At 42.3% G+C, this 72,089-nt stretch overlaps 5 protein-coding genes across 5 annotated transcripts in view; 2 read left to right on the forward strand and 3 right to left on the reverse strand.

Annotated features, from left to right (window-relative positions):
- acsl5 (acyl-CoA synthetase long chain family member 5) overlaps window positions 1–1,816 on the reverse strand; it is a gene marked incomplete at both ends in the record, with an annotated part of 14,747 nt that extends 12,931 nt beyond the window's left edge. Inside the window, one exon of the mRNA XM_083786976.1 lies at window positions 1,661–1,816. Coding sequence (XP_083643102.1) covers window positions 1,661–1,816 — 156 coding nt within the window. The remainder of the gene's footprint in view (window positions 1–1,660) is intronic.
- Window positions 1,817–5,445: 3,629 nt separating this feature from the next.
- Window positions 5,446–32,167, forward strand: gucy2g (guanylate cyclase 2g; the record flags this gene model as incomplete). Its single annotated transcript, XM_083787514.1, has 22 exons — window positions 5,446–5,805; window positions 5,958–6,306; window positions 7,913–8,034; window positions 12,747–12,929; window positions 13,236–13,380; window positions 14,559–14,694; window positions 14,798–14,901; window positions 15,178–15,344; window positions 15,905–16,033; window positions 17,537–17,620; window positions 18,742–18,846; window positions 19,422–19,493; window positions 20,195–20,363; window positions 23,348–23,503; window positions 23,680–23,857; window positions 24,359–24,499; window positions 25,990–26,182; window positions 26,919–27,093; window positions 27,547–27,645; window positions 28,460–28,551; window positions 28,712–28,819; window positions 32,090–32,167. 22 exons carry the CDS (start codon window positions 5,446–5,448, stop codon window positions 32,165–32,167), a joined length of 3,345 nt encoding a protein of 1,114 aa, XP_083643640.1.
- A 1,585-nt stretch (window positions 32,168–33,752) lies between these two features.
- Window positions 33,753–38,359, reverse strand: tectb (tectorin beta; the record flags this gene model as incomplete). Its single annotated transcript, XM_083788113.1, has 10 exons — window positions 33,753–33,861; window positions 34,719–34,748; window positions 35,162–35,243; window positions 36,178–36,340; window positions 36,733–36,816; window positions 36,923–37,026; window positions 37,263–37,335; window positions 37,444–37,595; window positions 37,971–38,161; window positions 38,293–38,359. 10 exons carry the CDS (start codon window positions 38,357–38,359, stop codon window positions 33,785–33,787), a joined length of 1,023 nt encoding a protein of 340 aa, XP_083644239.1. The 3' UTR covers window positions 33,753–33,784.
- Window positions 38,360–41,333: 2,974 nt separating this feature from the next.
- Window positions 41,334–42,981, reverse strand: LOC310874654 (dickkopf-related protein 3-like; the record flags this gene model as incomplete). The annotated part of the gene is made up of 4 exons (XM_083787515.1): window positions 41,334–41,470; window positions 41,984–42,185; window positions 42,351–42,525; window positions 42,826–42,981. 4 exons carry the CDS (start codon window positions 42,979–42,981, stop codon window positions 41,410–41,412), a joined length of 594 nt encoding a protein of 197 aa, XP_083643641.1. The 3' UTR covers window positions 41,334–41,409.
- Window positions 42,982–56,464: 13,483 nt separating this feature from the next.
- The window catches only part of LOC310874450 (plexin domain-containing protein 1-like), a 21,593-nt gene continuing 5,968 nt past the window's right edge, over window positions 56,465–72,089 (forward strand). Inside the window, exons 1-5 of the mRNA XM_083787256.1 lie at window positions 56,465–57,066; window positions 65,492–65,661; window positions 69,123–69,266; window positions 70,905–70,974; window positions 71,947–72,069. Of these exons, the coding sequence (XP_083643382.1) occupies window positions 56,988–57,066; window positions 65,492–65,661; window positions 69,123–69,266; window positions 70,905–70,974; window positions 71,947–72,069 (586 nt within the window). The 5' untranslated portion in view covers window positions 56,465–56,987. The remainder of the gene's footprint in view (window positions 57,067–65,491; window positions 65,662–69,122; window positions 69,267–70,904; window positions 70,975–71,946; window positions 72,070–72,089) is intronic.

Genomic DNA, 72,089 nt, shown 5'->3' on the forward strand with positions numbered 1-72,089 from the left:
GTTGGGTGACTTCCATCACCCTTAATCTTTCAACTCGACAACTTCTACACTGTAAATTCTGCATCCTTAATTTAACAACTCTGTAGTCCTAGAGTTATACATTTGTATACAGTAACTCTTTCACACAACACCACAAATTAGTATTATTATTATTAAAGTAGCATTGGTTAGTCATTTGCCATCGGGAAATGTTGGACCAATGACAAGGCTTGTAGGAAATCTTTGAATGCAGACCAGAGCCCCTAGGTGTCAGATTTATTTTTGGGCGAGGGGGGGGGGGGGGGGAGCATTTAACCCATTGCTGGCTGAATACAAAAATAAATAAATGGCATTACTTTTTTTTCCATATATTAACAAGTAAGATGCACGCATACGCCTGGGTGATGGCAGACTGCTGGGCAGGCGCTGGTGATTTGGCATGGCGGGTCAGATCAACATATGGAATGAATTCCTTATGTACTGGGCATATATGGAGCGTGTCTTGTGTACAGGGTTTGATGAGATCAGATCAACATATGGAATGTCAGAACAGGTCAGCTCCATATATGGAGATCAGAACAGGTCAGCTCCATATATGGAGATCTAAGGGTGGCAGCGGGGGAAGTGACTTGAGTGTACGGAGTTTGATGAGGTCTGGCCATATATGGAGCGTGTCTTGAGTGTACATTGGGTTTGATGAGGTCAGATCAACATATGGAATGTCAGAACAGGTCAGCTCCATATCTGGAGATCTAAGGGTGGCAGCGGGGGCAGTGTCTTGAGTATACAGGGTTTGATGAGGGCCCAGGTAGGGCCAGGCCTTACTTTCCGGGTTTATGGAGCGTGTGATGTCACGAGGCGTGATGATCTAAGGGTCTCCATGATGTCGCGTGGTGTCACGAGGCATGACCATATATGGAGGCGTTTTATGGCCATATTGACATTCCCATATATGGGGAAGGGCCCCTGCCGATGTCGTCTACGTCGCGATCCCTGATGATGTCAAGTGATATCACAAGGCATGACCATATATGAGGGGCGTGACGGACCATCGGGAAATGCACATTTTCATAGTAAATGGTCGCAATCATTACATTATTTTCCATATATTATTACTTATTATAGCTTAAAGCAGAAATACATTTTGATAAACACCATCTCTAACAGACTGAAGGCCCGGGAAAGAGATTATGTTTTGAGACATTTTGTTGCTACTCCTACAGATTTTGTCCAAAACGTACAAGTTTATCTCTGTTGTCACAAAGCCCTGGGTAGGGCACCCAGCCATGCTAAGATATGCAATCTGTGGAGTACTGCTTTCTAGTTGCCACTTGCTATTGAAACGATTAGTCCGGCAGCCTGGGTGTGGAATGGGACATTTGGTATATAGTTTTTGAGTGGTGCAACCACTCCATTAAGTAGCCATTATGCTTTAAGTAAATAAAATAAATTGAAAATCTTACGTTATATAGGCCGTTAATGGTGTGGTCACATATATCCCCCTATAAAAATAATTGCTCAATAACGTCAGCAAGTGGATTCATGAATGTAGACAATTTTAGGCAAAAAAAAAAAAAAAAGAACTACCAGTATACCAAATTTCCCACTTTAAAAAGCCTATTGGCTGCCGGACTAGATTACTTGGTCCACTATGCCAAAGATGGGAAACCAAAAATGTTACCTTGATGCCCCGGGTTTGACAGATGAGGCTAGCAGGGGAAGGGATGGCTTTGGGTCTGGTGTTGAGGTAGACCAGGGTAGCAGCTGCTACAGCAAACAGTGTGACGATCGCTGACGTGGGCAGTGGGGAGAACAGTAACTGGAATAGCAACTCCATGCCGCACGGTCTACAGAGGGAAAGACCAATTTGGTGACGCATTCAGACTTCAAGTTGTTTTTGCATCAGACGTTTCATGAAAACAGAGAAAGTCATGCCGATATTTCAGTAAAAATATAAAAGCCCTATGGGCCTCATGGCTCAGCAAGTCTTACTTTTCTTCTGTTGATATTATTCTTCTGCCATCACTTGGTGAGGTCAAAGTCAGCTTTCATTGTGCAATAATCCTCCTCAAAGATGCAATGCAAGATAGAGTACTCCACTGATGCCCGAGATAGGAGATACATTATAGTGCTCAAAAACCCCTCCTTTGTTCAATGTACATCAAATACATGTACATGAAAATATCTGTTCTACATGCAGATAACCTGTTTTCACCAAATGCGCACCCCAGAATAGGAATCACTAGTGTTCATGTGGTAAAGTCACATCCAAGTTCAGCAACATCAGGTTAATCAGTAGCCCCATTTGGAACCTCACTTTCGTGGAGAGTTAGGTTCTAGTTCCAGTCTACAGGGCTAGTTAATCAGCCCTGTAGCCCGGCAAGTTGTTTGCAAAATTCTTGTCATCACTAGTCATGATCGACGAAGGAAATGCATTTGATTCAACAATGTAGCAAGTGTGAACACTTGCTATGGCATTATGGTGAATGCCGAACCATAATAAAAGCTCAGTGAATCATACTTCAAGGGCATCAGCACAGGATAATATCCTACTAGATAACACATTGCCACACCATCAAAACACATTATTGTCAGTGCCATGTAATGAGTTGTATTCATGCGCTGTGCATGCATTCAGAATCGGAAACTATCAATTCCTGTAATTATGTGGTGATTATAGCCACAATTTGCCACATTTGATTTTTTTTATTTTTATATGTTGAATCTAGAATCGTGAAGCACATTGACAGCCATCGAAACGGAAATCTGATTGTATTAAATTACGTTAAACTCACCAACATTGCAGCTGTACAAAAAGCTTGAATTTTGTATTCTGCAAAATGTAAAAATCCACCGTAAACATTTTATGAGCTACTTTCTGTCAAGTACCGGTTTTGAATTTGCACATATGCAGGAGGTTGCGTTATTGAAAACGAGCGCTTCTAAACTCCAACACAAATAATCACCTGCACAGAATTTAATGACAGAAGGTACTCATTACATGTCTACTACCAATGCTACCATGGATTTGTATGAAACCAACACTTTGCAGATAGAAAGAGGATAATTCCAAGCTTTTCGCACAGATACAATATAACGTTGTTTAATACAATCAGGACTTTTGGATACAGTATGGGCTGTCAATGGTCGGCGTATAGCAACTCTAGATTCAACAACAAAAAAGTAGGATTAGGAGCTAGTAGAATTAGTAATGATATGCTGAAGTGAACTGCTACTGTAGCTCTCATTGTCATCTCTGTTCCATCAGGCGGCTGAAGTTTAAACAAAACCTACCAGGGCAACACTACACTTGTTTACCTGCCAGTGGTGTGTCAGGGTCTCACAGTGGTCCTCTCCGATGTCCCCCAACAGAGTGACACGAGGGTGTGTGTTGGTGTGTTTGCAGAGCAGATGGTCTTCCCCTGGTCTGCTGGCTGGTACAAGGAGAATGAGGAAGTCGTGTCAGGCAAGTCAACCTTTGAACTTTGGCCACTATCATTTCCACTGATAACATGAGCACCTATTAGACCACCAGAGCCACAGACAAGACAGAACTGTTCAGATCCCTTGCAAAACTATTAAAACATGTATTGTGCAATTGATTTACCCTGAATTTCCACATCAACCAAATGATTGATGCCCACGATGACACTGTAAACAATGAGTGTGTGGAATATGAGTGAACATTTTCAACATTTATGCAATTTCCTTTCATTCATATATAAATACATGCAAAAATCTATTTCAACAACAAAGTGTTCCGCTATATGAGCATGGGGCTACATTATCGGGATATTTTCAGAGGTCGGGCAGGATGTTAGGATGTTTGATTTCATTACTGGTTGAAAGGGTGAGCCTTTCTCTCCTTTCCATCTTGTTCACAGTCTAAACATTATATCCAGCCGCAGTATAATGAAGAAATGTCTTCACACATTGTATTTGTAAAATGTCAAATTGAGGACCTGCACTAACAGCAAATGTTTTCATCTTACCCTACCAGGTTGGAGTCATGTAAATTGGTCTAAATAGTCTTGTTAGTACGGTCATTTTTATTTCTTCAGGGTTATCGGCATGCAAGGTGTGGTAGATTGCAGCAGGCCTGTTTGTAAGCAGATGCTAAGGCAACATGTTGGGATTTAACTGAGCCAGTCATTTCACTATAAATACATAAAATCAGATTATGCAAGTTCAGAGTTTCCAAATCGTATCATGGAAGTTGCACGTTTGTGTACTTCAAGGTGTCAAATCTGTGCTCCTTTAAGTCACACACTGACTGCAATAATGAAAAACTCAAAATGGAGTTGTATGGTTCCTCGGCTGAAGCCCCGCTTCAGTTAGATAGCAAGCTGAACGAACGAGGCGTGTGAAATACCATGGAAAGATTACCTGGTGTGATTATACCTACCTACAGTAGGTTGTTAGTGGACAGGATGATAGGAGGTCCCCAGGGGAAAAGCCAGAGCAGCTTAGCACAGCATCACCTTCTAATGTCTCATCTGCACACCTGTGATCGTTATCACCTTCAACTGAACCCAGGTGAGACTCCACACAGCAGAAAGGCATCATCTGCTTTTTGCAAACTACTGCCAGTATGTAAACTCACACTGATGTATTGAACATGCATACAAACAAATATATTTTTCCTGTTTATTTGTGATATGTAAAACATTATTTAAAAAAAGATATTTGTGGAAATCTGAAAAGTAATTATCATTACTTGAAGAACCCCACATTGAAAATATAATGTGTACGAGCCCTAAGCAAAATTGTGTGTGTGTGTGTGTGTGTGTGTGTGTGTGTGTGTGTGTGTGTGTGTGTGTGTGTGTGTGTGTGTGTGTGTGTGTGTGTGTGTGTGTTTGTGTGTGTGTGTGTGTGTGTGTGTGTGTGTGTGTGTGTGTGTGTGTGTGTGTGTGTGTGTGTGTGTGTGTGTGTGTGTGTGTGTGTGTGTGTGTGTGTGTGTGTGTGTGTGTGTGTGTGTGTGTGTGCGTGCGTGCGTGCGTGCGTGCCACGTGCGTGTTAGAGAAAAGATAAAGATAGAGAGATGCACTTTGACAAGGAAAATAAACTAAAACAGAAGCACCTTTGGAACTGACTGGTTTATGGTCGATAAATCGACCCAGGGCCATTAGTGAGAGCTTGGCAAAATACAGCCCTATTCTATGTATCCTGAATACAGTATACTTATATTATTGCTGGAGAAACCAAGGACATATTGTGACTATTTTACAGTGCAATTGAAAGACTGAACAATTGGTTCCTAGTAGGGTTGAGATGCTCTCTCTCTCTCTCTCTCTCTCTCTCTCTCTCTCTCTCTCTATCTCTCTCTCTCTCTCCCTCTTATATAATTACCTCCCCTACAACAACAGTTTGCATTTTCTGACCATCACCAGGGGAGAGGGTATTTAAGCCTTGCAACTTGAGCACAGATCCTGTATCTTCCGTAGAGCTCCCAGTGTGGTGATAAGGATGCCCTGTGCCACGTTCACACCCTGTGGCTTTAGCCAGGTGTCAGTCCTTCTTCTCTTGCTGACCACCGATGCGGTGCCCGGCAACAGCATCAACCAGACCCTGCAGAGGTTGGTGATCGGCTTCCAAGCTCCCTGGAACGCCTCGGTGCCTTTCAGCGCTCTGCGCTTGGGCTCAGCCATGCAGATGGCTGTGGAGAAAGTCAACTCCAACCCTTCACTTCTGGGCAACTACAGCCTAGAGTTTGTGTACATGGACTCGGACTGCGATCCCAAGACGTCCCTAGCGGGGTTCATTCAACAGGTGTGGAAAGACAACGTATCTGCCCTCTTTGGTCCTGCCTGCCCCGAAGGAGCTGAGGTATACTGTCATTCAGGGGCAATAATATGGTTTTAGTTTTTTTCTTTTTTAGATTTAAATATTGCCACTGCTTGTGGGTTTTCTCACTATTATCCAAACATATTTGTAGTATTGTTGGTGTGCTGGGGGTAACAGTGTCGCTTGGTTTGCAGGTTACCGGTCTTATCGCATCCACTTGGAACATCCCCATGTTTGGCTTTGTAGGGCAATCCTCCAAAATGGACAATAAATTCATTTATGATTCTTATATCAAACTTATCCCCCCTATTAAAAGAAGCACAGAAGTCCTTCTCAAGACGCTGGAATTCTTTGGATGGAGTCATGTGGCAATGATTGGAGGGGGCTTAAACTCTAACACTTGGGACAAAGTTGATGCCCTGTGGAGGACTACTGAGGAGCTCCTGAAGAGCAAAGTGTCCGTGCTTGCGACTGTCAAGTTTGACACTAGCGACCCGCAACTCGTCCGTCAAAATTTGCAGTACATTGCAACGGTTGCAAGAGGTAAGATTGTTGTCCTTGAAGCATTACGTGTTTGTGAATCTGGGCCGGCTGTTACATATAACTTATGTCCCCTCTCTTTTCCATCTGTTTTTAAAGGGGAATACCACTCATTTTCAACATTTTACTATGTCATTAATATACAGTACCTTAGAGCTGTTGTGTGGAAATAATAATAAAAAAAGGTCCCCCCCATTCAGTGTTTCCTAGAACTGGAGGTATGAAAAATATCATTAACATTGTGAATCACATCTTGATGACATCATTCATGATCATGATTCACAATGTAAATTTTTTACTATTTTGAAAAACATTTAAAAATAGTTCAAAAAGCCGATCTACATTGACGTGCACGTTGTGAGCTTGTAGATCGGCTTTTTGAACTATTTTAAAATGTTTTTCAAAATAATAAAAAATTGCAAATAAATTGGGGCTACTTGGTAGTTAGTATGGTTTTAGGTTTAATTTATTCTCACGTAAAAAAGGTTAAAAACAGGAAAAAGAAAGTCATACTTATTAATATTGTGCAGGAGAAGTTAAAAGCCAAAAGGCTTATCGAGAACTTCCCCTAATTTGAAGAATCAGGCATTAAATATAAACAAAACAATACCAGTAATACATTCAAATAGCATTCAAAAATGCTTAAATACAAAATTACATGCAGTACATATACATACAGTATATGTTAGAAGTTATATTACAAACAATATTTTATATTTACAGTCATAATAACAACCCATCTGCAGATCTACTCACACATGTAGCCAACTGTGAATTAAACTACTATGTTTTGGATAAGAGTGTTTGTTTGTAGTTTGCTTTAAAGACTAGCAGATTTGGAGATTTTTTTCAGTCTAGAATCAACAGCATTCCAAAGAGTAGACCCTCTATATCCTATTGAGAACTGCCTAAGGGAAATACGACAATAAGGTATGTGCAGGTCCTTGGATTGACGTGTGGCATATGAATGAATATTTTAATTAAAAGAAAAGAAACAATTAAAACCATTTGGAAGATTTTGATAGTCATAAATGCATTTGTACACAAATATACATATCTGTAAAGAATTTACCTCAGAGACAGATAAAATGTTTAATTTCTTGAAATTTGAAATTTTAAAATGTTTTGCAAATAAAGCCCCATGTCTTAAAACGATTTGGGTTCATGTCCTACAAAAAATGTCTAGTATTCATCACCAGTGTCATTTTTCACTACTGTATTGTATTGTGTTTTGTATGGATATAGTGTTGGGTGCTTGCACATATGCACACATGGCATCAACGCATGGTGTTGTGTGCTGGCACACTATACACTCTGTCTTTCTTTTATCTGTATTGTATTGCATTGTATTGTACTGTATGTGTCATTGTATGTATTTTAAGAGCCTGCTCAGGGACTACAGATGTAAATTAGCTTATGGCTAACTGGCACATTTACATGGAAGTGAAAGCTGAAATGTTGATTAATGAGCATTGTCCCTGTCAAAAAAAAAAAGAAATACCCTTTGATTTTAGGATGCAACAAAATCTCACCATTTCCTACAGTAGTTTATGTGTCTTTATTTCCTACAGTATTGCTGTCTCATGTTGTCCTGTCCTTCCTCTTGCAGTGATGGTGGTTGTGACCAATAGTGAAGACTCTATGGCTCTTTTAATGGAGGCTGAGCGACAGGGTCTGATGAATGGAGAGTATGTGTTCTTCGTAAATCAGAATTTTGCGTCCAGCGGCAGTGTGGTGAGTGAGACTAATTTTGTATGGCAGAGTGTACATTTTACACTCTCCGTATTAGGATGTTGATATTCATTTTGTATTCATCCTTAGGGCCCCAAATCACACCTTAGAAAGCATGAGTGTATTTCAAACAAAGTGTTTTTTGACTGGGGGGGGGGGGTCATATTTTGACAGCAGCAACTGCCTGTCATAATTTCTCCCCGTCCCCATCTAAGTATGTATTGGACAGTATTAAAGAGTGTTGCTGTGGCCTGGGCCGTGGCTCAGCGGTCCAGTCCAGGCACCTTGGCTGGTAGCCCCGAACCCAGTGTGCCGTGGGTTCGACTCCCGATCCCGACGGCCCTCACTGCATGTCACTCCCCCATCTCTCTCCCCCATTTCCTGTCAGCCTACTGTCTGTCCCTCTATAAAAAATAAAAATAAAGGCAAAAGCCACAAAAAACATTAAAAATAAAAGAGTGTTGCTGTGCACAAAAATGTTGGTAGCATTACAAGTTAAATACAAAAAAACCCTACTTATTCCATTTCTTCCCCCTCTATTTCCCATTCCAAGTGCATTTGCCTTATATTTAACGACAGCTCCACTATATTCCAAAGCCCCCTCAGGTACATATTACATAATTTAAACTGTCGGGAGCCACGGGTGATTTTTTAACCCGCAGCACGGATGAGTCTTAACCGGCCACGCAGGTTGACTTATGGGCAGTCCCCGCACTGACTGGCTGAGCTACCAGGTACTCAATAAGTAAGACTTCATGCATTTGATTCATTCTATCATGAACACAAATTCGAATAATTATTTGAATGTTCATGGCTCATGGCAGCAGCTGGTCTAATCATTCACTTTTTCAGAAGCTGTAGAGTGAACCTCCAAAACTGCTTTACCGTCTGCCCACTTTTAGAATAACGTTGAATTGTTGCAGAATTTCCCATTTTAGTTGCTTCATATACATTTCAGAAAATCTAAACAGTTTTGAGCCTGGAATCAAGCCAAATTGTCCCGGTAAAGGTAAAACATGACCGTAAACATTTAATTCTGTTCATAAAAATACAAACATTGGCCCAGGCCGTAGCGTAACGGTCTGGGCACCGGACTGGTGATCCAGTCGCAGTGTGCCGCGGGTTCGACTCCCGGACCCGACACGGCCTTTACTGCATGTCATCCCCCCATCTCTCTCCCGTTTCCTGTCAGCCTACTGTCTGTCCCTTCAAAAATCAATAAAAGGCGTAAGCCGCAAAAAAAAATAAAAATAAAAAAAAATACAAACATTGCCACAGTAAGGCAAGCTTTACCAATCAGAGCGCTGCTACAGATTAGGATCACGCTGGGCAAGACCTAAGCTGTAGAGTGCATAAACGGAAGTGCTTGATTTTGGCGGAAGTACCGCTCAAGGAAATGACGTTGACGCTTTACAAATCTGTTTCTATTCTCCGTGAATGAAACGAGTGTTGTGATTGGTCAAAAAATCGGGGGAAATACATCTGACGGATATTCCGGCCCGACACTTATGGCTATGCACTCTCTGCCTTAGGTTGCGACCAGGCTTTTCTCTTCGCAGACGAGGCTATATAGTGAGGTATTCCTCCATGACATCACAAATTAAACATGTTTTTCCTCAAAACTAGATTGATTGCATACAAACGTGTGGCTTCTATAGGAGCATTATACTGCATCGTGTTACACAATCAGGGCCGTATTAAGACAACATTGCCTTGTTACAACATTATAGTAAGAAATCCTGATAAACATTCCCTATAGAGAAATTGGGCCGTTCACTTCTAGAATCCCAGTGTTGAGCCTATAGGAAGCATCAATGCACTCAAAATAAATTTCATGTCAATCTACTACATGTGAAAATTTGGCCTGAGGGTGATGCTAAAAAGGTCATGTGGTCATCCTCTGGGGAGAGTAAAAGAGCACAGCAAGTTTGATGGCAATCCAGTTTGTAGTTTTCAAGATATATATTTTTTCCTTTTCTTAACAGTAGTGTAAATCATATTGAGAGTTCCAGCTCTTTTTTAAGCTTCACACTCACTCACATACGGTATTCACACTCACTCCCCTGCTTCACACTCACTCACATACGGTATTCACACTCACTCCCCTGCTTCACACTCACTCACATTATACGGTATTCACACTCACTCCCCTGCTTCACACTCGCACTCACACTCACTCCCCTGCTTCACACTCGCACTCACATTTTCACACTCACTCCCCTGCTTCACACTCACTTGTATATTCACAGTCACCACAAGTGCACTCCTCTAATCTTTAGATCACCACTGACCAAAGGTTCAGGTTGATAAGGCAATACTATTACTCTCTAGAACCAGTTCTACAAAGTCCAAATTCATTCAATGTTCTTGATTTCAGTCCAAATGGAAAGGGATAGAGATTAGAGATACCTTAATCCCACAGGCAGAATTCTAATTAATCTTCAACCAGACGATGGCTACTCAGATGATCAGGATGAGCGCTCCTGGGGGGGTGGGGACTCATCTCTCAATTAAATTCAAAGGAGCTTTATTGGAGAAAACGTAAATTTACATTGCCAAAACAGAAGTGGAACAAGACAATCAAAATAACACAATGCATTTACAAATAAATATTGGATATAAATAGGAAAAATAAATGTGTAAACAGAGCTGTGTTACACTTAATACTATATTGTTAAACTATAAAAAAGATTGTGCATTTTCTGTCAGAGATAGTTATACATCCATATAGGAGACGTTAGCCTTTACTTTTGAAAGTTGACAGCAGTATTTCAACGTTTTTGCATTCACTTAGTATAAAAACATTTGCACAAGTAGCAGCAATGTATTCAAATGTAATTGAATTAAGTTTAGTTGCTCTGTTTATTTAACGGAATTTCTATGTACTGAGGTCATTTGCTGTAAACAGTGTAGGGTATAAACAGTGTACATCACTCAGGGACACTTCGACATGTAGACGGGGCGGCGGTGGCTCAGGGGTAGAGTGGCTGGATGGTAACCGCAAGGTTGCCAGTTTGAACCCGGGCTCCCCCAGAGTTAGTGTTGAAGTGTCCTTGAGCAAGACACTGAACCCCTAATTGCTCCTGATGTGCTGGTTGGTGCCTTGCATGGTTTCCTGCCACCATCGGTGTATGAATGTGTGGGTGAATGTAATGCACAATCTATGTAAAGTGCCTTGGATAAAGGCGCTATTGTAGACGTGGGCGGGGAGGAGAACCTGGTGACCTTCTGATTACCAGACAACCTCGCTATCTCTACCTGTTGTGGCTCTTTGTTGGTTCCAAACATTTCTACCTTATAGCCAACAAACCCACTGATGCACCTAGGGACTATGGATGTACGCAGATCAAAGAAACAGATTGTCCACATGTTCAATGTCATTTAAGTTTGTATTTACTTTCCTTTAAAGTGCAGTGATGGTACATTACAAACAGCTCCTTCTGGCATTTGTCTCTTCTGTGTTGTCTGTCTGGTAAAACTGGTTTGTCCACCAGGTGCAAGCCGCTCCCCAATCACCCAGGCCTACATATGCTCTCAATCAATCAATTAGGTCTGGGGAGGTGTGCCCTAACTGCCCTTGGTGTCCAAACAGTGATTCAAATACATAATAACCCATCAAACCAATACCCAATAATGCCAAATAATAACTACAACAATTGTGATAATATTAATAATAAATAGACATACAAAACAGTGAGGATGGCTTCTACACTAACACTACCCATTAAGATCCAGCCACTGCAGACCTATTCACCTTTTTCATATGGCCCATAAGTCTTTCCGTTTGTGTGTGCATAAGTTCCTCTTTCTCTTGTGTGTTGCCACTTTAGCAAACATTTTAATAAAAAAGGCACAAAATATGTTCAGATGGATGTCCGTGGACAATTACATATTAATCTGGGGTTCCTTGATGTGAAGAAATGTGGAAGCAAGCCCGAATAAGCAACTACTGTACACTTAGAATGAAGCCTAAAACATTTGCAAGTGACTTTACAGAACAAAAGTCAAAGGTTGCTTATAATAAGCAGACATGCAATGCGGACTGAAGTTGATTGATTGATTGATTGATTGATTGATTAACAGTTTGCAGAATTACAGTACATTTCAAGTACAACTCAATACAAAAAACTGTTAACTGTGAGTGGACGACACCATAAAGCATTACACTTGTTTACAATAGAGTCCACCATTTTCAATTCATCAAAAAGCACACACAGAAGGAGCCCCAGTGCCTTGGTGGGGAAAAACGTGGATAGGCCTAGACTAAAAGATATTTGTATTTTTTGAGGGGCCCCTCCTATGCCCAGCTTTGTGTGTTTGTGTGTACCCCATAGCGATGATTTGATTGGCTGAGCATCCCATAGCAATGATTTGATTGGCTGAGCACCCCATAGAGATGATTTGATTGGCTGAGCAATGTACATATAATACAGATAAAAAGTGAGGAGAGAAAAGTGAGGACGCCACAAGTGATTAGTCGGATTGGACTTGAGGATAAGAAGTGAGGACAATAATGTGATTGGCCGGAATGTGATTATGTATGATGATAAGAGCGCCCCTCACTTCACAGTTCACACAGGTTGTTTTATTTTTTTTACATTTAGTATTGAAGTTTGCGAAGCTTTTAAGTGTTTTCCAATGGCCTAATGGGCAGTATTGTAATCTAGCTGTAAAATATAATCTAATACATATTCATTTTTCTCCTTGAGCAGGATAAATTGTGGAAATTTGCCATTAACAACCACATTAACCAGGCTGCCATGAGAGCGTTTGACATGGTCTTCATCATCGGACAAAAGGCATATGAGGGCTACGACTACTATGATTTCTTTGAGCAGGTTTATAAAAGGCTGAAGAACCCTCCATTTCTGAGCAACCTCACCTCTGAGGATGAGGTAATTACACCACTGACAATCAATTCACCACACGGTATTTATTTAAGCCCCTATAATAGCAACTTAGCAAGTATACTGTAGTTCAATTTACATTTTTGTTCAAATACTGTACGTATAGTTTATTTATGTTGTGTATGTAATAAGGCAAGACCTAATATGAACAGGGAGGACTGTAATGTCAGTTGTTTTCATTGTTAAATGTGTCATATAATCCCATATAGGATGGGCCAACGTGGCATGACATGAAAATAACATATTCTCTATGATGTGTGAACTGTGTGTTATTCTGACATTGTACTATTTCAGGTTAGCCCTTATGCTGCCTATCTGCATGATGCTGTGCTTCTTTATGCTATGGGGTTGAAAGAGGTCCTAAAAGATGGCAAAAACCCTTACGATGGACGCCAGCTGCTACTCAAGTTAAAGATCAAGAACAACATTCGATTTGATGGTACATTTATTTAATACTTATAGACAAAAGGTATCCTTCCTCCAAGTTGTACTGCTTGTCAAGGTGTTGCAGACTTGAAAAGAAAAGAAGGGAATCCAAGGCACTCCGTCTTTGGTGAAAAATGAAATAGTTCTTTTCAAGTCTGCAACTATATGGTTTTACCTGTATCACCAAAGAGCACCCATCTAAGAGCCATTAACAGATCCCTGCAGCACTTCCATTCCTCTATTTCTAATTTATTTAATCCTATCAATATACACAGTCCTCCAGTGTTTGTTTGTTTTATAAAGTATATAAACACAGACATTACACAACAAGAACATTACACAACAAGAACATAATAACAAACAAGAAAAGAAAAGAAAGAAAAGAAAAACAGCTCAGGCACGACACTATTGTAAATAAAAAGATGGAATATACAAAGACATGGCAAGACAATGAACCATAATGGCAATACGTGGCTATTGATAGACTCCCATTCAGGAAATGCAGACATACTGTATATATAAAACCACAGTGTTAATTGTTTACTCTCAGTTACAAATGGGTAAATTTGTAAGGATTTGTGACATTGACCTTATAATATTCTGTGACTCAACGCCAATGTATACACCAAAACGTATGTCATTGTTGAAGCCAAAATGTGACGGAGAAGCCTTGGACAGACTTATAGAGACAACTCAGATCAACATAGAAAGTTAGATTAGTAGCAGTTTATTCATAATAGACTAAAGAACAGCATTTCAGAGGATTATGGCCTTCGGTTGCATTGGAAGAAATTTGAACAAGGCAAATAAATAACAGGACCAAAAGGTCTTCGTCAGGGTCTATCTGACTCTATCAGATAGACCCTGACGAAGACCTTTTGGTCCAAACGTGTAGGTCCTTTTATTTATTTGCCTTGCTCATCAAATTAATTTCAAACTATTTCATTCAATCTCCAGGGCCTTTTATATTGTACTACTAATAATGTTTGGCCACCATTGTATGGTGTGTCTATGTGTGTATTATTTCACCAACCTTGCTGTACTGACGGTCTCAGCCGGTCACTGAATCTTGAACCTTGTCAGGGGCGATTAGACCCTACATCATGAACCAATGAACAAACAAAACAAAAAATATCCGAATGTTTATCATTTTCAAAAATAATGCTTTGAGAAACCTTTGCACCTTTGCAGGTGCTTCTGGACTGGTTACTTTTGATGAAGAGGGGGAGAGGAACATGGACTATTCCATTTATGACCTACAGCATACTGAAGACACCTTCAAGTTTGTTCCCATCCTCCAATTTGATAGTCGTTCCAAAACTATCAGGTAAAAAGTACTAATTACCAAAACTAAATTAGTGTTTTACATTTTGTGAATAATAATGCAAAACCACTGAGATTTCATACAAAATGTGGAATGCTCACTTCAGGCCAACCAACAACTTTGCATCTGTGAACTGGCCAAAAGGAAAGTCTCCGTCTGACAAGCCAGAGTGTGGCTTCAACAATGAGCACTGTGAATGGCTATCAAACGGTACAACTATAATCATCACTCACTACAAATTTGCTTTACCAGTTTGTGTTGGACTTAATATGCATGTCTGTTAGTTATAAGCAGAAAAATAGTTTCCTTTATTTTCTCATGTACTTTTGGTTGAGAATCTGTAGGCTACAAAAAAAGAAACTATGATAAAAAATACCAATGAGCAAGTGAAGTCAAGAAACTCACTGTTGCTATAGCCTACTGACCGACCTGTCTCGGCCTGTAGCCTACTGTACTCACGTAACGTATGATGTTGATTTGTCTCAGACATCTCCTTGGTGGCCATATTGGTGGCCGTCCCCTTCGTTGGTCTGCTGGCGTTCTTATGCATCGGGGTCCTCGTCCAGCAGAAGCTACGGCTCCAGACACGGCTCGATGACTCCTGTTGGTGGCTCATCAAATATAGCGACATCGCCATCATCAAAGAGCCTAAAGTCTGAGCCTCCTCTCACCCATATATCTCACCCATATAGGCTACAGTAGCACATTGTCTGTTAGAACATTGATAGATAGACACACGGCAAGTGTGCGTGCATGCATGCGTGCGGGGCCTGGCTTAATTGGGTATTGTGTCAGATAGGGTTGTGTGTGACCCATCAAGGACCCCTGTCACGCCATCCAATAACGAGTCAGTCTGTAGTACTGATGGCTTTATTTGCTCTCACGTTTCAAGTACATTTACTTAGCCAAAGCCAACGTCAAAACTGATAACAAAAAACAAGCGAGTAAAATGCTCATGTGAGCCATGTTATCTAGTATCATATAAGGCTGTGGCGCCGGAAATGACTTTCTGAACAAATTATACATTACCCAAGTGTCAAAATAATACAGAAACATACATAAATACCTTTACCAAAACAATTAAACTGTGGAAATCGAATGTAGAAATAAATACAAAAATAATTATGGCAGCCAAAAACCCATCTGAAAATATTTTGTTTGTTTGTTTGTTTGTTTGTGCGTGCGTGCGTGTGTGCACGCTCACAACATGCAGCAACTGGAATTGGCAGCCTCTATGAGCACCACAAGTGGAGGTTCCCAGTCCATTGTCTCCTCCTGTGACTTCGGCCTGAGGGATAAGTCAGGAAAAGAACACATCTACTCAACCATAGGCCTCTTCCAGGTATTCTGATTATTTTTCCTTCAATTGGCCAATATGTTCTCGAACCAAATGCGTGGCATTTCATTTTGCCAAAGCATATCTCAAGGAACTACATGAAATATATATGGTCATGAAAACAAAATGTTTTATTTTTGTGTGTTTGTACTACTAAAAAATAAGTGAAGAAATAAGAAAAATACAAACAAGATGCTTTATAGACTCCGCTTTCTCAACGAGAAATGTTAAAGTGTCAGGCACCAGAAAGGATTGGACTCAAAAGCAGTTCGCAAAAACCTTTAACGGGTTTTATTAAAGTCAAGGGAAAAGGCAGAGGCGTAGTAGGTATAGGGATAGCGTGGGTCAGGGTTCCGGGAAGGCTGTCCGTGGGGCGTCGGTTCCGATAGGGATTAGGCAAGCCGTAAATCAGCGTTCGGTCCGGGTCCATACACAGTGGTTCTAGGGTAAACTGGGTTGATCTGCAGGCAGAGAACAATGGCTAGCGGCAGAAAATAAGTAACCTTGGCTACTAGAGTAGCCAAGGTAGTAGTGTAGTAGTGCGCTCACACTGGTGTGGGCGTGACATAAAGCACTGCTGCTCAGGTCGATATTTTGAAAAATCTATAACTCATTGTATTGTCTGCTACTGTATATAAAGTTGAGCCGTTGAAGTTGAGCGCGGACACGACCAACCCCGAACACATGGAACACAATAAGGTATAGGCAAATAGTACAACTTCACTGGAATACAACTGGCAACCATTGCAATAAATTACATTGGTTTTCTTTTTTTGACCAGTAAAATGCATTTCAGAAATACTCAATCAATTTTTACTCAATACTAAAATCAAATTGATTGATTTAGTATTTTTACTCAATACTAAAAGTTCTGCATGGATATCCTATTGTGACTAGTGAAATCTAGGCCAGACGGTTGCCTCCTGCAACTTTCAAATGCAGCTGGTCATACATTTGGAGAATAGTTGTGTGGCTACGCGAGACTAGCCCGAGGGCTGCATGCATGTACCTGCTGGACGCTCGCTCGCCCGCCCGCCCACACACACACTGACTGACCTTTGACCTGTGGAAGCTCTTGCTCTTCTTGGCGTCGGAGAGGGCAGAGGTCAGCGAGCTGTTGGGCAGTGTGGGCAGCTTGAGCCCTCCTGCATTACCATCACCTGGAACACCACCATGCACACACACACACACACACACACACACACACACACACACACACACACACACACACACACACACACACACACACACACACACACACACACACACATTACACTCAGAGTTAAGGAGGGTCCTTGAAAATGAAATGTTTCAGTACAGTACAGTTATGTAGCCCAGATAGGAACAACTGTCCTAGTGGACTCCTAATGTGCCATGCATAGTGCCATAGTTCAGTGGTTCTCAACCAGTGGCTGTGGCTGGCAGTGTCTCTACACGTGACATAATGTGCATTTAAGTGCATTTAATGTGAATGAATGTCTACCTGATGTGCTGTTTCATTGGGGGCAGGGAAATCAAGTTGCCATCAAATACTTGAGGAACCAGATGGTCAGTGATGTCAGAAAGCCCTCCATTGTCGAAGAGTTTTCTATGGTAAAGTACCATATCGTCGCTGTCGGGCAGAAACCTCTTATCTCCATATTTTAACGGCTACCAGATCCACAAGCTTAAAAGCTTTTAAGCTGGTAGATCTGCTACTTTTGCTACTTTTGAATTTGAATCCTGAAAAGTTTTGGACCGGTTTCTACCCGACAGAGATGAGTTTTTCCTCATCTTTCCAGTTATTTATTAAAGCTTGACTATGAATTTTCTTTGTGATTAGAAATGTATTTTGTCTAATCTGTATTATACAGTACTAAAATATAACTTGGTTTGGTTCTCCAGTAAATCATAGGGGCCACTGTGGCAAGTTTCCTATCTCAAATCACAAATAATCTGTTTGATCCAACACCATAATTTTAAACTTTCCTGTTCTACCCAGGATTAGAACTTGGTTGTCCTGCTCAAGTACTGATTTTTTTTTTTGCCAGGCGTAAACCTGTCTGACTTAGTCGCCAGAGCCAAAGAGTAAAACAGAGTTACGACAACTCTGTTCATGTCATGGGGCCAGTCCAATGGCGGCTCTTCTACATAGACTTCTATTGGCGAATACTGACGCAAAGGCCTGAACCGGTCCGGAAGTTTACGGAATGCATTGGAGTCTATAGGCTTTAAAGTGACAAACGAGTTACATGATCGAACCGCGTAACCGTGATGTTTTCTGCTCCCTCAATGTCATGACTCTGTCTTACTCTATGGCAAACAGTCGATAGTGCTTCTAGTTCTAGTAGCGACCTAGTCATGATTGGCTGCCTCCCAACTTCCCAAGCCAATGGGAGTCTGAACCCATACTCTGAAACGCTGCAACGTGGATGTCTGAATCCATACGCAACGTGGAGCGAGTTGCAACAGTAGCTAATGCTATAACCTAACTGGAGCTACAGGAAAGCCATAACAAAACACAGTGATTAAACCAACAAAAGAACGTCGGAAACGAATGAAAACAACAGCCAGAAGTTTGTAACAGAGAAACATACAGGTTAAATATATATATAAAATAAAACATTTGTAGTTTTGGTCCCGCAGCCTCCCAGGTCTTAATGGGTTAAGAGTAACTAACAGTACCCAAGTTATGTGGTATTGTGTGCCTAACCTACCTACACTCTTTAAGACAGATGAAAGAACTGAAGCATGAGAACGTGGTGCAGTTCTTTGGAGTGTGTATTGAACCGCCTAACATCTGCATGGTCATGCAGTACTGCAAGAAAGGCAGTCTGAAGGTTAGCACAAAACACTGCATTATGTTCATTTATTTACTTGGAATTTCCTGCAGCACTAATTTATTTAGGCAGTATAATTCGTTGCTGTCAGGAGGAAACCTCCTAACTCAATTTTTCTTAGGTTTTTGATTATTTTGTTTGCATAAATCAGTGCTATTGAACACCCTTTACGTCTGTGTGTTGTTTCGAAAATATTGAACCAATGAAAGTAGTAAAAAGCGCTTCAGACAAAACCTCTTAACTCCATTGGACCCTCCAACTGTCTGCTAAAGCAACTAACTCCACCACCTCCCCCCCTCTCATGGAAGTTATTGACAATATATAAAGTCACAACACCAACTTTGATGAGGCAGTATTGCTTTGTTTAAAAATAAAAATAAAACATTTCCTGAAAAATGACATTTTTGGAGTTAGGTGGTTAAATGAAAGCCTGGGTATCGAGGCTAGGTGGTTTCTTCCCGACAGCAGAGATATACAATAATGAGTACCATAGAATGATTGACAGATTATTCATAATTTGATCTGACTTCTCTGTGTTCTCTGCACCAACCCCCCCGCCCTGTTTTTTTTTGTAGGACGTTTTGAAGTCTACAGACATTGAACTGGATTGGATGTTTAAACTGTCTTTTGCCTATGACATCGTCAATGTGAGCTCATTTATATCAGAAAAACACTTTAATCTATTTCAGCTATTACATCTTCACTTTCACAGACATTTCCCTGTATTTTAATAATCATATTAACGAAGAAAGACTTCTGCCACTTGCAGTTTCAAGAGAGGTTTATTAAGAGCAACAGCAAAATTCTTTCAAAATTGCTAATAAAGTTCTCTTGAACCTGCAAGTGGCAGTGGCAAATTATTCTCACCAATAATTATATAAAAACATACTGTATACAGTATATACTGGTCTGTATATAACTATACAGTATTACTACACTTTAGTAATATTAGTAAGAGTACACTTTCACTCTGGACTTAATTCATGCCTATTACTAAAACGCATGGTACTGTATGTGGAACTAGAGATGCACGATATTGAAATTATGACCGATATCCGATCTCTGATTATTTGCAGGGTCATATCGATATATATCGATATGCATTGCATTATTATATTGAACTCATTGCTGAAAATTTGTTTAAAAGTTTTGCTGGTCACATTATTATTATTGCGTCATCAATATCGGTGAAAATAATCAGGATTATTTTCATTTGAGATCGGTTCGATACCGATATGGCATTTTTATGGCCGATATGGCCAATTTCCATACGCTATACCAATGATATCATGCATATCTATTTGGAACCAATTCAAGCTTTTAACCCATTCAATAATACGGTATGAAGGGAATGGATTTCATTCACAAGAGCACCCTGAAGTCACATGGGAACCTAAAGCCCAAGACCTGTCTGGTGGACAGTCGGCTCCAGATCAAACTATCTGGCTTCGGACTGTGGGAGTTCAAACAGGGGACCAAAACCAGAGTCATCGTCCAGGAGAATCCTCAATATGAAGGTCAGTGAAAGGCTTAGGAAACTAATTAGTTGATCTTAAGTTAACTTAATCAGAATCAGAATCAACTATTGTCACATCACAGTTTTAGTAAAAAGAAAAGTGGGCGAAACTCTTTTTTGTGCATAGTTCCCATCGTGTAATTCTTTCCAAGAAAAACAAGAAAGGGAAGAAGAGAGGGGGGGGGGGGGGGGTAAGGAGATCAAGAAAGAAGAAAGTGTGAGCGCTTTTACCACAAAAAGTACAAATAAAGGGTGTCAGATAATTTAGAAGCTTGTTTTCATTAGGCACACAGGCTGTACAACCAAGGGGTTTAGTACTGTAGTACCTGAGTTGTGCGAGCATAGCAGCCGCTGTGTACTGTGCATTTATACATAAGGACATTATTCGAGGTGCAACATTATTCAAGGTGCGTATAGCCTGGCTGAAGCCTGGATTCAGCCCCTGCATCGCTATCCACGCCATTAATGTTCTGGCAATGCAGGCGATAATGAAGTGAAACAAAATGAACATTCAGTGTTAGTGGCCGCATAAATTCAATCAAAATGAATGTTCTTCCCAAATTCACATACCTCTTTCAATGCGTCCCTGTTTTCATTCCAAAGTCGTTCTTTTCCTCTTTATTTCCATCATATATTTGACAGAATAAGAGGCCGCGTGTGAGCAGAATGTTACTTAAAAGGGTAAAGAGGGATGGAGGCATGGGGCTCCCTGATTTTCGTCATTACTATTGGGCTGCTAACATCCGGTCAGTCTTGCCTTTTGGAATCATTTCTACCTTAAGCCTAATTGCCCAGAATGGACATCTCTGGAGCTTAAATCGTGTAGGAATCTATCACTTCCAGCTATTCTTAGTTCACCGCTTGGCCGCCCCCTGCCTGATTCAATAACTAACCCGGTGGTGCGTCATACACTGAGAGAGTGGGCCCAGTGCAGGAAAACGTATAATTATAGAGACCTCTCCCTGGTCAGTCCTGTGGCTTCCAACCACCTTTTTGTTCCATCAATGCAAGACGTGACCTTTCAGAGTTGGCATGGAAAGGGCATCAAATGGTTTAGAGACCTGTTTGTGGAAGAGGGGTTTGCATCCTTTGATCAAATTTCAACGAAATATAGTCTACCTAGACCACACTTCTACAGATTTCTGCAGGTCCGGCATTATGTGAGCTCTATATTACCTGGCTTCCCTAATAAGCCTAATCCTAACCCTATTGATTAATTTCTGTCTTTTGACCCAATGACTAAGGGCGCCATTTCAATATTATATGATACCATTTCAAATTCGAGGCCAGCACCCTTAGATAAGATAAAGGCCGACTGGGAACATGATCTGGGGCTCACACTGTCTGAGGAAGTATGGGATTCTGTTTTCTCTTCTATACACAGGTCCTCTCTCTGTGCACGACATTGCTTAGTGCAGTTTAAAATAGTCCATAGAGCTCATATGTCTAAGGCTAAACTGGCTAGTATTTACCTGTGACAAGTGGAAGAGCGGTGATGCAACTCTGTTCCATCAGTATTGGATGTGTCCAAAATTACCATTTTCCCCCAAAATAAACCATTTTGGGGGAATGTGTTCAAGACTCTGTCCAACATTTTACACCAAAATCTAGACCCAGATCCCTTAATGGCTCTCCTTGGCACTTCCTCTAACACGCATAGAGTGTCGTATGGTCGACTTTGCCTTATTGCTCGCTAGGCGTGCCATTCTGCTCAAATGGAAGGATGCTGCCCCGCCCGTGCTCCGTCAGTGGCTTCGTGATATAATGTCCTGTCTCGAGTTGGAGATGTTAAGGTTTTCAATTGCCGGCTCTGAAAAAAAGTTTTACAAAACCTGGGGTCCGTTTATGACATTCTACCACAACACACAAACGGTATAGTGTGCCGTGCCTATGCCTCGGCCACGCCAACCACAACTGAAACAAATTCTGCTCTGCTATTAAAATCTGCTTTATTATTTTTATTTTATTTTTTGTAATTATGTATGTATGTATTTTGTGTGTGTGTATATAGATTTATGTATTTTCCGACTATCCTTGGGATTGTGGATGGGGGGTGGGTGGGATAGGGGATGGAGTTTTATTTTTTATTTTCATATTTGATATGTCTCTGTTTAATGCTTGCCCCTGGGTTTGTCAAAAAAACTTTAATAAAAAGATTTTGAAAAGAAAGAACATTCAGTGTTAGGCTGAAGTTAACTGAGACCCGAAGAAGATCTAACCCGACTCTGCCAGATGGCGGCAGCACCTGTGAACTCAATACTGCCGCGATCAGGGGCATGGTGGCACAGTTGGTAGTGCTGTCGCCTCACAGCTAGAAGGTCCTGGGTTCGATTCCCGCTGGGTACGCTGTGGGCACTGGCGGCGTGTTCCCTCCTCCGCGTCATCAGTGCCCATACCCAAGGCGGGGGTTGGCGATAGGGCCTTTCTGTGTGGAGTTTGCATGTTCTCCCTGTGTCCCCTGGGGTAGATACCCTCACAAAAACATGCCGTAATCCTGGTCTCTAAAACTACCTCCCCCTGGCCAGCCGGGGCGCCTGATGGAGGGGAAAGGAACTGGTCGGAATAACGTGTCCCTTCCACGCGCTACGTCCGGCCGGGGAAATTCCCCTCTGTCAGGTGAAAAGAAGCAGCTTGGACTCCTCATGCATAGAAGGAGGCATGAGGTCAGTCCGCTGCCCCCCCAGGTTGGCAGAGGAAGTGTAGCGCCCAGGATTACATTAGATAATTGGCACTGGGTGAAAAGAAAACTGGGTTACAAAATCGTGGGATAAAAAAAAAAGAAACTGCCGCGATCTGGTCAAAACATTGACTAAACATCCAGGTATGACATTTGTGCTCGGACATACTGAAACGCATATGGTTTAACACAGCACAATGTCATAGATTAACCTTGCATGTATTAATTGTATCACTCCAATACAACGATTCCTTTGCAGTTCAGTTAAATAGGGAGACGTGTCAGTGTTTTCTATAACTGTGTCCCAGAGATGTACTGGACAGCTCCAGAGCTTCTGAGACAGGTATGTATCCCGTTTAACGGGACGCCCAAGGGTGACGTCTTCAGCTTTGCCATCATCATGCGAGAACTCATCTACTGTGCTGAGACGGGCCCATACCATGACCTCAACAAGGAGCCCAAAGGTTAGCATGCATGACACATCACCAAAGGTTAGCATGCATGACACATCACCAAAGGTTAGCATGCATGACACATCACCGTTCATTCATAAACTATTCATTCATATTCATTCATTCAAGGTTGCTCATTGTGGTGGTGGTACAGCCCGTTACAAAAACAAGAACCTGTTTGTCTACAGAGATTATCAAACAGCTGCAGAGCCCTCTCCTGGCTGCTCCCCTCCGACCAACGATGTCTGACCAGTTGTGTGATGATAAGCTAAATGCCTTGGTGAAGGTCTGCTGGAGTGAGAACCCTGACACGAGACCACCGTTCAGCGTTATACGGAGACAGCTGAAGGAGTCCAGTCCGGACAGGTCAGATGGAGAATGCTTTTAATTAATTATTATCATCATTGTTATTTATTATCATTTTTATTTAACCCATTAAAACCACGTCACTTTAGATTTGAACCACTTTGACCATTATTTGGCTATTCTAAAAAAATAGCAGATACAAGATCATGAGCTTGTAGATCTGCTATTTTTTTGAAAAATGTGAAAACTTTGAATAATATGTTTCTTTTTTTTAAGCAAAACATTTTAACTCAACTCTTTACTTCTGGGGGTCCCTGGAACAAAATATTTTGAGATGGGGGTCCATGTCTGAATCCATTTTGGGGTCCTTGAGATTAACAAGTTTGAGAACCACTGACATAGAAACGTGGGGTTTTCAGAAAACTCTTTAGAAGACCTTTCTTTTTTTCTTTTTTTTAGAATAGGTCTTAATGGGTTAAACAATTATCTGTGATGTATGTGAACATTCAGTTAATACGTATGTCATCTAAACAATGCTATGACCTTATTTTGTACTTGTAGTCATGTAAATATACTGGACAACATGGTAGAGAAGTTGGAGAAATATGCAAACCATCTGGAGGAAGTTGTGGAGGAAAGAACCAATCAGCTTACAGTAGAGAAGGCTCGAGCTGACAAACTTCTCTCTAGCATGTTGCCAAGGTAACATATTGGTATCAGTGGCGTGCACAAGTGAATAAAATGGTACCTTGTGCAGCGCGTGGAACCGGCCGGTTGCCTTAATAGTGTGAGATTTATAGATATAGATATATAGATAAATAATATATTAGAAGCTTTTTATCAAGAATTGATCAATGTCACCATGGTCCACATACACTGTACAGTATGTGCCCTTTTTCAAAAGGGCACATTTGTCCAGAAGGAAAAGGGCAGGGGGTGCTCTAGCACCCCCTAGTCTACCAATCTGTGCACGCCACTGATTGGTATATTAGCACTGACACCATCTATACTATATCAAAGGCCTCCATGGACTCTGTTGTTAAGTATGCTGTTTATAAGTGTACATATCGATATGGTGCGACTGTTCTGCACAACTCTAGAACCGTGATTATTATATGGATAAACCTCACCCCTTGTTGAAGTTAAGTAAAAATCAACACAGGTTTTAAAACTAATTAATACGGGTTAATGGATGTCCTCTGAATGGAAATCCACCCAAAAATATATAATGTTTAATTTGTCATAAAGGCATTATTGTCTATTCACAGGCATGGCCAAATACTGCATTGCACAGTAAATAAACATTGAATCGTTTCCATATTCACAAAAACAATAATATAATAATTGAGTCAATGTTGGCTGAACTTCATTCTGTGGTTAAAGAAATCATGGATGGCTGTATTTTGTTCGTAAATCAATGTTGTCTCCAGGGATTCTTTTCAGCTACACCGTACTGTATGTTGGCAGAAGATTTTACCTACAACTCCACACCCTTATACTGTAGTAGCTAACCTTAGCAGCTGGCAGTAAACAACAGTAAAGATTATTGGCACAGTTAAAACACTTGTTTTGCCATCCAATGTACAGTAGATGCATTGCACAACATGCTTCAAGACTTGAGAAAAGAAATGCCTCCATCCATTTTTACCATGATATAGCCAATGGCTTTGTCAAACATCAGTAGTGGGAATCCGGCAGCACTGTATACCGTGAGTTGTAGTCAGTGGGCTAAAAATGTCAGAACGGCGGTGTGGTTCTTGTGATGTCGGTTTTAACAAGCGGCAAAGCATCTGTGTAATTTTTGTGTTGGCCATTCAAAAAGTTTGACATTTGATGTTTCTTTTTAAATGACTGCAAGAAGTACTGTTTTAGAAGGCATTTGTCGAATCAGCCTTAAGTCTCAATGGGTTGAAGAAATAGACAAGTAAAAATGTCTACCAGTATGTTGCTGTTCTCTCTCCTTTTTTTTCTCTTTCGATATTTTTGGGTCTTTTTCTGCCTTTATTTGATAGTATAAAGTACAGTATAACCTGACTATGGGGGGAGAGAGAGAGATGGGGAGCAACACACAGCAAAGGTCGTATGGGATTGGGACTCGAACCCGCGGCGCGCCGTCAGGCTTAGCAGCCTATAAGTGCCCGGATTTCTACGACAGCCGTCCGGGCCATATGTTGCTGCTCTATTGTCTGCAGGTACATCGCAGACCAACTGATGTCCGGGAAGTCGGTAGAGCCTCGTACCTACGACAACGTGACCATCTTCTTCTCGGACATTGTGGGCTTCACCTCCATGTGCTCCATCAGCTCTGCCATGGAGGTGGTGACGCTCCTCAACGAGCTCTACAGCCTCTTTGATGACATCATCAAGCAGTACGACGTTTACAAAGTGCGTAATGCGAGCCAGATTAAAATGTTAAATTACGGTACATTTTTAGAGTAGCCAATTATATTTATTTTATTATTTCTACCCAATTTAGTCGTGCCAATGAATTACTCCCCTCACACAGTTCCTGTTGTTGTATAGTAGTATAGTTGAACCACTCAGTTTGCACGGGTGTGATTTTTATTTTATTTTTACACTTTTGTACTTAACTCAAATACTCTTACAAAAAAAAGCACCACTGAGCATTACGGAACACACAAACATGCTATTTCATGTTCAAAGTTTATGTTAAAAACTGCTCAAACAATATACAAAGGAACTGGACTTCCTAGTAACATTCAAAAGTTTTTTACTGACTGTATAAAGGTGTAGAGGAAAAACAAAGAAAGCTTTGTTCATACAAATTTACATACAAAAAATGTGTGCATTCCATATTGTGGAGTGTCTCTGTGGAACGAGAAGAGGTGTTAAATGGAGGTATTATGGTACATGGTAATATGGTACAGTATGGTTCAGTACTGTTCCGTTTATTATTACGGTACGAATCTTATAAATGTTGATAGAGACCTGATTTAATTCATTTTAAAATTGTAAAAAATAGGGGTAATCCGAACAACAATACTATTATAATGTGCATTGCTATTCTTGTGCATTACAATTTTGCGTCATTTTGTATTCTCGTGCTTTTGTTATTTAATGTTTGAAATAAACATTCATTTGATCCTCCAATCTGTTCCAGGTGGAAACGATTGGAGATGCATATATGGTAGCTAGTGGTCTGCCTCTCAGCAATGGCTACAAGCATGCTGTGGAGATCTCCAAAATGGCTCTGCATTTCCTGATGGCCATCAAGGTCTTCAAAATTCCCCACATGGCCAACGAGAGCCTGGCACTACGCATTGGAATACACTCAGGCAAGTACAAAACATCGAGTCAGAGATAATTCTTTGTCTTCAAAAGACAATTGATTCTTTATTTGCGTGAGGGGTCCCCAGATTTGCTTAATGTGCAACATGTTTTTTATTTATTTTTCAATAATATTTTTTATTGATTTTTACATTTTATGACAAAGACAAGACAGAAAAAAGACACAGTCAGCTCAGACATGTTGTGGAACAAAGGACACAATCATACACATATACAGTACCCATTACCTACATCGAACCAAAAAACAAAATACAAAAATAATATACATATATGGACACATTCAGTTTGGTGCTTGAAAGTCTAGAATGTGCAACATGTTTACTCTGTTCAAATATTATTTTGGGGGGGGTCACGGCCTGAAAAGGTTCAGAACCACTGATTTAGATCACATAATATTGGAGAAATCTGAATGCATGCATGGCTTTGTTCATGCACTGTAGGTCCCGTGGCTGCTGGTGTGGTGGGCAGCACTATGCCCCGTTACTGCCTATTCGGGGACACAGTGAACACAGCTTCTCGGATGGAGAGCAACAGCTTGCGTGAGTCTGACACGATCACACAAATAATGTGATTAATAACACACAAGCTAAGGATAGCAATAGTTCATTGAGGTTCAAGTTGTGGCGGCGGTATCTGTGGCGGGTGAGATGATACTGTATATATGCCCAAATATGGACATGCGCACATCATTGTTAGGATTATGGTGTCAGGATGTGCGACTCGGGAGGTGTAGAACCCAAATTCAGCAGATGTATTACCAATACTAGGAAGCGTAGTATAGAAACACAGGAATATACTGTGAACACTAGGAGATCAAGAACCAGAGCAGTGCACTGTGACATCTACAAAGTACAAACTGCCAAGGGAACATTAAACACAGAGGGTATAAATAGACGAGGACTAACCAGACACAGGTGGACTACTATCAATTAACCCACGATAGGTTAGGACTAAACGAGACACGGGACCAACTTGTGCAAATTTTAGGGTCGGTGAGACAAGACAGGGTCTGCTCGCACCTTAGCGGTCTTCCAATCTTCACTTAAAACTAATTTCTTCTCCCTGGCTCTAAAAGACAGCAAGGCCCGTGCGTCTTGGCTTACATCTTGGCTTAAATCTGTATGCTTTTTTTTTAATGTCAAAACATTTGCGGTGGCAGATTTGTCTGGTTTCCAGGATACACTATGCACACAGGCTTCACCATTGAACATTATATCATGATTTGTGTCGCTTTGTTCACACATACAGTAGTAACATAAAGGGAAGCCATGCCTTTATAGGTCTTGTTTTTGAATAATCTCAGCTACACTATTCTTACTGATACAACTGGTTCAAACTGTTTATTTTATCCAGCTCTGAAGATTCATATATCCCAGGACACCGCGGACATTCTTACTCGTATAGGATCGTTTGAGCTGGAGGAGAGAGGAGAGGTTGAAATGAAGGTGATTGGATACTCATCATAATTCTAGCTATCAAATGTACAGCATATACAGTCGGTTTTGATGGTGCGGCATGTGTGTTTGTGTGACTGTGTGTGTGTGTGTGTGTGTGTGTGTGTGTGTGTGTGTGCGTGCGTGCATGTCTATGGTTTTTCCATATCAGGGTAAAGGCAGTCAAAAGACATACTGGCTACTGAGCAAACAAGGCTTCAACCCCCTAGTGTTTGCCAATGGATCTCCTCCTGGACACTGCCTCAAACCACCATCAGAGGTATGTGGTGTTTGACCCAAATTGGATGTGTGTCATCTAGTTTGAAATCCTTCATGTGTAAGGACCAAGCCGCAATCCAAAAGAGCTTCATTACACCACCCCAGTTTTACTTTACTTACTGTATGTTTCCAACTATGATAAAAAGCTATGATGGGATGGCAAAAGGTATGACTAAATATATTGACACTAGACAAAAATACAAGGGAGGACTAGTGGAGAAGAGATCCTATAGAGTCCTTTTATGCTTGGATGCGCAATAGGTGTCTCGCTCTGGAAATAGCCGGAAACATAAGTTGGTGAATGAAATTGTATCTCAAAATAGCTTTAAAAGATTTCCATAAAATGTTCAAGATTCTTCAAAAATAAACATGGCCAAAGCATTTCCGTGGGCGTCCCCAGCCAAAAACGTTGAGAACCCCCAGGTGGCATAGGGTGGGTTGTCGGTGGATGTCACAAACGTAACATGCAGACATGCGAGGCGCGCCATTGCTCTGATCCGCACCAAACCTCTTGGGGTCTGCCATCAAAATAGCCATGACACGCCACTGACCTCTAGCCCTCCCAACCCCCTAGCCCTCCATGTGACAATCTGACTTATGCCTTGACACAGAACACTAGCAAGCCACACCATAATGATGCTGGTATCTGTGTCTGATTATGTCAAGCTTCTCACATTTTGACCTGTTGGTCAGCCTCTCTCTCTCCCCGTCTCTCTGCCTGCCTGCCTGCCTGCCTGCCTGTCTGTCTTGTCTGTCTGTCTGCCTGCCTGTCTGTCTGCCAGTCTGTCTGTCTGTGGCTTTCGTGTGCTCCTTGCACCTCCCAAAGCAAATGCTTCAGCAATTAACTCAGCCATGTTGAATAGAGTTGTTGTACAGACTGGTTTAAACTTTGGTAGGGACATTTGTTTCCTTGTTGAATGTAAAACAATTTGCATGTGAATGTGTTTACCCATAAACTAACACCTGATAGGAGAATAGCAGAATGGAACACAGAATCACAAGACGTAGTGAGAACTCACCTGAGGCCCTGACCTTCTCCTGTCTTCATTATGCTGCTGTCTTCTTGCTCCTAAGTATATAGTGATAGTGTACAATGATGTGTGATGAAAACAAAGTCGTTGTAATGGCGTTTTGTCTACTCCAACCATTTCAACATTAACTTCGCGTCACTAGGCTTTCCACCTCGGAGGAAAGCCTGGTCTGTGTTACTAAATTGCTGTGTGATCCGGTCGGGAGTGGATGATATCGTTACGTCATGTTGTAGTCATTGTTTTGTAGTCCTCAGGCCAGAACCCTCAATCTGGAACTTCCTTACTCTCAAACGGGAAGAATAATACCTTCCCAATAAAAGCGTGACTCGCTCTCTCGTAGCCTGCGATGAGAATAGAATTTCCTCGTGGGATAACAAAGGTATACAGACGCTAAATAGTCTCTGGAAAGTACACTGAATCCAGGCAAGTAATCATACAAACAGCTTTAGACTTATCATGGTGTGGTTGTTCTCATGGCGCAGGTAAAAAATGTTTGTCCACCAAGGTGCATGCCCTCTCCCCACTCACCACTCAACCCTGGCTTAGAGAGGCGTGCCCTTTGGTGCACAAACAATAATCCAATTAACCAATAAAGTATGAAAGCTAATAATGCTAAATAATAATCATCAGAAAATGCAAAAACTGTGAAATGGCTTCTACAGTCATTAATGCATTGTGAGACCTCTCCTCACAGCCTGCAGCTCCACCTGTCTTTTTCCTTTGTTCTCCTACTTGCGTTGATTCTCGGAATAACGTTATTCATTTAGATCAAAATAGACTAACTGTCTATTGTTTACAGTGAAAAATGCAATTACATGTTACTTGGATAGCCAGTTCCATTTCTGTAGTCTTTGATATGTCCCTACAACATACTAGCGTCATGTTCAACAGGCGTACTTGTACAGTCATCAAGCCACCTCACGCTACAAGAAATAGGAGATATTGATATTGCCATATTGGCCACATGGCTCGAGACCCCAAGACTTCACATATTTGGCTTTTTTCACAACTGCCTGTTTAATTTGTTGATCGCTCGATCGATCAGGTCTGATGAAAGCATAATTTGGAAATCGAGTAAAAGACAAACAACTGCACACACTTATGGCTATGAATCACTACATGATTTATGTTTTACATGTGAACATATTGTTTTCATGGAATTGCTCCTGACCATTTATTTGTTTACAGGCTTCCCCTCGTGACCCCATATTTAATGACACTGCTATAAACTGTGGGTAATTCCCATATAGGCAAAGTCTGCAGAAATGCACTTGTATGGAAAGTGTTCATAAAGGAATCAAAATGTCTGTGCAGAGAACTTTCATATTTGACAGTGGGTCATTACCGCCAGTCCCTCATTGGTGGGAACATGGCATGCATGAAACTCAGTGAGCCTGTGAGTGTGAACATTGGGATTGGGCCATTGATTGATGATCAATGTGCTATTGTAACCGGAGGACTTATGTTTTGGACCTTTGGATGTTTGTCAGTTACTAAATGAACAGCCTTTGCCAATAGGGGGCGGCGGTGGCTCAGGGGTAGAGTCACTGGATGGCAACCGCAAGGTCGCCAGTTAGAACCCGGGCTCCCCCAGAGATAGTGTCGAAATGTCCCTGAGAAAGACGCTGAACCCCTCCCTAATTGCTCCTGGTGTGCTGGTTGGTGCCTTGCATGGTCTCTGCCATCTGTGTATGAATGTGTGCGTGAATGGGTGAATGTAAAGCGCCTTCGATAAAGGTGCTATATAAATGCACCATTTACCATTTACCATATTCAAGCCGCATGCTACTTTGGGACAGTTTTGTGCCATTTAACCACTCCTGATTATATATTGATGGTTTCATGAAGGGGTTTGACCTGAGGCCGAGGCTGATTCTACAAATGTCTTCTAAATCCTTAGAGGTTTTCTGAAAATATATGTTGCCATCATTGCTGTCGGGCAGAAACCTCTTTTCTTTCTGCTGCTTTTTGCATAAATGAACGCCCTATTTGATCATGCTATAGTAGTATCACACAAAAGTATCAGAAATAGCAGCTGAAAAGTTACAGTTTTGGACATATTGAGGTTTCAACCCGACCAAGATGTGTCTAACATGACACAGCTTTGAATGGGTTAAACTAGCATCTTAGCCTATCTATATAAAGTACAATGTATGTACTGTATTTACTGGTGTGAAGCAGTATAATATGCCTGACCTGTTTTGTTTTTTAATTAATGTTTGATATCATATCCACTAAAGGTCAAAGAGACACAGAGAAAGGCCCAGAAAACCAAAGGTCACATGGCAGAGATGACGATGACTCCAGTGAACACTTAAAAATCTAAATGAAATGGATATTTGTGAACATATCACGATGCATTTCCTAGTAAAACAAGGGTCGGGTCATGGGTGTGTCTCAGCCGATAACAGTCTCAGCCGACCATCCTGTGGGCCTGTACCCTCAGCCGAGATATGGGATTTGAATGCAACTGCACTGCCTTGTCAAGGCAGTACCGAAACACAGTAACACAGTTACTGCATTGCCTATTTCTCACCTCAAATGTTTTCGGATACATATTTCAGTGTACGGCTTAGATTCAGAACAGAGTAACACTGGCCTCTAGTGTCAGCTGCATGTGGAAAAGGGACACATACAGTATGGGAATCACAGGTGAATGAAATCATGACTCATGATTTTTATTGGATGAAATTGGTTTTGGACCTGCAGCTGCAATCATGCATTATTCTATTTTTGTTTGACAGGAAGTCATTCAAATTGGACTTTTATGGACTTGGGAGTCTCTCTTTTGCTGAGCCTGGGATTCCATGGGCGCTGATGGGACGCTTGTTTTACAGCGCCGGCTACTACTAACCTACTAACTACCCTAACCCTTATATAACCTCACAAAAACTATGCCTAAACCTAACCCTAACCTGTAAAACAAGCGCCCCATCAGCGACCATCGACTCCCAGGCTCAGCCAAAAAGGTAGTCCCTTTACGGACTATTGACAAAAAGGATTTACTGTAAGTGTGGAAAAACAGAACAGAACACAGGAGGTGTTTTGAATATTTTTAAATCACCAGGCAAGATTCATCAGAAAAGGAAAAATGTACAGTATGTTTATGCAAATGTTTTTCTTTCTTTCATATTTATTAAATTCATGTCATGATGAGTAGCAATGCAGTTCACATTACCACGATATCAAGGATAAACTAGGCAACTCACGTAATCCAAAATAAGAGCAGAAACACTTATATATCCAATACCTTGACCAGTGAATTAGCCTGCAATATTAACACGATTATTCACATACAAATGTTCAATAAATGTATCAATTACTATTTATATTTGTGATTTATCAAATAGACACAGTATACTGTAGATCGTTTGTAGTCCTAAAACACAGAAGTGACATCACAATGGGTTCCCTCGTTAGATTTCTTATGCTTTTTTAACCATTGTCCACAATTTATGCAGAAAATAACAACTGTGGTAAACAAAACCTAAGAGAGATACATGTTTGGTTCTATGATGAATAAATGACATCTGTTAATATCTCAGCCACAAATCTTCTAATCTGACACTGACACGTGCCTTTTTTTAAACATAATACTAATTCCGTGTGTGGTTCTACGTGCTAATAATCTACATGCTAATAATTGTGGGGATTATTTTGTAAAGAAATCTGCAGTGGGAACCCTTGGTGGGAGTGACCTCCAGACTGGCTTACAAAACTCACAATATGCTTGCCTTATACTGTACACTCCTTGAGTCTTGACTGATGCTCCCCTTTGTGTGTGGGTGTGTTTACGGTTGATCATTCATTCACGTGCATGTGTATAGTGCACATATGTGTGTATTTTGTCCATGAACAAATTGTCACTTTCTATATATATACAGTATGTATAGAATGGAAGCTGCAGAAATGAAAACGGGTGAAACTGTATCTCCTCAGTGTAATCTTGGACCATTTGCAAAACCAAGACATATGTTTACCAGCACCGCCAGCAGGATGCACAGAGGTGTGCCTGTGGCAGAGGGAATAAAATAAATGGGGGCTGAAGTCATTGATGTAGGAGAATTGATTAAAGGGTTAGTTCAAATTATTGGACTTAAAGCTGCAGGAAATACTTGACATTAACATAGTGGTTGCAAAGGTATTACATTGATTGCCTGAGTGCCAGTGAGAGTTCTGGTCTGGTTTTGGTGAATATCAAGTAGTTCCAGTCATTTGATGGGAGTCTGGGGGCCACTCATTAAAAATAAATGAATCCACAAAACTAGCGTAATTTGTATTGTTGACCTATTTCTACCATATAGGCAGCGCAACTTTCGTTCAACTTTGGAACAATGTTTTGTAGTATCATTACGCCAGCAGCAGCACAGAAACATTGTTCCATGTGACAGAGGGGTGAGCGTTGAACGAAGGTTGCACTATGGTAGAAATAGGTCAACAATACAAATGACGCTAGTTTTGTGGATTAATATATTTTTTAATGAGTGCCCCCCCCCCAGTGCCTCACAGCAAATGACTGGAACCAGACCAGAACTCACTGGGACTCAGGCAATCAATTAATACCTTTGTAACTACTATATTAATGGCAAGTATTTCCTACAACTTTAAGTCAAAAAATCTGAACTAACCCTTGAAGCATAGTTTAGGTCCTGGACTGTAACTATATCTAAGCAACAGTGTAATAAAAAGTATAATATAAATGATAAATGATGTAAGGTAGTTCTCAAACTAACTATAACATTATGTTAAGTATGTTATAGATATTTCTTTCCCCATTCATTCATATCCATATTGTTTTTAAATGATATCATACAACACTTTGCCAGTAGTACCATCATATACAACACCATTATATCATGTGTTTGTTACCTGATATGTGTCCACTCTTTGATGCTCTATCTGTTGAGAAAACAATGCATCTTGAAACAAGCAACACTTGAGAACTGAAGGAAACCCTACAGTAAGTTGCATTAAAATGTGACTTAGTTGTTGTTATTGATAACAGTGCTTCAGTTATAAAAGAAAGGGCATGCTACAATACATTTCAGGGAAACTGAAGGACGTTTACAACTTTAATATAGTTTATAATAATTATCCTAATAATATAATAAACGTCGCTGTCCAGCGTAAATGTGTGTTGGTTAAAAGAATATTGAACCAATGAACAAACTGTCTGTAGCAGCTAACTCCACCCCTCTCATGCAAGTACTATGTAACAATAATAGTCACAATACCAACTCTGATGAGGCGGTATTGATTTGTAAAAAATATTAGGTTTTCTTCTGAACAATGTTATATGATACGTATTTTACCTTTCAATTTAAACTCAGTGGTAAGGATGCCCCCTCCACTTGGGTCTGGCTCTGATGTCAAACTTCTGGAAGAGCAGGGGCTCTTGATAAATAGAAAAAAATATTATTTTCTGACTATTGTACTTTACTTACTTACTATTTATACTGTTTAATAAATGCACTTGGTACTGTTCTGTATTTCATAACAGAAATAAACCTTGTATATTTACCTTCTGAATGTTTCATGAAAACCAAATCCACAATACAAATGTAAATTAAATAAATGCACACTATTCAGTGCAAATAAATACATATGAATTGTTGACTAAACTGTTGTTGTCTACAAACTCACAATGCATCACAATGCAAGCTTGCAGATCTATTTTCACCGACTGTTTGCTTATTATGACATAGGAATTAGGTACATCATGTTGTTAATGCTATGCCAATATGCTATGATGTTTTCCTTCAACAGACCCAGTGGTGCTTAAATACAGTTTTGAGGTACTTTTTACTTTACTGGAGTATTTCCAACTTTCTATACTTTTACATCTACTCCACTACATCAAAAAACTAAATCATCATTCTTTACGTATCATGTGACGTGTCAAACTAGGGGGTTTTCATGATTCTGAATCCATTCCATTTCCAAGCATTAGTTTTGCACAAACAACACTACTTGGGCTAAAAACGACCATAGCCACCAAAACTAATGCTTGGAATGGATTCAGTATCATGAAAACCCCCTAGGTTGACATGTCACATGCTACTTGAAGAATGATGATTTGTTTTTTTCTTTTGGTCTTATACAGGTTGTTAATGGTATGGTCACATATTATGCTAATTACTCACATTGCTCAACGTGCAACTTTTAGCAACCAAGCTTAATCTCATCTGCTAGCTAAGCCTATAGATGACGTTTGAATCCTAAAAGTTTATACTAACCAACATTTCTGGGTCTAACATGTGACCAGATGTCTGGCTATGCGAGACTAACCGGGAGACGGGTGTCATGCTGTGTGGGGTGTCGTACTCACCGGCAGACAGGAAAGTCTATCTCCGTCACAAATGTGCACGTCACAGTGAAGCCACACCGTGGACACCTTCTCCAGCCGCTGGAAACGGAAGGAGTTGAACTTGAACATGGAGCGGCTGTCTTTGGCATTTTCAAATATGATCACCGTGTGGTCGGAGGCGCAGCTGTGGGGGAGAGGAGGGGTGTGATTAAATGTCATTTCATCATCAGAAGACAGTCAAACATGAAAGCTGCAACATACCCTTTGGCAAAAATAGCAGATCTACAAAGTCACGTCACGTTGTCAGCTTGTAGATTTTCGCCCAATGTTCACCCCCAGAATATGAACACCAGGGTTCCTACTGTATGTGGTTAAGACCTGTTGTGTACTTTGCCATACGATGGTGTCATGCACAAAATACAATAGCTAATCTAATAAGCTTACATGTCACAATCCGTTGCGTTGTGTGCTTGTAGATCTGCTGTTTTAGCCATTTGTCATGCCAAAAATAGGGACACATGGTTTAAAGTGGTTAATGTGCTCTTATAATTACATATAGTAATAAATATGGTGTACCTGTTAACTATGAGACTCCATCTCTTCTTGTCTGTTGAGTAAGGAGTGGGGGTGGCCCAGCAATTGCTGATTACAACTTTGAATCTGAGAAAAGGCAATTCCAGTCAGTGTGCTGGGGGATTTCTCCCTCGAATAATTTTGCCATAGTTAGACATAACTCTTTGTTCTGGAGCTGCATGATTGCTTCTACCTGTTACTTAGTCCTTTTGCTTCAATGCCGATGAAGACCTCAGAGCCTATTTCAGATGTGTCAATTATATAGGGGGCATCTTTGGCATACAGGAACTTGGAGTTCTACAAATGTAAATTTGGAAGATTATTATGCTGATATTACCTTCTAGACTAGGTAAGGTCATTTTGTAATGACCTTAAGACATTTTTGGTATAATGTAGGCCAATTTATTTCTTACTGTTCTTTCTTGAACAGTACATTTCAAATCACATCTAAATGCGCTGCATGTGACAAATGTGGCAGATGGCATCCACGGCAATAAGTGAAACTCAGTAGCCATACCATGAGCCATACTCACCGTGAATACATTCATAGTCAACTGTGATCTAAAAGTGCCTAAACTCCCATTGTTGACATAAACTGTAGCCACTCTGGAAGAAGCAGAGGGTTTAGTAAAAACACTGCAAGTCATTGGGTTAGAATGCACATGTTCTCCGTTGGGTAACAGGGGTCTCCCTGCCTCCTAGATTGATGCTTACCTCTGGCTGAAGACTGCATTGTTGACGAGGTATGCCGCCCGGTATGTGCAGCTGAAGGTATAGTTGACCGGCTGGTTCCGCACTGTCAGCGTAGTATCGTTAGACACAATGGAATTGAAGAAGATGTACCTTGCGTCTTTGCCAGGAACGTACTATAAACGGAGCAGTTAGCACAATTCAACATTCAAACATTACTGATATTAATATCTTTACTTAGAAGTGTAGAACTTAAGTGAAGTATCTTTACTTAGAATCAGTTAATTCAACATTCAAACGTAACTGATATTCATATCTTTACTTAGAAGTGTGTGGAAAATGTGTGAGCAAATCCTGGTGTGTCCTGGTGGCATCAGTCATGTATCGTATAATAATGACAGATCAAATTGTGATGTCCCGGTTTTGAATTGCACAGTATCCATGTTTTCAACCATAATCATTCCTGTTCCTCTATAGTCTTCTACTACATGATTGCGTCAATATAAGAAGTAAAATGAAGATAAATCAGATACAACTAACTACTGTCTAACCTCTGCCATTGTGCCACAATATGAGTTGTTCTTGGGAGTCAAGTCAGGGATGGTGAAGCGATAATAGCCCGGGATGCTGTTCCCAGTGTAGCAGAGCCCACCTAGGGACAACTGGCCAATCTCCCAGCCGTAAGGACACTCTGGGACATTAGCGATGATGGCGTTGGGAAAACATGACACCATCACATAGTCTGAAATAGAGCGGTGATCTGTTGTGATGGGTTTGTCGAAAGTGCCATATGGAAAATAGAACACCTCAACATAATTTCTGTACCTACTAAAATGTTCAAGAATTAACAAATAATAATACCTTTATAATTACCTGCTTTTTGAGGAGTACATGTCCATGCAACAGGCAACAGGATTATCAGAATAGCAACAGAGGCCATTATTCAAAACTGCAGAGACATTGCAGAGATGTGTTATGCATGTGACTCTACAGCTAAAAACGTGAGCAGGCATTTTATACTTTCACAGGTAAGGACTATCACCCATCCCCCTTCTTTCCTTCTCCATTTGTCCCCTTCTCTGCAGTGCTGGTTTGGGAACTCCATTGTAAGGCAACTCACAATGGCCCTCTGTGCTGGATGAACATTGACTTTCAAATGACTATGGTCTCAAGGGATGAGCACCCCACACTGGTGATTCTCCTCTCTAGCTTGTAATTTCTCCTTTATATGGGCAATCGTTGTTGTGGCAGAAGAGGTTGAGATAGATAGACAGACGATCTGGCGAGGGAAATTCAGTTGTCATAGCCTAAGAGAAGTATCGCCTAAGAGAAGATCCCGACAAATTTACCTAGAAATTCTATCATCTTCTATTCTATATGCTGAGTTGTGGACAAACGTTGCCGTTTCAGTATAAAGAAAATGGTGACTGCTTCAGTGTGCTACAGAAGAAAATTTGAGAGCAGCGGCCCTCAGCCTTCTTGGCCAGTCTTGCAAGCTATCGGGAACTACACACCACTTAAGAGGCTTAATAGTGCAAATAGACATGTATGGATACCCTTAAAATGTGATGTTAGCTCTGATAAAGAGTCAGTATACACTAGTAACTAGTGTCTCAAAGCAGAGATGATAGGAGACTGTGGTTTACAGCATTCAGTGATATAAGGTTTCACACAGGTAAAGTCTTGGGCAGTTGGATAGAGATCACTTTTGTCTACTGGGTATTTGGGTGAGGGGGGTTAGTGTGTGTCCTCACTAACCCTTTGCCATTAATGTTTTAAAAGTCATGTTAGCCTGTACCACAATGCCTAAAGCCGGATATTAAGACAAGCTGCCTGGCTGCTCGCAAAATGTGGCTGTGACTGGTGTTATTCTGCAAATTAATATGGCAGGCCGCAGGCAGCAACCGGACTCAACTGGCAATAGTAGCTACAGTAGTTAGTTTCATCTCCAATGTGGTTTTGTTCTCAGATTTCACAATCAATTGATATGACAAACTACACGCTTGTCTAAAATGATCTGTTATCACAGAAACATTTTGACATAGGGGCCTAATATACACATATTCTGATATTCATTGTCTAAAATGATCTGTTATCACAGAAACATTTTGACATAATATACACTCATTGAAGCCAATACCCCATAAGCGATTGATGTCATAAGAGTCTGGTGTAAAATGATAGCTACACAGTCAGAGACACTAATGTCCTTCATAAAACAATTGAAGTCAGGACAATGCAGTTGAAGGGGAACAACTGCACAGCATTAGCATCCAAATGCACCTCAAATGGACCAACAGGGGAATTCTTTAGGGGATCCAGGGAAGATACCAATCTAAGAAAGGGTCAAGGGACAGCTACCATTACAGCGTCTTAGCAGTGCTAACAATAGAGAGCTGCAAGATTCCATCAAGTTATGTAACAATGTCCTGCAATCCAAGAAACGTGCTTAGTATTTCACAAAAGTAGGTGATAGAATGTGCGCATGCAGTGCGTGTGCATATACACAGATGTGTGCCGTGTGCATGCATCTTTGTGTGGACTCTGCTTAAAGTGTGTGACAAATCGTATGACTTTGACCTACCATAAAGTTTAAGTTGTGGCAGTGTCCGTCTCGGCCATGCAGATAAGCCCATATATGGACTGGACATGCCCAACGCCATATGATATGCCCCAACAACCATTGTTAGGCAATGGCCTCTGTTGTATGTGACGTCCGACCAGAGCTCGATCAGGGGGAAAGAGAGAGAGACTACAGCAAAGTGCAAACACAGCACCAAGTGAGCATCTGTGAGCTGCTGTGATAGGGTATCAAATGGAATACAACCCCCCTAATCATTGTGTGTATTCCTGCACTCGAGTGATCTTGCTGCATAAAAATTGACTTATTGGAGATTCTGACTTGTACATATATTTTGTTTTGATTGTATTGATCCACTTTGTGCTTTGGCAATGTAAACGTATGTTTTCTCATATCCCATTGAATTGAATTGAACTGATAGAGACAGTGCGGGAGAGTCAGAGGGGGAGGGATGGGGCAGGGAGAGCTTGGTCAGCATGAGAGAGAGAGAAGGAGAGGGAGAGCTTCACCCACGCAATAACCTGTGCTCAGTGCTGGGTACTGAAACCTGAATATGCTGATAGATGTGTCACTTTTTGTGTCCAATACCCCAGGCAATACCAGCAGGGAAAGCTCACAATGGGGTGCAAAGTTCCTCGTTTTCTATAGTTCCAGGTTTTTTTTCCTGTGCATAAAATATACCTCTTTTTGTTTGCTTTCCAATCCATTCCATACTAATATGGAAACTCCCCTGCATGGGCCTGGGCATAATTTGCACCTTTGATTCGGCCTTCCATACTTAACGGTGTCTAGTACCCTTCAGCCCAGTATTTTTGGCAGAATCTCCCCCATTCACCACAAGATAGCAGCAAAACCTTTCTTTCTTCCATTGTATAGCTTAGCCTTAGCTGAATGTTATGATCTATGAATTCTCTTATTTTGCAGCGCTAGGCTTAATAGAGACACGTAAACATAATCATGTGGAACAAACATTTATTGGCTATCACACACACACACACACACACACACACACACACACACACACACACACACACACACACACACACACACACACACACACACACACACACACACACACACACACACACACACACACACACACACACACACACACACACACACACACACACACACACCTCAAATACATGAAGGAGACACTACATACAACACCATATAACATGAATGGGCCTACAGTAACTAAATAGTGCTTTTGTCAAAATGCACATTGTACAATGTATAAATGGCAAAATAAAGAAAGACAAAAAAGTGATACATCAACAGGCCTTGCTGTAAGCATCAGTGTGAAGAACATGTAGAAATAGAGCCTAATTGGGGGTACATAAATTCATTATTTACAGTCAGATGCAACATATTTACATTATAAATAGATTTAATATAGTGGCATGGCATTAGGGTTTGGGCACTTGGCAGGTCCAACTTGACGGTTCAGGTTGGTACACAGAAGCCCTCCTGAAACAAAAAGAAGCAACAACAGGTTAAATTAACCTAGTTTATCTTAAATATCATGTCCATGAGAACTGTTAATGGCTCTCAGCCATTGTAAACTGTTAACCCACTAAAACCAGGACTGTGTAATTTGAGATTTTAACCACTTCAATCATTAATTTATAATTTGGCTATTCAAAAGTAGCAGATATACAAGCTCATAGCGTGGCACGAAGTGACGCACTATGAGCTTGTAGATCTGCTATTGTTTTAAATCGTGAACATTTATTTTTACTAAGATCTTTGCTTCTTGTGGCCCCTGGAACAAAGTATTTTGGGATGGGGGTCGGCGGCCAAATACATATCATTTTGAGATAGGATTTGAGGTTTTCAGAAAACGTAGGAATTAGAAGACATTTGCAGAATGGGCCTCAGGACCTAATAGGTTAATATAATCCTGATGCTACTGTTTGTGTTTGTTGCTCATTATCACATTTGCCTGTCAGCAGGGCATTAGTAATTGGTTGCTGTACTCACTCTCTCCAGGGTGGTGCTCTGTTTCCCCGACACAGTAGGCCCTCGTCACATGGGCAAATCTGGTTGATGCTGAAGGCCAGGCCACCGTCAGGTACATAGCAACTCTCACCCAGCATCAAACGCCGCTTGCACACTTGCTCGCCGTGGTGACGTGCACAGCACATGGCTGCATCACAATCTCTGTCCATCTTACACCTGGCACCTGGATGAGGAAATGGTTGATTTATTTTCAGAGCTGCAACACAGCAACCTTGGGTTTGCTAAAATACACAATAATAATAATATGAATAAAAACCTAATAATAACAAAATGGTATATAAGTATCTGCTAAATGCTAAGCCACAGTATTTTGCAGGTGCTCCCTTACCTTCTTGTCCATTTGGGATGCTGCGATGGCACTTCCCAAACATGCAGCTCAGCCCACGGACACACTGGGCATCCCTGCGACAGTAGTCTCTGTCGCCTCGCTGAAGGACGCACAGTCCAAAGTGGCGATCGCAGGAGAAACCTCGCCCACAGGCTCTGTCGTTGTCACATACCCCCTGGAGGAAGGGAGAAGATTCTTATTAGAAACCTTGCTATGCACTTAAGCCGCAATGATAAAGTAAGGTTGGGAGGTTTCCCAAACCTTTCACTTTGGGCACTAAGATCAACATTGCAGCCCCTCGTAAGCTATTGCAACAGTGATACTTTTAGTTATGAAACCATATTCTCAGACCAATTTTCCTGGATAAGATTTAACCACTTTCAAACTGGTGTCCACTGTTCATATCTTGTGCATGTGAAAGAGCAGCCTGTTTATCAAAATGTGTATTGCACAAGAGAATGCAGTTAGGTCTTACCATGTGTACTTTGGCTACAGGAGGACTCTCCCTGCGTGTCATGGCTCCTTCCTTGGGAGCGCTGTGGGGCATGTTGAGCAGCCAGGCCCAGATACGGCCCTCAGTCAGGGAGATGCACAGACACAAGCATGCCAGCTGCTGCAGATTCCTCAACATCTCCGCACAGAAAACAGCAGACCAAAAACGGTGAGATAAAGACTGAAGGGGGACTCTGAAGAAGTGCTGAAAATCCTGTAAAAATATGCTATAAGTTCCACTTGGAGATTAGAATGTCTGACTAGAGCAGTTTGCAGAGGTAAGTAACAGTTACTAGCGCTCCTGCACTTGTGACTTTTATAAGGCATGGGGACTCGGTCACCCCCCCACCCACCACCACCCCCCGCCCCACCTGGCTGTTTGTCTAAGCAACAGGGTAGGAGGAGACAATTAGTTGTTAATGGATTAACTAAATTGCCTAAGCCACCCCCTGCTGTCAGAAAATAGTGGCAAAATGACCAGCCATAGAATAGTGAAAGGAGGTTTGGGGAGATGGGGCAAGAGAGCTGGGAGGGGCTTAATGGACATGATGGGTTGACGAAAAACAAAACAACCACACAATGGGGGCCAGAGCAGGCACCTCCGAGAGAACAACAGAAAAATACATGACATTGTCCCTCCAGCCACTGAGTGACTAGACCGCCTGGGACCAGTGACCCCAGGCCCAAACACTGGACAAACACCCATGTTTAGTTACCCCATTACCCCCTACCCTATCCCACCTTGTACCCCATGCTGGGAACAATTTGCAGAAGTGCTCTCTGCAGACGACCTCGTGATCTCATTAAATGTAATTATCATCAGCGATTAGCTCTTGAGGGGAGGCAGAGGAGGAGGGGCTGCTGGTCCCTCCAGGGCAATTAATGGCTTGAAGACATTTTTCATAGTTGTAAATCTGGCATCCCGTCTTCACTTTACCACAATGAGGATTGTTTTACATCATCATACCACACTTCATGCTGCATATTGCAGTGAAATTGGCTCTTGCCTGGACTTCTAAACGTTGGTGCATGTAGCCGATGTCAGAAGGCTGCCAAATTTGTGTGCAAATTGAATTTGTATTCAATGTGGATTTCCTGTGTGAGTTTGGGCTGCACATACCTCCCCAAGTATGTGTCACTTCAACTCACTTGAAATCACACTGAAACAAAACAAAACATTAAATAGCAGAGAAGGCCATCTGGTGCAATGTTCTTTTTTCTTTCTTTTTCTGACAGTTCTGTTGGACACAGAAACCTCCCGTTCTTTTCTATCCCGTCTTACTCGCTTTCCATTTGAAGTCCGAAAGTCCCAACAGTTGCAGTTGATTTGACCTCATTTGTTCTGGGAAACGGCAGTGGTCCCTGCAGGGACCTCGCATGTGCCTGCTTTGGCTATTTAAGCATTACATGGCTGACATCTGCAAATCCTCCCATCTGTCGATATCTCATTAGCTGGAGCCTGGGACTGCTCACACACGGTTCACACACCTACTATGTGGCCATGAGTCAAGGAGGCCTACCTACCGTAGTATCAAGTGCAAGTTTACCACATTTTCTGAACAGCTTCCACCTGATCACTGCCTGTCACCAGTCAACTGGAACAGTTTACTAGTTTACTGACTGTTTTCCTCCATTCATGTGGCTATATATGTTCCTCTATGCAGACTTTACTTTCTCACACACACACACACACACACACACACACACACACACACACACACACACACACACACACACACACACACACACACACACACACACACACACACACACACACACACACACACACACACACACACACACACACTACAGCTCAAATAGGATTATTTTGGAGGATAATGGCCTGAAAAGTTTATTGTCTCCACCAGGCCGAAGGCATGGGTAGAGAGTATGTTTTGCACTCCGTCCGTGTGTGTGTGTGTGTGTGTGTGTCCGTGCGTGTGTCCATCCTTCCGTCCGTCCGTTATCAGCTAATCTCCACGACCGTTGGCCCGATCCATGCCAAACTTTGCACACACACTCCCTGGATGCCAACGACGAACCTCTGCCCCGAATATTCTTCAACGGTCTGTTATAGCGCCACCATGAGGCTGATTTAGGCAAAACACATTTCTGTAGATTACTCGTACACATTTTATCCATACATCACACAATTCGGTATACACTATCTCCATAGTCATGTGATCAACACAGATCTGCACCATTTCCCATCTTCCATCCTGATTGGCTAAGATTGGCTTCCAAAGCTCACATGATTACTGCAAAACACATTGCTATGTTATTTGGCTCTGCATTCCTCAACAAATGACATGAACATCGTTGCAAAAAAACTAAAAAACATGTTTATATTACTCCTAAACATTTTGCCAAACATCACACACACTCCTATCCTCCTGGTGGAGACCTGTGCCCAGAAGGGCACTTTTTCTAGTTATTATTATGCTATTTGTATGTAGACATCTCAATGTTGTTGTTCTCTTTGACATGCTCTTTTAATGTTAGATTTTCCTCTGCTGCCTTTCTGAACAACAACAAAATGATGGAGCTTGCACAAATTTCACCCACTTCCTTACACCTGTAAACTAGTGATGTGACAACAGGCTAGTGATACACACTATTCCTCCTGTCTGTGTTGGTGATCAGTTACAGATTCTGATTCAAACGAATGAATTATGATTTATCTGATGCAAAGCAAATGAACATGAAGAAAAATGACAAAACCTGCACACTCATATACGCCAGTGTAAAAAAAAGTACAACAAACAGTTTCCCTATACGAGTAAAAAAAAATCCACATTCTACCGTGCACAGGCTGGAGGATAATTCATTTAAGACTTTGAGTTGTCTCAAACTATCTAATTAGCTTTACCTATCATTACCATGAGCTGTTTTCATTAACACAAAGTAATTTAAACTGAAATGCCTGTGTAATTGTCATTTCTAATTTACATGTAGGTAGCAGACAGCAGATGGGTTGTGTAGATATCACAGGGTCTGTATCTCAGCTTCAGCTTACGTCCTTATCAAACGTGCAGACTAATGACATAATTATAAGTCAATTGTTTCGAACAAGAGCTGTGACCGTATCAATTAGCAACATGTAAATAGGTAGTATGTTTACTTATAGTAAACAAACAAATCACAGTCTGGGATTCTTACCGCATCATAACTCTAAATATAGGCAAGTTGCTTACTGAAATGTTTAATGTTACCATTAAACAAATTATTTTTTTAATTTCCTGATGAATGTACATTTTGGAGTTAGCTGGTTTCTGTCCGAGAGCACCAGCAGAGATATAAATTCCAATAAGACTTCAACATCTCCCTGACTATCTTCATCCCTAATAAGGTGGTGGTGGGAGCTTTTATTCAGAGATATCTGCAGCTGATATTATCAGCTTTGGCCGCTTTGCACACAAATAGCAGGCTCCAACAATGGAATTACAACCCAACCTACGACTCCCACTCCCCCCCCTTATCATGTTCCTCCGACGACATGCAATCCATGCACTACCAGTGTACCTGACTAACTGTCACGTCAACTACATCACCTCAACTCCATACACTGTACCAGTGTACCTGCCAACTCAACTCAACTACGGCTGCAGTTACAGTAAAATATCCCGCTCGTTTCTACTTAATGCTAAAGGCTCCAAACATTCTCCAACATGCTCCCCCCCCCCCCCCCCCCCCCCCCATGTTAATGACTCTGCTAATGACGTTCATAATGAATCTACTGCTGTCACAATCAACATTGCAATTAGGCACCGACAAATACAACAGGCTGGGTGATTTGTCCATTGTAATGAACCTTGACCCCCCAGAGGGAGTTGTGAATGGAAGAGGGCATGTGGATTCAATCTTCTCCGTGCCAAACACAACACATTCAGAGCAGGACTTGCTGGACAATCATTTTCCACTGCCCTGAATGCACATTCAGGGCAGTGGAAAATAACAACATGAATACATCTCTTCTTCAGTGATGAAGATAGAGCCTTTAGAGGTCTAAAGTTTAGACCTTTTAGTCTATGACAAAGTTACATGCATTTTCACTGATGCTGCCTAGACCTCGCCTGCTTTATAGACTTTCATTGGGTTTGTTAAAATTTGACAACAAGAAGGTTTGCTCTTTGCGGTTCATTTTACGATCTTGCGAATGTTGTTGATTACTCTACAGCTGCGTTAGCACATTGATCTGTGTGTGTGTGTGTGTGTGTGTGTGTGTGTGGTGTGTGGTGTGCAGCCTTAAGAAATACAATCCAGAATGTCTTCTTGGAGAAACATCACAGATAGTTTTCCTCTGTCTATTATAGCAGGAAAGAAAATGAATGGTCTAGAATAGATAAAACGTTTCTATATAAAGCCAAATGCCATGACTTCTCCCTTAATGAAGCCCATATGACACAATACAGTATATGTACACCTACTATAATATACGCTATCTGTATGTACATATTGTACAGTATATTTTTATTTGTTTTATTTAACGCATTTCACTTTGCTCTCACTCTACCTCTGTCCTCTCTCACAGAAAATTACAAAGTGATGGAGCATGCAAGCAAGAAAAACTATTTGACGCACTGCTTTACGCCTGTAAACCTGTGATTTTTCCGAAGTGGGAACGCCGAGCTGGAAGAGATCGAGGAATTCCTACAGCGCCTACAGGTGAAGTACGATGTGGCAGTAGAAGTGCCACTGAGAATACACTCACCATGCGATAGTACCAGAATATACCAACTTCTAGTCCCAAACGCAACACATTCAGACCAGGACAAGCTGGACAATACTTTTCCACTGCCCTGAATGCACATTGAGGACAGTGGAAAAGAACATGTATAAGTCTCTTCTTCAGTCTTGAAGATAGAGCCTTGAGACTTTTGCACCGGCAAGAACATGGCCGGCACACGGCGACAACAACACATCTGAGCTGCTGCTTCCCTCCCCCAAGCTTGCCTTTGGTATACCACTGCCACTGGCGAACCCAAAGACCGCCGACTGCCACCGCATTCTCAAGCATGACCGGCAAGCATGACAACTGCAGGAGTTTTAAGCGGCCACCCTCCACTGTCACCAAAGCTTTGATCAAACCTTTATTAATTCACTGAGGTTACCTTAATTTGCGGCAAACAATATAAATAGACAATCGCAAACAGGAAAACCTCTAAAAATATTAATGAAGTGAATTCAAAACAATTACAAACAAGTGATCAAGGATTTAAACTGTGCAAAACATGGCACAGAATCAATCATTTTGATGGTGGTATGCCATCCAGAATAGGCATCAACCTACTTCGCTACACTGGAGATGGACTTCAGAGACATCTAAAGTTTTGAAGTCTCGCAGCTCTACTAAAAGGCTGTTCAGACAGTGAGATGGCCATCCATATTGCGCTAGTATTGGAGGACTGCAGGCACTACAAATAGTGGGCTCCGGGCCAATAATACAAGCAGAGTGGGTGGATTATGAGGTTGCCGGCATTCCGAAGCCCACTATTCGGACACATCACCATTCCGACGCGCCACATTACTAACCCTGTGCCTAACCCTAACGGGAGGCATACTATCATCCGACAGAGCATTGCTCCGAAGGAGCAATGCTCCGAGGTGCGCTGTGGGTCGGGAGAGGGTTGCGGTTAGGTTTAGGTGTCTGCCCCGGGGGAGGTTAGGGTTAGGGTGAGGGAGGAGGTAGGTTGTCGTTCGGACCAATGCTCCGTCGGATGAAAGTACTGCACTCAACCCTAACCCTAACCACACGCGGAAGCCACACATGGCAGTGTGTCGGAATACCACTCCTCCTACCAGTCACGAGGGGTACTGTAACCAGACAACCTTTCTTTCTTTTCTCCTGGAGTCCACAGTGACACTAGAGACCCTGAGCCAAGGAAAGAAGACGTCGCAGCATGCCTCAGACAGTACACACGCTTATTGTTTTATTGTTGTTATTTGCTATGGGGACGCGTTGTCGGTATTTACGTGTAATTAATACCATGTGTTTGGACAAATCCTGAGTGACAGTGGTGGTGATTTCTTCAGGGGACACAGAGTTCAGTTGGCTTGGACATGCAGTTGGTGTCAGCATTATACATTTCTTACAAAGTCGTCATGAGATATACATCCCACCGGTTGTTACAAGAGTTGTCATTAGCATTTTCTTTGCAATTAACATGTCCCGAGTAACCTGGTCTGGAGTACAGCAATGAAAGGCCTGTTCATTATTTGCAGCTTTTGAATTGAATCACAAAGGTTGTATTGTGTCAAAGGTATCTTAATTGCTGGAGAGACAGCTGTTTGTCATGTAGCTAGGGACGACAGATGTTCTCTGTCGTTTGTTGTGCCATGGATGTGAGGTTGTCTGTGGTAGGATGTGTTACCATGGTAAAAGGACACAATAACATTTTGCTTTGAATAACGTGGGAAAAATATGACTTGTTTCCTTTTGTAAATTGTGTCATAACAAATATGCTGCCCAAATACACTACATGTCTATGAAGTAATAGGAAAGCTTCATTGGCCAAGTACATCATTTACACACATGTCCTCTGAACCTAATTATTAGAAGCAGTGGGCAGCGCCAGCTATTGAACCGGGACACTTCTTTTTTTTCTTTTTTTCTTTTTTTCTTTTTTTTATCCCAACCAATTTCTTCACCCAGTGTCAACTATCTAATGTAATCCTGGGCACTACACTTCCTCTGCCAACCTGGAAGGGGGGGGGGGGGCAGCGGACTGACCTCATGCTTCCTTCTATGCATGAGGAGTGCAAGTTGCTACGTTTCACCTGACAGGGGAGAGTTTCCCCGGCCGGACGTCGCGCGTGGAAGGAACACGTTAATCCGACCAGTTCCTTTCCCCTCCATCAGGCGCCCCGGCTGGCTAGGGGGAGGGAGTTTAGAGACCAGGACATGTTTTTTGTGAGGGTATCTACCCTAGGGGACACGGGGAGAACATGCAAACTCCACACAGAAAGGCCCTTTTGCCAACCCCGCCTTGGGTATGGGCACTGATGATGCAGAGGAGGGAACGCGCCCCCAACACCCACAGCATCCCCAGCGGGAATCGAACCCAGGACCTTGTTAGCTGTGGGGCGACAGCACTATACCGACTGTGCCACCGTGCCCCCGAACCGGGACACTTCTATGAATAGGTACTGGTAGTAGTAACGATACAATTGGTATACGTTCATTAGCCTGCAGAGAATCAGCCCATATATACAGTACACACGCATTTACATTTCACAAAAAAAAAATCTACCTTTATTGATAGGTTGAAAGTAGACTGACAGGAAATGGGGAGAGAGATGGGGGAAGACACGCGGCAAAGGCCGTCGGGATCGGGAGTCGAACACGCAGCACGCCGTCAGGCTGGCTTGGTGACTAGGTGCCCAGACGGTTGAGCTAACCGTCTGGGCCCATTTCACACATTTATAACCCTTACCCAAAACAAAGCAATCTCTCCCTTTACTTCCATTAGAAATATTTGTTTCCCCCTTCTTCTTCTTTTCTCAAAGGTCTTAGTTTCTGGTAAGGCTTAAATCATGTTCACCATAACCTGTTTCCAATTGAAAGGAGAGAAGGCAGTGATTCCTACTATAATTGGAAACAGCCCTAACTCCTCAGTGCCAGGTGAAAGAAAGGAGCAGGGGAACAAGACGAGAGGGGAGGGAACGAGAGGAGGATCTGGAGCAAGAATCACTTGTGGTCAACAGTTGTCACTAATAATAATCAGGACGTGGTTCGGAGGGAGTTAGGTTAGGGTTAGCATAGCCTGAAAGAGACCTATGCTATTCTGCGCATAGAGAGGCAGAACAAACTAGCGACGGAAACCGACACCAACTTCCTATTGGTTCACCAACCTATATGAGCCTGCCTCCCCTCCGCTCCGGAGAACACTGACATCACCGAATTTGAAGCGACGCCCCTCTGCACTGTAATTGGTTAGCGAAATACACGGTTCACTCCTATGCTACTTTTTGTTTTTATGGCATGTCTAGCAGTCTAGCCGTCTGTAAAAGGGTTGGTGTCCAGAGCTAATCTGGAAAATCGTTGCTCTGATCTGCGACAAGAACATTTGCCAGATACAATCACAAAACACTGTAGATGTCTATGTCAGTGAACTGCTTACATCAGTGAAGCAAGTTTAATAGAAGACGTGCTTAGCTCTGGACTCACATGGCTCCAATGAACTGCAGCGGCCAATGAGGCTTTTTTATTTTATTTATATCAATGGCTTATTGGCTTCCATTCCTCCCATTCAAAGGGCCTCCTGATGTCATAGGATAGGAGGGAGGCTGCCCCTCCCTTAATCCCTCTAAGTGATGTGAGACCCAGACGTAATATCCAATTAAGAATGGAGATAGGAGAAGTGTGTCTTTAATAGATAGATAGATAGGCGGATAGATAGGCGGACACGGACATTGCTGTTCCTTGGGAGTGGTCAATGGTTGCACCACTCAAAAACAGGGAATAAACAACTGAGTGATAGGCGACTCATAACTCATGCAGTTACACTGAGTTATGAGGAGTTAGAAGATGATGTTGCTGTGGATGACTCCAACAAGGCTATATCAAAATGTGATCCTCGGATACAAGAGAGCCGTGCATGGACACACAGAGAGGTCGGGGAGTGGCTCGAGATTCATCAATATATTACTATCTCTAAGCAATAGAATATATTAACATGACATCCTCTAGGTCAGGACGCCCTGTCATCTGTGGGCCTGGTTACTATACTTTGGTCCAACATATCATTGGTCCGATCGACTACCTACCCTAAACCCTCACCCTAACCATAACCGCGAGCACGGGGCAGCACACCTAAACCTAACCCCCAACCCTATCCCGAGTCGGACCAATGCTCCTTCGAACCAATGGTATGTCGGACCAAAGTATGCTCCCCGTGGGCCTTTGTAAGTGAAAACATACCATTGCACTTGCTGTCAAATATACCGGGCAAAAGAAAACAAGCGATCTCAAGTACAAAATGTGATATTCCTGTAAACCAAGATGGTATACAAAATGTCTTTGGTGTCGCCTCACCAGACGTCTCGCCAAACACCTACAGAGCTTCATGCTTACTTACGTTGAAAACACTGATTAAAAGGAGACATGTGAGGATGTCACATCTCTCTTTTTTGCTTTCTGAGGCCACAATATGTTTTCTCTGCTTATCTTGCTTTCGCTCGCTCTCCATTTGTCCTTTGTCCAGTCAAAAAAAGTAGATTTGATACAAGCTATACCAAAATTCTCGCACGCACGCACACACACACACACACACACACACACACACACACACACACACACACACACACACACACACACACACACACACACACACACACACACACACACACACACACACACACACACACACACACACACACACACACACACACACACACACACACACACACACACACACACACACACACACACACACACACACACACACACACACACACACAGAAAACTGAAAATATACTTTTTGTATATTTGTGTGCAATGGTTGAGAGTGGGCAATGTGTGCAATGGTTGAGAGTGGGCTGCAGTGCAACCCACTCATACAGTACCTAGTCCTATACTCACTTCTTTCCCCCATTTAAACGGTTTTGAATGCGTGTGAATGCCGTTACATAATAACCAGTAAAAACATCGGTGGGAGGAATTAATCCTTTCTTACATGACAACTACAGCCTATGCTACAGCCAACTGCTGCCTATTTTTTCAGTAATGCTGTGGTGTTCTCCTGCATCCCCGTTTTCGCCTGGGATTCATTCTTCCTGTCTGCATTAGTCACAGGGATTTAGTGAGACCGTAGTAGTGTGTGTGTGTGTGTGTGTGTGTGTGTGTGTGTGTCTCTCTTTCTTGGCATCCTACACGGCATCATGCAATGCAAGGCAGGCAGGCAGTGATAACTCAATTTTAGCTGTTTATTTCTATCTTCCAAAAATATATATAACAATAACAAGAGCAAAACATTAAGGAAAGTGTGTACCACTTTCTCCCAATTGTTTCCTGGTGGCGATCACCTCCCTGCATAGTGCAAACAGCACTTGTTAAACAACAAGAGTGTCCCAAAGCTAATTGACGATATGCACACGGCTGCCATCTTGCCGGTGCCGTGTCATTAGTCAGAAGGTTCATTGTTCCGAAATTACTATCCATATCTCTAACCCTAACCTAAACCTAACCGCAAGCACGGGAGCAAACCTAAACCTAACCGCAAGCACGGGAGCAGTGCATGTTCGGACTAACGGGACTTCGGGTCTATGGGCAGTTCCCATCTTGCCAGCAAGGTGCTACCTAGGTGCAACTTCCCATAGACAGCCCATTCATCCAATCAGAACAGTCCTATCTAGTTGTATTAAATAACGTCAAACTCACCAACATTGCAGTTGTACGGAAAGCTTGAATTATCCTCTATCTGCAAAGTGTTTGTTTAATAAAAATCCACTGTAGACATGTTATGAGCTACTCCCTGTCACAGCAGCCATATTTAAAAGGAATAGGGCCCCTTCCTTACTTCCATGTGTTACCAATGATACTAATGAAGGCTCTGTTCCATTCTGGTCAAACAGAGGGTTCTGATATTGTGCAATGTGCAGGTTGACACAGGAAACACTCTGCTACACCAGTGGGGTTCCAAATGGAACTTTATGGGTGTGTAACTCGGGAGTGTACAAATTGAACCACATGGACCCGTAAGGATCCAACTACCAACTTTCGTTCACATTAGCCCTCTGTCACATGGAGCTATTTTTGTGTCCAGTATCAGTATCACTAATGTTCATGATAAAATACCACAATTCTTTTCTACTCTCTGTCTGTGTCTCATAGGAGGGCTGTGGGCAGTTCAGAAACATCATCGATGGGGAATCCAAGCTAATAGAAACGGCAGGCTTTCTATTCCTGAAAAGTTGCAATGCGATAATTGAAGCCATCGTTCGTATGATAATACAAATCTAAATATGTATATATATATTTTTTTAATTTTGTTAAAAAAGAATCTGCCTAACCGAGGTCACACTGGTGGGTGGGTTTCTGAACCGCACACAGCCCTCCTATATGAGACACAGACTAGGTAGAAAAACGTTTTAGTATTTTATCATGAACATTAGTGAGGAGGAATTACATGAAGATAAGTTGAAAAGTGGTCCTTTAATAATGGTTTAATAAAGTATTTCCCAAAAATCTGAACTAACCCTTTAAGCCCTCTGAGCCCTGTTGATTTCCATGATCAAACTAAAAAAAAGAAAGGAAAAAGAAGTGGCTAGATGGCACAGCAACACTGGAAAGTAACTACGGTAAACTAAGTAAATTACAATTTGGAGGTACATTTCTTTTAGTCCACTAATTATTTGAGCTTAGCTTGAGAAATTGGGACACATTTGATTACTTTTGTGCAAGAAGGTTTTGAACATAAGCCTTTAACGTAATGTAAGAGTGCGGTCACATCAAACTTCAATGGTCAACTTGACAAAAATAGGTGAACATTCAACAAAAATAGGCAAACATTTGGCATAAATAGCAGCTCTAGAAGCTCACAATGCTTTATGAGCTTGTAGGTCGATCGGCAGTGTTTGGCGAGTAAATTATCTAGCATTAGGGTTTAATTGGTAGCCTGTGGCCTGTTAATGGCCAAGGAAAGGCCTAATATCTTTCTATTAGTGTGTTTATTGTTTGCCTTGGCAATGTATTGGGGGATTTATGTGTTGTGATTCATATCATTGTTTTGTGTTCAGTTAAGTGTTTCATGTGAGTTTTTGGGAAACACTCCTGAGTCATACTTGCATTGCGTGCTCATTTAAGCTGTTGTTTTGGTGCTTTGTGTGCCAGTGAGAGCAGATCTTTGCTGTTGGGCAGAAACCTTTTATCTCCTTTCTTTGTTTTTCATCCATAAATTAATAACACTTCGACAATACTACAGTGTCACACAAAAGTAGCCAATCTACAACCTCGCAACATGACTTGTAGATGTAGTATTTCTTTGTCTTTTTAGATTTTTAAGTGAAAGTGGTTAAAAGTGTGTCTGTGAGTTTAATAAATAATAATGAACTAATGAAAAGTATTAACAAGAGCTTGTGACTGAATTATAACAACATTGGATCCATTAGAACAGTCTTTAGCCTGGCCAGCCGGGCGCCTGATGGAGGGGAAAGAGGAACTGGTTGGAATAACGTGTTCCTTCTACACGCTATGTCCAACCAGGGAAACTCTCCCCTGTCAGGTGTAAAGGAGCGACTTGGACACTCAGGCATGAAGGAAGCATGAATTCAAGTCCGTCGCTCTCCCCAGGTTGGCGGAGGGTGTGTAGAGCCCAGGATCACATTAGATAATTGACACAGGGGTGAAAAATGGGTTACAAAATCGTGGGATAAAATAAATCACACCTGTGTGAACCGAGTGGTGCAACTCCCCTCTCTCCCCCCCCCCCCCCCCCCCCTCCTCTCTCTCACTCATTAGCAGGCAACAGTCTGTCAGCACTGTCTCTCTCTCTCTGTTTCTGCATTGCACAACAGCGCCACTCAAAAAACCCCATTATTTTCTGAAAAGTAACGGTTTTCCACATACCAGGTTTCCACCCGACAGCGGCAAAATAAAAGAGTGTTCCTACTAAAAGTCACTGTCATCATGAGTCATGGCTACTCCTTTGGATCAGAAACCTGCTCGTCATTACAGAACGCTCAAATTCCATACACGCTTTGACAGCCAATCAATATTCACGAACACAACTCCTTCCTCACAGTAAAAGCATAAATCAAAGAACTAGGCCTCCGAGCTCCTCTCTGTTGTTGACAAGATAGAAGATTTGGGGCAGCCCGCGAGCAGCTCAGATCCACTTTATGACATCATTCATTTGAATCCAGCTCATGACCCGTGTTGCCCTCATGCATGACTCAATGTCTCCTCTGTGGACAGACATGCCTCGACCCAGTGGTTCTCCAACCTGTGGGTCCACACGTGATTTTAATTCATACTGGTGTAGAAGAGGGGATGGAGGAGGAGGAGGCCAAATACAGACCTCCGGGGGACCCTGGTCAACTGAAATAAACAGGGTTTAACCCATTAAACCGGGAAAGTAATTTCAGATTTTCATCATTATTTTGTACTCAAAAAACGTGAAAATGTGTGCAAATCTTTGAATATACAGTAGGCCTATATATATTATTAATATTTCTTATGCGAAACTAAAAACTAAAAACTTTGCTTCTGTGCCGTCCCTGTGGTTAAAGTTAACTAACTCAGGAGCTATTGCCTATTGTTCTGGGCTTTATGACATTTGTGTATCTTGGGGAAAGAAAGAAAGGCCTCACTGTAGGGCAATGGGGGGAGGGGGGTGGGGGGATCATTTGGGTCTCATTTGATTTGGTTCAATGGACCTCCACATGGGGGCAACCTGCTTCTGCCATCACCAGACCATTTTTGTTTTGACAAAATGTAAAAAGAAAGAAAAAAGAAAGAAAGAAAGAGAGAGAGAGAAGGGAAAGAAAGAAAGAAAGAAAGAAAGCGAGAGAAGGAAATACATAAATATTTCCTTTGTGGGGTCTGTTTCAAAAATCCAGAGCACTGCACAGGAGAGAGAGTGAGAGGGAGAGAGAGGGGGGGTGTAAGGGAAAAGAAGAGAAGAGAGAACGGAGAGTGGCGTCGGACAGCCGAAAAACTATGAGAGGATTGAGAGGAGAGCAACAACAACGGACTGTCGCTGAGACTGCAACACTTCCATCAGCTGCTTGTCAACCCTTGCATCGCCATGGATACAACAATATGCCAGAAGTTCCTCTGAGGGGGCAAACGTGAGGCGACGTGAGTCGGAGAAGAGAGACCGAAAGAGAGAGAGAGAGAAACACAATAAACTTTGGCAGCGGTGAGGAAGGAGTGAGGGTGTGTGTGTGTGTGTGTGTGTGTGTGTGTGTGTGCACGCACACGTGCATGCATACATTTGTGTATTGTGTCTGAAAGAGAAGGAAAGCAGAGCGAGAGAGAGAGAGAGAGAGAGAGAGAGAGAAGGTGGAGGTGAGGTGGAGGCGTAGGAGGCACCCCTCTCTCACGGAGAAGCGAGAGAGAAGGAGCGAGGGCAGAGCAGCAGAAGAAGGCGGGAGCGAAGGGGAGCAAGAGGAGCACAGAGCCGAGGAAGAGGAAGGTGAAGATACATGATGGGGCTGTGTGCACTTCTCCTCATCTGTCTCTCCCAGGCAGAGCTGGGAAACATCTGGGTACAGGGGCAAACAGGTAACGCACGCACACACGCACGCACGCGCATGGGATTATGCACTGTTGCAATGCTTTTTATCCCACCCTAATCTGAACACCTGAGAGAGAAGAGACACGCAGGAGTTAAGCACAGAACTGCTTCTAATCATCTGTTGGAGTTCTGGGACATCAGAGACCAATGGATGACCTGGATTCTTGGGCACATTTTTTAACTCATCATCCGTGCTAAAGTTTGCCAGAATGGCTTTAGTGTGTGTGTGCATGTATGTCGGTACAATGTGCACGAACATGCTATTACTCGCAGGAGCAGTGTGTGTGTGTGTGTGTGTGTGTGTGTGTGCGCGCACGCGGAGTGAGCAGCTTTGCAGGTTGTCTTGCTCTGACAAAGATGAGGCTAATGAAATGCTGTAGATTGTACGATTAGATTGCCAAGGACTAAACAATGCTAAAATAAATTACTCATCGGCTTTCATTTTATTACATGAAGAGAAATAAATCAAGGCGATATGTTCTGTGCATTTGAACGTTTATTATCAAGCAAATCGTGTTTTGTAGAGCACAAAGTTTTGCTGTCACTTCAGCAGTTATTTGGTGGTGGCACGCTGGGAACACGATAAATGTCAAATCATTGCGATTTGTAAAGGGTCTCTACTTGTTCTCTCATCACTTCATCTTCACAGACTCACTGTGTGTGTGTGTGTGTGTGTGTGTGTGCGCACGCACGCAAGTGTGGGAGCGTGTGTGTGTGTGTATTTTGGTTCTCCTTAGAGATGTAATATTTTTAGCGAGCCCTCGTTCTTGTGGTGCCGCTCTTCTCTGACAATCAGCGCTGCTCTAGTTTCTCTGGCCTCTCCTGTGGTCTCCCCGCTCCTCTGATCAGGGGCCTGAGCTCGCTCTGCAGAGGAATAACCCAGCTTGTACAGTAGAAGGGCCCCCCTCCTAGGGCCACAGACCATATACCCAGCATGCAGACATTTATTTTTCTCTTGATTGATCTTGACTCGATTGATCTTGACTGCAATTTCCAACAGAATGTCTGCCTCCATCTCCGACGCCAAATGGCGCTTGGATCCAGCAGGGCCTCTTGTGTGGAGTCACCACCATGTACAAGACTTTGGAGTGTTCTGTCAGCACTTCACATCACAATGTGTTTTGCGTTGTAGTCAGGGCTTTGGTGACGATTTGTGCAACGTTGAATATCAAAATGGGAAGTTATATTTTGATCACTTGCAGTATGTGGCACCTCAAGAATAACTTTGATCCTAACTGAACTCATTGTAAAGCTATACGCCTTATTATTAGTTACGCCTTATTCACAATCATGTGTAAATTGTGCATTTACTGTATATATTAGCGCACCCACACAGACGGCACCAATCCTGTTCATCGGGAGCAGTTAAGGGTTAAGTGTCTTGCTCAAGGACACTTCGACACTAACACAAGTGGAGGATCAAACGGGGGCTTGGGGTGGTCGTCAAACCGGGAACCCTCTGGTTCAATGCGCTCGCTCTTTCGCCGGAGCCACTGATGCCCCTCATTTTGAGACCAGTTGCACACTACAACAAGTGAATAGAAGCGCTACTTTGAGTTCCTTGCTCAAAGAGCACAGGTGTGTGTACTTACGATATTGTAAGTGGGAGGGAGAAAAATAAAATACATTACAACTAAACCATCAATCTGAAGGAAAAGAATCTGGCCATTAATAATGATTATAGACTACATAATATCCTTTCTTACCAGCGCAGATGGCTGTGTTTGTACTTGCCTGCTATAGTTACCACTGTCTCTTTGGGTGCAGGGTGCCAAAATGGGTAACTTCCCTTCGATAAGCTGTCTTTAACATAGTTTATGAAATAAAGCCAGTACAAATCCACTGTACGTGCTACATTGGCAGTCACACAGATGAATGCCTCCCGTCACGACCTTTGGGAGTCATGATTATTCTACTAATATTAGTGTTCGCTGCATGGGAAACGGCAAATGCTCAACTAATCTCACTAATCCTCGTATTGACATTGCCATGAGGCAACGGCCAAGACCTTGTTTGTGTCCTGAGAGTTTCTCTTATAACTTTGGACCGTACATCATGGTAGCAAGAACAAAAGGCGCTCTCTTCAGTTTAAGAGAGTGTCTCATTGTGGAGGAAGTATACATGTGGGCCCGCTGCGTTCATGCGACCTCGACTTTACTCCCCCAGACTCTAGTGGTGCTTTGTACGTTTGCCGAGGTCACCGTACCCCTGCTTGACTCTTAATACATGAGTGCAATTCCTGCTGAGTGCTGTCCGTGAACCCAACAGGAGGTGCTTTATAAAAGAGGGGGAAAAAAGGAATAGATTTTTCATGAGAGGGCCATATCCAATGGAAAACTGAACACACTGAAAGACCATCATCAGCTGTTGTCTCGATGGAAGAACGTAGGCCTTGCTCGTTCCTGTCTAGTCTTTATCTCATGCTGGCGCCGGGCCATTACAGGTTGCTCTCAAACTGCAGCCTCGTCCCCTTTCCTTGACAGCTCTCATAAATGTTGTTTAATACACTGCAGAATCCCGAGTGTCGGTCGCGTTCAAGAAAAAGGCATACGAGAAATCTGGATTTCAAGCCTTCTGAACGCCAATCCTAGATGTTTTGCAAACAGTGGGTCGGGACCCATTTTTGGGTCAGGCCAATTTTTATGGCTCACGAGTAAATATTCCTTTTTTGGTCAGTAAATGAGTTACTCCATTTCTTTTATGTCTCAGACATTTAAATACTAATTGTATGAAATGTGGGTTAGTGGCATAATGCATATAAAATGGGGGTCCTCGAAATAAAATAAGAAGGTTGAGAATCACTGTCCTACAGACACAAAGTCCACCGGGAGGGGAGAGGGGGGGGGATTGAGGGATGGATGAATGAATGCAATTAACTGCATGCATGTTGCTCAAAATGCTTGGCCTAGTTTGGCTCTTGCTGTGTGAATCCCACACCCACTAGATGGGTTGCTGCAATGCAGACACAGGGAGCAGAAAAGGGTGGACACAGCTGCTGTGTTTCATGCCTCCAAATGTTAGGTGACTCAGATCTTTGGTCGCCAGAGTTCAAATCCGTGCCGCCGTGTCGGTTCCTGTGTCGGAACCCTGCCAACATTGCCAGGGTTTGTGGGTCTGTCTGCCATGCAGCTCAACGGGTACCGAAAGGCAGCGGTTCCCCACCCTGTGGTCTGCGGACCACTAGCCATTCGCTAGTTGTCGCTAGTGGTGTTTTTTGTATGTTAATGCCTTACAGCGTATTACTAAGGGTGACAGTTCACCCCAATCACCCACACTTAAAATGGATGCACTCCTGGAGCTGCAAGGCACTTTTTTGGTAAAAGAAGTGTCATTATGGAATATTGGCGTGTGTAATCAAAGTACATGAATCCACCTGCAGACCGGCTGTCAGCATTGAGAAATTTAACAACCTATATATGGCACACAAAAAAATCGACCGTTCAAACTAGGGGTTTTTCATGATTCTGGATCCATTGCAAGCATTTGTTTTGCACGAAAAACACTCCTTGGGCAAAAAACAGCTATAGCCGTCATAACAAATGTGATGAGGTCATCACATTTGGGGCTATGGCTGAATAGCCGAAATGTGTGTACGTACACTCGTACAGCTCACACTTAGTAGTACAAAAATGCACTTTCAGTTCAATAGTTCTCAAACTATTTGGGCCAGGGTTTGCAAGATTAACTCCATACACAGACAGACACACAAGCCCTGTTATACACAGCTAGGCTCTTGCCAGAGCCACACCATCAAAAAGTCGATTTCCCTGCTTTTGAGGCCCAGTCCTGGCCCAGCACCCCCCAGACTTGCAGGGGCCTGTGCCATAGAGCCTCTCCTCTGTCTGTGACGTTTTGGGGGTCCATTTGGCATTTACACACAGGATGTGAGGTACACTGCTTTTGGCATAAAATGGCACATGTATGGGCAGTGAAACCAGACACCTCTATGTTCTGAGCACACTCTTTGCATGTGCTCCGAGGGGCTATGTGGTTATCCTCTTGCCAAGGCATAGGTGCAGCACAATGGATATTTGTAACAGCAAATTCTGCAAGCTACTTGCTATTCCCAACCATTGCATGATAAACCAGTCATTTCTGTACAACTGTTCACTTTCACTGTAGGCCTACAACTCCTGGGCACATCATCACACCTTGGTTAACTACTGATGCTTTAACTAGAGAGAATGTGACTCCATTCACAAAAACAACATAACAAAAAAGTGCCCGTTGCTCAGCTCGAAAACTACATCATAATAAAAATAATTATAGCCAGCAGCACTCACATTATATCTCTCTCAATGGCTCAATCTCTCTCAGGGCTCCGTACATTCAGGTAGGCTTACTTGACATTTTATTAAGCATCATGACAAAAACAGACAACAAACGGTGTAGATTACACTTAGGAAGGTTTTGTAGCCAAAACACATCAGTTTTGTCACGATTGCCTATTATTTTTAATAATAAAATGACATGTAGGTTCATGGTTGTACTTTGTTACATCTTGTGTACAGGTACATAAGGGTAAAACTTATTTTGTTTGGCTTCCTCCTTCAGACAATAACTCAATGATGTTAGTAACTAAGAGTAACTACTGATGCTTCACATGCCCAATGATGTGCACGTTAACAATGGGGATATTTCTGTCCACCTAACAATTCACTGTCTCCATCTTCACTTCCTCCTCCTCTCTATCCTTCTATCCTGCCTGGCTGGAACCTCCTCAGCTGTTTAGTGGTGTTGAGCTTGAGCCACATTGACCCAATTAGCACTCAGTTATTCTGAAGCTGTAGAAATATAGCTTCCACTGCACCGTAAGTAAACGCAACTCCTCATTAGAACACCAGGTCCCCTGTGTGTCCATTCTCTCTCAATTCTTTCTCTGTCCCATTTTTCCTCTCGGTCTGTCTAGTGTATATCACTCTCCCTCTCGCTCCCCCGTCTCCCTCCGTTTTACTCCCTCCTCACTTTAGTGTTGTTTTTGGCAGTACATTTTTATTTTAGTTTTAGTCATAGTCTCTTGAATAGTTTTAGTCACATTTTAGTCACCTGGAATGTCTTAGAGTTAGTCTGGTTTACTCGACTAAATATCATAGGATTTTAGTCGACTAAATCTACAGTTGATTTAGTCGGCTAAAATGTGTTTTGGTGGTCCTTGATGCCGTTTTACACTTGCTGAAAATAGCCGATCTACAAGCTCACAACGCGTCACAGCGTGACGCGTTGTGAGCTTGTAGATCTGCTATTAGTCCCTTCCTAACATTTTTGTCTAGTTTTTATTTGTTGACGAAATTGTCAGTATATTTAGTCTTCGTTTTAGTCATCATAGCTTAGTTTTCATTTAGTTTCCATTTAGTTTTCGTCACTGGAAAAAGGTAGTCGACGAACATTTCCCTCACTTCCCCTTCTATTCTTCTCCACTTTCTAGAAAACTCACTTGATTTATTCTGTGACTTGCGTGGGAGTGTAGTGTACCCCATATTGGAGCTTGACCGGACCTGAATCTGGAGAGACAAAATATTGTCAAAAGAAAATCTCCAGCCACTCTCAAGTGCCAAAATAGTATATTCTAGTGATAAATTGTTCATAATAGTAGTAACTCAGCAATCACTCGAACCCAAACAATTGAATTAAAAATGTATCACAACCTGACCTGAGTGGATATGTTCCCATCACGTTCCTTTGGGTCCCATGATCAGGTTGGGTTTAAAGGTCATTAGTAGTCATACCTTTAAAACATTTTAACCACTTAAGCCCTGTCTACTTCATGCAACAAAAAGTGAAACTAGGCTATGCTCACAATGCAATCAGCAAAATCAATCAACAACAATTTTGGATCCCCCCCCCCATGCAAATAAAACCCTGGTTATTCCTTTCTGGCGAGGGATTGTGGCTGTGTTCCACTCTCTCTCAAATCCCCTGGAGGATTTTGAAAACAGCACCCTGTGACATACGATATTCATGACAGGGTCGTTGGTTTAACAGCCAAATTTATAGAACCACGGCCGCCACAAAAATGGTGACAGCAAACTGGATTTGTTCCCTAAACACATCATTGCTTCCTCATCCAGGGAGAAAACAGAGACCTTTCACCCTGTTAACGATCATAACAATGTCTGCTGATCTAGCAACTCGGTACACGTGGTTGAATGGAAATGTGAGTCACACATCAGTGAAAACAGAAATGCATTCCTTCTCGAGCATAGTGAATATGAAAACAAAGACATCAGTGAGTCTGTAATGTGTTGAGCAGATGGCGTTAAAAACCAGACAATTGAAGGTGGGAGAAAACAGATGCGCGAGCACACACACACACACACACACGCACACGCACACGCACACGCGCACGCGCACACACACACACACACACACACTCTCTCTGAAGGTCAGGGATGCCAAAGGAAGTTCAAAGCATATCTAACACAATTAATAGGCTAACAGTACCAGGCTAAAATGTTCAGCCAAAACACACATGACACATTCCATTATTTTCCTCCCTGGGATCTACTGCAGCCTATCAGTATTAAAAAATCACACCCCTCTCTCTCATTAGCAGGCAACAGTGCAGCACTATCTCTCTCTCTCTGTTTCTGGCACAACAGCACCACTTTTGGTACTCATTGGTACTGGTGCTCATAGTCACACACATGAACACACACACGGTTGAACACACGGTTGACACGGACATTGCTGTTCCTTGGAGTGGTTGCACCACTCAAAAAATCACACTTGTGTTAAGTGAGGTGCGCTCTTATCATCATACATCATCACATTCCGTGCTCAGCCAATCAAATCATCACATTCCGTGGTACACACAGACACACAAAGCTGGGCATAGGAGGGGCTAGCACCCCTGATGTGTGTCTTTTATGGGTCTGCTGATTTTTTGTTGTCGTTTTGTGTCCGAGATATTGCATTTAGGTTTGCTAAACATCATCTGCGTACAAGTTTGCCTGCTAATGATCCAGATGACTAAACAGTGAGGACCAGATGTAGCCACAGAGGGATGAAAGCAAAATATATCTCTGTGTGGTTTTGATTTTGTTTGTTCTTTTGGTTCGACGTATTACAGACAGATTTCCAATGACAGGATTTCAGGAGTCCATGTTTCTAACTTTCCCTCGAAAATATTGATACGTTGTTGAGAAAATCCAGCATTTTCAACCTGCATTTTGTGAAGCTTCCTAAAATGTGTTTTTACTTTACTTAAAATAATTAGACTCACGTTCATTCAAAGAACTAGAAGTTCGGGCCTCTACTGAAGACTGAGTGCATAGGTCAACACATTAAGTTCTGTAACATAGTTGCATTCGCTGTTCAGTCATCTGAAGTAGGCTACTATTCACAGTAGGCTGCTAGAAGTAGGCTACTATTGTAAATATATATAGCTGCAAGCAGCGATAAGGCGGGACCAAGCAGGAAGGCAATAAGCAATAAGAACAATATGCACAATAAGCCATAGAAACATGGAAGATTGAACTTGAGATAAAGAAGACCATGCAATTGTAACAGGGTCAGTTTTTAATTGTGTGTGTGTGTGTGGGGGGGGGGGGGGGGGGCAGTGTTTGAAGACTTATACGCTGAGTTGGCATGCAGTGCCCAGATTTGAACCCACAAACTTGTGGTCCAAAGCAGGAGCGCCATCTATTGTCAGTTGTTATATTGTAAACACAAAAATCATTCAGTGTTTTTGATAACAATTCTCCTAGTTTTGGACATTACTACAGTGTGTTTCTGTACAAAAGGCACAAAATCAGACCTGATTTTGTGCCTGGATTTTTGAGCAATTTGCTCAAAATGTTTATACCTGTATAAACATTTTTCAAACTGCTCAAAATGGCGGAATATCTGAGGGCGGAGCTTTCTGATCAAAGTGACAGATGTGTTCTCCATAAGTCACGGAACATGTGGAAACAAGTGACATGACTTTTGGCCAAACGAGGCATGAGTTATGCCTGTTCAAAGGTTTCATTTAAAACAAAAATGCTGTAGCGCCCCCCTTTGGTCAATTAAAGTAAGACTGGTTTCAGTGCTATTTGGCATGACCCTCTACCATACTGTACAGTTTCATAAGCATATGACGTTGCATGTATGTATTATGGGCAGACGAACTTTCACAAAACAGCAATTTTTCAGTCACAAAAAATCATGTCACAACTTTTCGTGCATTTTGATCAAAGATCCTGGGAGGAGATAGATTTGAACAGTTTCTCATATAATTCAAAATGGCGGGAGGAGAAGAAAAAAACAGACTTGACCAAACTGCTTGGTCCCTTAAAAACAAAAAAACACAGGAACGACACCTCTACGCTGCATACAGTTCAACACGGCACTCCACTGAAGTGTGGGTGTCTTCTTGGGTTCATGTCGTGATGTTCCTTCACAATAACCATTACCTCAACGCTCTCGTTTCAGATGAACAGAGCAGGATAGGCCTGCGGACAGACACGGCTCCGCCAGCGTTGCACAGAGCCCCAAGGGACCAGCAGACACCGCCGAAACACGGCCAGAGAAGGGTGGACCGCAGCACCAATGGCGGAGGGGTTGCCATCGACACGCTGCCCGACAACCTGACCCGCGTGGTGGTGAGGGCTCATGGCAATTTATTAGCGCAGTGGTTTCCAACCAGTGGTCCTTGAGGGGGTTCCAGGTGGTCCCCAGCTAAATGATGGAGAGTTGGTAACCAAATGGACCCTTTATAGGACGAAAGAACATTGCACGGATGCACCTGGGACATATCCTCAGTGATGTATCCCATCCAAGGTCATCGGGGTTTCGGGTCTTGCAACATCATACCCCTCACTCAGGTGACCCAGCCGGGGTGATCAAGTCCCGACTTAGGTCCCAGTAGCTACCCTCGATCAGTCCCATTAGGGAAAGACCAGGGCCACACAATCTGTTGCTTTGGAACTACTCTCACGGGACTGGGAGGTAGATAAATCTGGCGCGTGGAAGGACTAGGCTCTGTGGGTTGACTCCTGCCCTCTTACGTCTCACCAGATCTTTAACTCTTGCGTAAAGTCAACCAAAATGGACCCGTACGGGTCCATTTTGGTTTCATTTTACGCTCTCAAGAGTTACCTTATTGTTTAATGTCTGCATTAGTTAATTTACAAGAAGTCTACACAGAGAATGTAGAAGAATTGTTATTTTGATTAACGTTTGCCAACAGCATGGAATTGTGTTCACCGACAACAATATATTCTTTCGTTTTGGGTTGAGGCTAAATCTCATCAAATGGTGGTCCGTGGATCAAATGCCAAATAAATAACGAGTCTTGATATGAAAAAGGTTGCAAATCTAGCATAACCACTGTCCACCGCTGTCTAAAATGTCTGTTGATGGTACTGGCCATTTGAACCAGCAATCCGTAATTTTACTAGCTATCTTCCTTAATCAATTAGTAAGCCAAAGCCAGTATATCATCTCCTAGAAGAGAGCAATTTACTACCTCACATAATTCTATTTCAGCCGTCATTCCCTAACCGTCTGAAAAGGAAATCATTACAATAACGACTTCAGGGCCAAATAAGGTCATAGACTCAATGTTCTACATTGCCGAAAGTGGTGAGGCTTGTTGAATTAGAACATTCCAGGAAGCATTCCCTTTCGGTACACACACAACACACAGCCCTGGCCCCAGGCCCTGAACATCTATCTATAAATGCACCAAGTCTCTGTACAAGTGTACATCTGTCTGTACGTCTGTCTGTCTGTCTGTGTGCAATCCACGTAACTCGAGAACCGTTCGCCTGTTCGCTCCAACGCATAATATCTGGGTGGGGCATGCATTTCCAACTTGCATCGTTCCAAGTAGGCCAGTGCCCAACGTGCACTGCTGTAGACTAGAGGCCCCACGGGGCACCGCTCTAGTAATATAAAGCAGAAGTTCTCGTTATGATGATAATTGGCTCACGCAGACAGGTGCATTGTTTGTTTTGTATGACTTTCTATGCTTTGTGTGTCTGTGTGTGTGCACAATTAACAAATGACATTTGTACACTGTCAGAGTTCAATTACACAGACACATTTACAATTTGTGTGTGTGCGCACGTGTGTGTTGTGCGTGCATATATGACGAGGCTTTGTTTGTGTTATTTACAATACCAGAATCCTCCTTCACTTGAAACAGCCAGAGTAGAATTTCCACCAAATAAATTGTGTTTCACTTCATCTCCTTACTCCCCCCACGGTGCAAATTGGAAACAGACTGCGGCCTTGTCCTGCCAACTTACAGTGTTTGTTTAAGTGTGGTTTGTGTGTGTGCATGCATGTGCATGTCTGTGCGTGCGTGTTTGTGAATGACTCACTTGGCGTCGGACAGAATAATGTCCTGTGCCGTTTGCTGCTTGTGTCCGATCCCAATTTGTGAATCCCTCCACCTCTCCCCCATCACCATGGATCTTCTCCCAACAAATCAATCAGAGATATACTCTTGGAAAAAAGTGCAAGGGTCTATTCCCCTCTCCTCGCCTAGAGAAGACACCCCCCTCCCACCTTCCAAATCTCAACACATGCAGGCCAGTGTTGTGGAGCCGAGATAGGATAGAAAGTGGGTCATTGGCTGTATATGGAGCAGTCGGAGAGGCAGCGAGAACACTGCATTTAACTGCTCCACTTTCTCAGCCCACACCTAAACCCCAGCACCATTGCTCTCTGTCACCTTCACGCACACCGTGCATTAATAATGCCATCAGGATCGCAGATCTGTTGTGAAGAACGCCAGGCAGAGAGATAGTGTGCGCCATCATGCGTAAACAGCTCCCCCAGGTGGTACATGCTGTGGAGCATATATACAGTCAATGAAGTGCTCATGTGTCATGTCGTGCCACCAATCTTGTCCTGTTGCCTCCCTCTCCTGATGGAGAGGCATAATTGCAACAATGTCCGAACTGCGACAAAGATGATGGCGCATCTGTATATCCGCTTCAAATAACTGTCAACTGACCTCCTAAGGTCTCCTCCTAACCGACACCAGGGTTGAAATCAGTCTGCTTATTATAAGGGACTTTGGGCTTTGTTGTACAGAAAAGTTGCTTGTAAATATCGGTAGTTGCGGGATGCAGGTTTTTTGGGCTTGTTTCTAAAGTGTAGTTGCTTATATTTGGGCTTGTTTCCTAATGTCGTTTAAACCAGTGATTCTCACATATTTTGTGCCAGGAACCCCCGATACAAGATGTGTGTTGTTGATACAATGTTTCAAAGAATATTCCAGATTGTGTCACATTTATTTTCCATGATTGTTTAGAAAATAGCAGATCTACAAGCTCACAATGCGTCGCAATTGTGAGCTTGGAGATGGCCTATTTTCAAATAGCCTAATCAGGCTTCTTTTGGGCTTGTTTTCATGGACCTGGGTGCTTATTTCTCTCACACAATCTGGCAACACTGGTTGAATTTTCTCAATGGAAGAGTAGGGAGACCAACATACCATACATATAATGTAGCATCTCGTTCATTAAATTAAGCACCGGATTGCAGCTGAATCATGGCTATCACAAAGACATATCACCCAATCACATTAGGTTTAATACTGTAGGTTAATAGGCTGACAAAAACATATTATTGAAACCACAAATGATCAAAGCAACAGATATTGCTGAAGTGAACTAAACTGTACCTGATCAAAACAAAACAACACCAGGACAAACCATATACTGTAGTGCTATAGGTCAGTTTCTACCCTAACGAGAGATGGTGGAAAGTTCATGTACTCAAGTACTGCCAATTTTCATTGCTTTTACTTTACTCTCATTAGCCATTTCAGCCCTATTGGCTATATGAAAACAGCCAATCTGCGAGCTTGTAGATCTGCCATTCTCAAAATACTTAATTATTTTCAGAAAACCCGTGAAATGGGACATTCTGTGTACTTTTACTTTTTGTACTTTAAATAAGTTTTGATGCCAATACTTTCACTCAAATGCATTTTGACTACAGCGTATTTCTACATTGTGGAATTGCTACATTTACTTAGAAAGTAAAATATCTCAGTAGTACTTCTTCCACCACTGCCATGACTAACGCGTTCCCTCCCATCTGACAGGAGGACTCTAAAGAGTACTACAGATGGCAGAGTTTTGGTCCAACGGACAGACGGACAGAGGACTTGTGGGTAGACCTGATTACGCTGCAGCATGGCCAAGTCAGAGTCCACGCCATACTGTCCAACAACCACCGCCAGGCAGCGGTGAGATGAGACCATGCACACACGCATGTGCCCACGCATGCGCACACGCACGCGCACAGGTTTTTAAACTGTTGGGCATTAAGGGGCGCCTAGTCTCGCATGGCCAGATTGCCGCCTTCCCCACAATTTCCAAATGCTTCCGGTCATACAGAAAGGAATTTATTCACAGAAGGAAGAGAGGCCGTTGACATCATGGTACGCCATGACACTTTCATGCCCACTTTCATCACACCGGAAGTTCCATGAATACATGGCAGTGAATGGGGCCGGCTGGACCAGCTCATGAACACACATTATTTCTGAACAATTGAGACCTTTGTCATATAATCGGTTCAGGAATATAAAAGAAGACATTTCACAGGTTGTTTTCTAATCACTTGCTTTTCGATGTGCACAGTAGTAGACAGTACATCATTTTATTTGAGGATCTAAACAACGGCAGGTATCGTTTCTGTCTCAGAGGTATCACAAGATTTGGCTGCCAGACAGGAAACGGTGGACAGTCTCGCAATACTTGGTACATTCAGAAACGTATTTTGTGTTCTTTAGTTACCTCTATAAAATCGAAAAGCAACACAGCAGACAATAATGTGTTATTATGTCTTCTATTATTTTCCAGAAGTGATTACTTTACAACGGTCTTAGTCATTCAGAAGTTTGTTCATGTGCTGGTCACTGGGCTCTCATTGACTCCAAAGCATTCCACCGAACTTTGTAGTTTGGCTCCCATGGTGTGACGAATCTGCTCTCTGGAATTGCATGATAGCGAAAATGACATCGGTGTATTTATCTCATTTTTCATATACCTTGTCATACAGTCTGGAGCACGGAAACTCAGAGAATTATTAAGCGGGAGAGCGGATGCCCCACCTCCCCCACAGCCCGTGTCATCCCAAAGTGATTGGCCAGTAGCCCCGTTGAGTGGCAGTTGGGGTAAACGCTCACTCCAAAACATGATTTACGATTCTGTGCCTATCGGGACGCAGCTTGAAATACGCTGAATCGTCTCCATCGAACATCGCAATGCTCGGCACTGCGTAATTGTAAAGATGTTTATGTGAATGGAAATGCCGAACAGATGCCAGCTTCCTGTCTCGGATTTCAGGAGGTGTAGTTCCAGACTCTATATTAGCATTAGGAGATTGTGGAATAGTTGTCTGGCTACGCTAGACTAGCGGGCGCCAGGGGGTTCAAAGGGAAAGGAGAGGCAAATGATGAAAAACAATTACATATATATTACAGTACGCACACGCGCGCACACACCCACACACACACACACACACACACGTGTATTGGCGTAATTTATATGGCAGTGGTGCTGCTATACCTAATATGCCCGACTGGCATGGGCACTGTAGAACAACAAAGTATGAACTACTAGGCTCAAAATGTTCTTGTGTACTAGTATACAAGTCTATTCACACTCCTGTAGATATCCCGTTTATTGGCACACCGAGTAATATTGTACACGCTATATGCATCAATATCAATATGTTCTGGACTCGTTCTGGCTTAATTCTACTGCTGCTGTTATATGCAGACTGTACCAACTGTATGGATCACATCCCTGGTGGCTGTATTGAGCCGGGATCCCCTTGGGGGGGTCGATAACACTTTATTTTTTCTCTTCCTTTGTAGCGGGTGGCACTTTCCTTTGATTTCCCTTTCTATGGACACTACCTGAGACAGATCACCATAGCAACTGGTGGTAAGCATAACCATATGTCTATTAATGCAACAGGCCAGATTTGAACAAACCATGTTTTCCCTTAAGTACAGGGGGCGACTTGCAAATTGCATGGGCGCATTTTTTGAGTGGAAACCATAGGCAGGCAGCCACTCCAATGCCCAGCAATGTCTGTCCCTGTGTCATGTATGTAAGTATGTTTAGAGTACCAACAGGTGACAAAGTGGCACTGTTGAGCTTCACACTGTGCCCAGGTGCATGATGGGACGCTGAGTTTTTTTTCTTCTTTTAAATAATTATTTATTTTTACCGACAGCAGACATGACCACTGGCTACTTACACGCCGAGGAAGGCTTGATGCCCCCGAAACCCTTCTGATACAAAGTATCAGAAGTTTTTTTTTCCCTTTTAAACTGGCAGTCTTGACTGAGTAGGCGAGATGGTCCCCTTTGAGGGGGCGTCAAGGCACAAGTACTGTAGTAAGCGAACATTTGCAGAAATAGCAGTTCTACAAGCTCACAACATCGATTTTGGATATTTCTTTGCTAACTGATTTGGTGTTGAAGGAAAGGAGGTGACCAAGTAATAAGTATAGACCCCTGGGAGACCCTGGTCAACAATGAACATATTTGAGTAGTTTATCTTTTTAAGTAGTTATCTTTCTCTCATCACCACTGTGACAAGATGCGTTAGTCTCACCTGAATGGCAGAGTTCCAGGATTTTGACATTGAACGATTGAACGATTCCCTGAGGTATCATCTTCTGAAGTCCACAGTTCACATCCAGCTGAAATGAAATGAAAGTGAGAAATGATTAGTGCTGGAGCAACAAAATGGATTAATAACAGCTCAACTGGTCCAGGTGTTTTATGAATCTCCTCGCTGCAAAGCCAGACATAACAATGGCAATGAAACAGAACAACGTCAAGACTTTAGTTTTTGCTACCAGGTGTGATTTTGATATTTTGAACCTTTGATCCTGCCCTTTCTTAGGGTTCATCTTTACGGGGGAGATCACCCATCGCATGCTGACTGCTACACAGTACATCGCTCCTCTCATGGCTAACTTTGATCCCAGCTTCTCCACAAACTCAACAGTGAGGTACATGGACAATGGTGGGTGGTTTTTCAATTTA

The sequence above is a fragment of the Protomyctophum parallelum genome (assembly GCF_964188405.1).
Source record: "Protomyctophum parallelum genome assembly, chromosome: 17".
Lineage (NCBI taxonomy): Eukaryota > Metazoa > Chordata > Actinopteri > Myctophiformes > Myctophidae > Protomyctophum > Protomyctophum parallelum.